Consider the following 59,041-nt stretch of genomic DNA (forward strand, 5'->3'; position numbering starts at 1 on the left):
AGGGCACCCCAGGGACACCTAGGGGACAGCCAGGGCACCCTAGGGACAGCCAGGGCACCCCGAGGGACACCTAAGTGACAGCCAGGGCACCCCAGGGACATCGAGGGACAGCCAGGAACCCCCTGGGACAGCCAGCTCACCCCCACAGCCGCCTCCACCTCCAGGAGCTATCAAAACCCTCCTCAGGTTCTTTGATGCCTCAAATGGGCCGCCCAAACCTCCCGAATACCCCCCAAAGCACCCAAAGCAGCCCCAGGACGCCCCCCAGACCCCCCACAACCCAAAAACCCCCTCCCCGACAACTCAGGACCCCCAGGATCCCCCAAATCCGCGCCCCCCCTCACCCTGAGGTCCCGTTTGAGCCGCTCCACGTTGCGGACAGGCACCAGCTCATCAAGCCCCAAGCACCAACACCTGCGGGACTGGGATGGACTGAGAGCACTGGGAGGGTGACCAGAGAAACCTGGGATGGACAAAGAGTGGACTGGGATGAACTGGGATGAACTGGCAGGCGTGTGGGGGTCCATGGTGGCCACTCGGTGCCTTACTGGTCTATACTGGGATGGGTCGGATGGCCCCAGGGGAGGGGGTGAGGCCACAATGGTCCAGACTGGGAGGGGAGTCACCATGGCGCCGGAGGCGGAGTCGAGGATACGAGCCAGGCAAGGACACCAAGGGGACAGCCAGGGCAACCCAGGGACACCAGGGCCCCCCCCAGAGACACCTAGGGGACAGCCAGGGAACCCCAGGGACACCCTGTGCAGCCCCAGGGATACCTAGGGGACAGCCAGGGCCCATCCCGGGAAACCTAGGGGACAGCCAGGGAACCCCAGGGACACCCTGTGCACGCCCAGGGACACCCAGGGCACACCCAGGGACACCTAGGGGACAGCCAGGGCACCCTAGGGACAGCAAGGGCACCCCCAGGGACACCGAGGGCACAGCCAGGGCACCCCCAGGGACACCGAGAGGACAGGCAGGGCACCCACAGGGACACCTTGGGGACAGCCAGGGCACCCCAGGGACAGCCAGGGCACCCCCAAGGACACCTAGGGGACCTCCAGGGCACCTCAGGGACATCCAGGGCACCCCCAGGGACACCTAGGGGACAGCCAGGGCACCCTAGGGACCGCCAGGGCACCCCCAGGGACACACAAGGCACCCCCAGGGACACGAAGGGGACAGCCAGGGCACCCCCAGGGACACCTAGGGGACAGCCAGGGCACCCCAGGGACACGCAGGGCACCCCCAGGGACACCTAGAGGACAGCCAGGGCACCCCCAGTGACACCTAGGGGACAGCCAGGGCCCCCCCAGGGACACCCAGGGCACCCCCAGGGACACCTAGGGAACAGCCAGGGCATCCCCAGGGACACCCAGGGCACCCCCAGGGACACCTAGAGGACAGCCAGGGCACCCCCAGTGACACCTAGGGGACAGCCAGGGCACCCCCAGGGACACTTAGGGGACAGCCAGGGCACTCCAGAGACAGCCAGGGCACCCCCAGGGACACCAAGGGCACAGCCAGGGCACCCTAGGGACACCCAGCGCACCCCCAGGGACACCTAGGGGACAGCCAGGGCATCCCCAGGGACACCCAGGGCACCCCCAGGGACACCTAGAGGACAGCCAGGGCCCTTCCCAGGGACACCAGGGTACACCCAGGGCCCCCCCAGGGACAGACAAGGCACCCCTAGGGACACCTATGGGACAGCCAGGGACCCCCAGGGACAGCCAGGGCACCCCCAGGGACACCTAGGGGACAGCCAGGGCACCCCAGGGACGCCTTGGGGACAGCAAGGCACCCCAAGGACACCTAGGGGACAGCCAGGGCACCCCAGGGAAAGCCAGGGCACCCCAGGGACATTTAGGGGACAGCCAGGGACCCCCAGGGACAGGCCAGGGCACCCCCTGGGACTCCAGGGCATCCCCAGGGACACCTAGGGGACAGGCAGGGCACCCCCAGGTACAGCCAGGGGACAGCCAGGGCCCCCCCAGAGGTTGAAGGGGCCCCCCCGCTCCAAACCCAGCACGGATGCCTGCGTTGCGGCCCCCCAAAAACCCATGGCCGCCCCTCGAGCTGATATCGACCCCCCCACAGCATCATTTATCCCCACCCGAGTGTCACTGACCCCCCCAATGTCATTGATGCCCCCCCAATATTCCATTGATCCTTCCTCAGCGTCGCTGACCCCCCCCAAAATTCCATTGATCCCCTCCACTTGATCCCGCCCTTTTTCTCCCCTCACGTTTCCCGCCCTTTTTCTCCCCTCACGTTTCCCGCACTTTTTCGTGGGGAACGACCACTGAGGGGTCCTGTGGAAGGATTCTGGAGGTCCGAGGGGTGAATTTGGGGTTTGAAGGGAGGTTTTGGGGAGTCCCAGGGATGGATTTGGGGGTTTTTGGGGGTCCAAGGGATGGATTTGGGGGTCCCGGGGTGGATCTGGGGTCCTGGGGAGGTTTTGGGGGGTCCCAGGGTGGATTTGGGGTTCATGGGGAGGGGTTTGGGGGTTTTTTGGGGCCTCAGGGGTGAATTTGGGTCCGGGGAGAGGTTTTGGGGGTTTTTCGGGTCCCAGGGGTGAATTTGGGGTCTGGGGAGGGGTTTTTGGGGGTCCCTCACCTGCAGGGCGTCGCGGGGGGTGGCAGGGGGAGGGGGCAGCGGGGGGGGCCCAGCGCCCACCCCCCCTTGGCTTCAGGAGGGCGTCGATGAGACCGAAACAGCTCGGGGGGGGGGGGGGGTCAAAAACGGGGGGGGGGTCACGGGCTGGAACCCCCCAGTGCCCCCCAAACCACCCCCAGGGCCCCCCGACCTCCAGGAGCCCGCAAAACCCTCCTCAGGTTCCTTTGATGCCTCAAATGGGCCGCCCAAACCTCCCGAAGATCCCCGAAAAACACCCACAGCAGCCCTTGAGACTCCCCGCAGACCCCCCAAACCCCTCCAGGACAACTCGGGACCCCCAGGACCCCCCAAAATCCGCCCCCCCCTCCCCCTGAGGCCTCATTTGACCCGCTCCACGTTGCGGACAGGCACCAGCCTGATCAAGCCACAAGCACCAGCACCTGCGGGACTGGGATGGGACTGGGAGCACTGGGAGGGTGATCAGAGAGAACTGGGATGGACGGGGAGTGGACTGGGACGAACTGGCAGGCGTGTGGGGGTCCATGGTGGGCACACGGTGCCTTACTGCTCTGTACTGGGATGGGTCCTAATGGCCCCAGGGGAGGGGGTGTGGCCACACGGTCCAGACTGGGAGGGGTGTCCACCATGGCGCCGGAGGCGGAGTCGAGGGATACGAGCGAGGCAGGGACACCTAGGGGACAGCCAGGGCACCCCCAGGGACACCTAAAGGACAGCCAGGGCACCCCAGGGACACCTAGGGGACAGCCAGGGCACCCACAGGGACACTCAGGGCACCCCAGGGACACCTAGGGGACATCAAGGGCACCCCAGAGGCAGCCACGGCACCCCACAGATAGCCAGGGAACCCCCAGGGACACCTAAGGGACAGCCAGGGCACCCCCAGGGACACCTAAGGAACAGCAGGGCCACCCCCAGGGACACCTATGGGACAGCCAGGGCAGCCCTGGGACACCTAGGGGACAGCCAGGGCACCCCCAGGGACACCTATAGGAAAGCCTGGGCACCCCAGGGACAGCCAGGGAACCCCAGGGACACCTAGGGGACAGCCAGGGGCCCCCCAGGGACACCTAGAAGACAGCCAGGGCACCACAGGAACAGCCAGGGCACCCCCGGGGGACACCCAGGGGGACCCCAGGGACACCTAGGGGACAGCCAGGGCACCCAGAGGGACACCCAGGGCACCCCCAGGGACACCTAGGGGGACAGCCAGGGCACTCCCAGGGGACACCTAGGGGACAGGCAGAGCACCCTTGGGACAGCCAGGGCTCCCCCAGGGACAACTAGGGGGACAGCCAGGGACCCCCTGGGACATCTAGGTGACAGCCAGGGCACTCCCAGGGACACCTAGGGGACAGGCAGGGCACCCTAGGGTCAGCCAGGGCTCCCCCAGGGACAACTAGGGGACAGCCAGGGAACCCCCAGGGACACCTAGGGGACAGTCAGGGCACTCCAGGGACACCTAGGGGACAGCCAGAGCACCCCAAGGACAGCCAGGGCACCCCCAGGGACACCTCGGGGACAGGCAGGGCACCCCCAGGGACACCTAGGGGACAGCAAGGCACCCCAGGGACACCCCTGGGCACCCCCAAGGACACATAAGGGACAGCCAGGGCACCCCCAGGGACATCTAAGGGACAGCCAGGGTACCCCAGGGACACCAAGGGATAGCCAGGGCACCCCCAGGGACACCTAGGGGACAGCTAGGGCACCCCAAGGACACCCAGGGCACCCCCAGGGACACCAAGGGGACAGCCAGGGCACCTCCAGGGACACCTATGGGACAGCCAGGGCACCCCCAGGGACACCAAGGGGACAGCCAGGGCACCTCCAGGGACACCTAGGGGACAGGCAGGTCACCCCCAGGGACACCAAGGGGGACAGCCACGGCACCCCAAGGGACAGCCAGGGTACCCCCAGGGACCCCTACGGGACAGCCTGGGCACCCCCAGGGACACCTAGGGGGACAGCCAGGGCACCCCCAGGGACACTTAGGGGACAGCCAGGGCCCTCCCAGGGACACCAGGGTACACCCAGGGCCCCCCCAGGGACAGACAAGGCACCCCTAGGGACACCTATGGGACAGCCAGGGACCCCCAGGGACAGCCAGGGCACCCCCAGGGACACCTAGGGGACAGCCAGGGCACCCCAGGGACGCCTTGGGGACAGCAAGGCACCCCAAGGACACCTAGGGGACAGCCAGGGCACCCCAGGGAAAGCCAGGGCACCCCAGGGACATTTAGGGGACAGCCAGGGACCCCAGGGACAGCCAGGGCACCCCCTGGGACTCCAGGGCATCCCCAGGGACACCTAGGGGACAGGCAGGCGACCCCCAGGTACAGCCAGGGGACAGCCAGGGCCCCCCCAGAGGTTGAAGGGGCCCCCCCCGCTCCAAACCCAGCACGGATGCCTGCGTTGCGGCCCCCCAAAAACCCATGGCCGCCCCTCGAGCTGATATCGACCCCCTCACAGCATCATTGATCCCCACCCGAGTGTCACTGACCCCCCCCAATGTCATTGATGCCCCCCCAATATTCCATTGATCCTTCCTCAGCGTCGCTGACCCCCCCAAAATTCCATTGATCCCCTCCACTTGATCCCGCCCTTTTTCTCCCCTCACGTTTCCCGCCCTTTTTCTCCCTCACGTTTCCCGCACTTTTCGTGGGGAACGACCACTGAGGGGTCCTGTGGAAGGATTCTGGAGGTCCGAGGGGTGAATTTGGGGTTTGAAGGGAGGGTTTTGGGGAGTCCCAGGGATGGATTTGGGGGTTTTTGGGGGTCCAAGGGATGGATTTGGGGGGTCCCGGGGTGGATCTGGGGTCCTGGGGAGGTTTTGGGGGGTCCCAGGGGTGGATATTGGGGTTCATGGGGAGGGGTTTGGGGGTTTTTTTGGGGCCTCAGGGGTGAATTTGGGGTCCGGGGAGAGGTTTTTGGGGGGTTTTTCGGGGTCCCAGGGGTGAATTTGGGGTCTGGGGAGGGGTTTTTGGGGGTCCCTCACCTGCAGGGCGTCGCGGGGGGTGGCAGGGGGAGGGGGGCAGCGGGGGGGGCCCAGCGCCCACCCCCCCTTGGGCTTCAGGAGGGCGTCGATGAGACCGAAACAGCTCGGGGGGGGGGGGGGGGTCAAAAACGGGGGGGGGTCACGGGCTGGAACCCCCCAGTGCCCCCCAAACCACCCCCAGGGCCCCCCCGACCTCCAGGAGCCCGCAAAACCCTCCTCAGGTTCCTTTGATGCCTCAAATGGGCCGCCCAAACCTCCCGAAGATCCCCGAAAAACACCCACAGCAGCCCCTTGAGACTCCCCGCAGACCCCCCAAACCCCTCCAGGACAACTCGGGACCCCCAGGACCCCCCAAAATCCGCCCCCCCCTCCCCCTGAGGCCTCATTTGACCCGCTCCACGTTGCGGACAGGCACCAGCTGATCAAGCCACAAGCACCAGCACCTGCGGGACTGGGATGGACTGGGAGCACTGGGAGGGTGATCAGAGAGAACTGGGATGGACGGGGAGTGGACTGGGACGAACTGGCAGGCGTGTGGGGGTCCATGGTGGGCACACGGTGCCTTACTGCTCTGTACTGGGATGGGTCTAATGGCCCCAGGGGAGGGGGTGTGGCCACACCGGTCCAGACTGGGAGGGGTGTCACCATGGCGCCGGAGGCGGAGTCGAGGATACGAGCGAGGCAGGGACACCTAGGGGACAGCCAGGGCACCCCCAGGGACACCTAAAGGACAGCCAGGGCACCCCAGGGACACCTAGGGGACAGCCAGGGCACCCACAGGGACACTCAGGGCACCCCAGGGACACCTAGGGGACATCAAGGGCACCCCAGAGGCAGCCACGGCACCCCACAGATAGCCAGGGAACCCCCAGGGACACCTAAGGGACAGCCAGGGCACCCCCAGGGACACCTAAGGAACAGCCAGGGCACCCCCAGGGACACCTATGGGACAGCCAGGGCAGCCCTGGGACACCTAGGGGACAGCCAGGGCACCCCCAGGGACACCTATAGGAAAGCCTGGGCACCCCAGGGACAGCCAGGGAACCCCAGGGACACCTAGGGGACAGCCAGGGCCCCCCAGGGACACCTAGAAGACAGCCAGGGCACCACAGGAACAGCCAGGGCACCCCCGGGGACACCCAGGGGACCCCAGGGACACCTAGGGGACAGCCAGGGCACCCAGAGGGACACCCAGGGCACCCCCAGGGACACCTAGGGGACAGCCAGGGCACTCCCAGGGACACCTAGGGGACAGGCAGAGCACCCTTGGGACAGCCAGGGCTCCCCCAGGGACAACTAGGGGACAGCCAGGGACCCCCTGGGACATCTAGGTGACAGCCAGGGCACTCCCAGGGACACCTGGGGGACAGGCAGGGCACCCTAGGGTCAGCCAGGGCTCCCCCAGGGACAACTAGGGGACAGCCAGGGAACCCCCAGGGACACCTAGGGGACAGTCAGGGCACTCCAGGGACACCTAGGGGACAGCCAGAGCACCCCAAGGACAGCCAGGGCACCCCCAGGGACACCTCGGGGACAGGCAGGGCACCCCCAGGGACACCTAGGGGACAGCAAGGCACCCCAGGGACACCCTGGGCACCCCCAAGGACACATAAGGGACAGCCAGGGCACCCCCAGGGACATCTAAGGGACAGCCAGGGTACCCCAGGGACACCAAGGGGATAGCCAGGGCACCCCCAGGGACACCTAGGGGACAGCTAGGGCACCCCAAGGACACCCAGGGCACCCCCAGGGACACCAAGGGGACAGCCAGGGCACCTCCAGGGACACCTATGGGACAGCCAGGGCACCCCCAGGGACACCAAGGGGACAGCCAGGGCACCTCCAGGGACACCTAGGGGACAGGCAGGTCACCCCCAGGGACACCAAGGGGACAGCCACGGCACCCCAGGGACAGCCAGGGTACCCCCAGGGACCCCTACGGGACAGCCTGGGCACCCCCAGGGACACCTAGGGGACAGCCAGGGCACCCCCAGGGACACTTAGGGGACAGCCAGGGCCCTCCCAGGGACACCAGGGTACACCCAGGGCCCCCCCAGGGACAGACAAGGCACCCCTAGGGACACCTATGGGACAGCCAGGGACCCCCAGGGACAGCCAGGGCACCCCCAGGGACACCTAGGGGACAGCCAGGGCACCCCAGGGACGCCTTGGGGACAGCAAGGCACCCCAAGGACACCTAGGGGACAGCCAGGGCACCCCAGGGAAAGCCAGGGCACCCCAGGGACACCTAGGGGACAGCCAGGGACCCCCAGGGACAGCCAGGGCACCCCCTGGGACTCCAGGGCATCCCCAGGGACACCTAGGGGACAGGCAGGGCACCCCCAGGTACAGCCAGGGGACAGCCAGGGCCCCCCCAGAGGTTGAAGGGGCCCCCCCCGCTCCAAACCCAGCACGGATGCCTGCGTTGCGGCCCCCCAAAAACCCATGGCCGCCCCTCGAGCTGATATCGACCCCCCCACAGCATCATTGATCCCCACCCGAGTGTCACTGACCCCCCCAATGTCATTGATGCCCCCCCAATATTCCATTGATCCTTCCTCAGCGTCGCTGACCCCCCCCAAAATTCCATTGATCCCCTCCACTTGATCCCGCCCTTTTTCTCCCCTCACGTTTCCCGCCCTTTTTCTCCCCTCACGTTTCCCGCACTTTTTCGTGGGGAACGACCCCTGAGGGGTCCTGTGGAAGGATTCTGGAGGTCCGAGGGGTGAATTTGGGGTTTGAAGGGAGGTTTTGGGGGGTCCCAGGGATGGATTTGGGGGATTTTGGGGGTCCAAGGGATGGATTTGGGGGGTCCCGGGGTGGATCTGGGGTCCTGGGGAGGTTTTGGGGGGTCCCAGGGGTGGATTTGGGGTTCATGGGGAGGGGTTTGGGGGTTTTTTGGGGCCTCAGGGGTGAATTTGGGGTCCGGGGAGAGGTTTTGGGGGTTTTTTTGGGGTCCCAGGGGTGAATTTGGGGTCTGGGGAGGGGTTTTTGGGGGTCCCTCACCTGCAGGGCGTCGCGGGGGTGGCAGGGGGAGGGGGCAGCAGGGGGGGCCCAGCGCCCACCCCCCCTTGGGCTTCAGGAGGGCGTCGATGAGACCGAAACAGCTCGGGGGGGGGGGGGGGGTCAAAAACGGGGGGGGGGTCACGGGCTGGAACCCCCCAGTGCCCCCCAAACCACCCCCAGGGCCCCCCCGACCTCCAGGAGCCCGCAAAACCCTCCTCAGGTTCCTTTGATGCCTCAAATGGGCCGCCCAAACCTCCCGAAGATCCCCGAAAAACACCCACAGCAGCCCCTTGAGACTCGCCGCAGACCCCCCAAACCCCTCCAGGACAACTCGGGACCCCCAGGACCCCCCAAAATCCGCCCCCCCCTCCCCCTGAGGCCTCATTTGACCCGCTCCACGTTGCGGACAGGCACCAGCTGATCAAGCCACAAGCACCAGCACCTGCGGGACTGGGATGGACTGGGAGCACTGGGAGGGTGATCAGAGAGAACTGGGATGGACGGGGAGTGGACTGGGACGAACTGGCAGGCGTGTGGGGGTCCATGGTGGGCACACGGTGCCTTACTGCTCTGTACTGGGATGGGTCTAATGGCCCCAGGGGAGGGGGTGTGGCCACACCGGTCCAGACTGGGAGGGGAGTCACCATGGCGCCGGAGGCGGAGTCGAGGATACGAGCGAGGCAGGGACACCTAGGGGACAGCCAGGGCACCCCCAGGGACACCTAAAGGACAGCCAGGGCACCCCCAGGGACACCTAGGGGACAGCCAGGGCACCCACAGGGACACTCAGGGCACCCCAGGGACACCTAGGGGACATCAAGGGCACCCCAGAGGCAGCCACGGCACCCCACAGATAGCCAGGGAACCCCCAGGGACACCTAAGGGACAGCCAGGGCACCCCCAGGGACACCTAAGGAACAGCCAGGGCACCCCCAGGGACACCTAAGGGACAGCCAGGGCAGCCCTGGGACACCTAGGGGACAGCCAGGGCACCCCCAGGGACACCTATAGGAAAGCCTGGGCACCCCAGGGACAGCCAGGGAACCCCAGGGACACCTAGGGGACAGCCAGGGCCCCCCAGGGACACCTAGAAGACAGCCAAGGCACCACAGGAACAGCCAGGGCACCCCCGGGGACACCCAGGGGACCCCAGGGACACGTAGGGGACAGCCAGGGCACCCAGAGGGACACCCAGGGCACCCCCAGGGACACCTAGGGGACAGCCAGGGCACTCCCAGGGACACCTAGGGGACAGGCAGGGCACCCTTGGGACAGCCAGGGCTCCCCCAGGGACACCTAGGTGACAGCCAGGGCACTCCCAGGGACACCTAGGGGACAGGCAGGGCACCCTAGGGTCAGCCAGGGCTCCCCCAGGGACAACTAGGGGACAGCCAGGGAACCCCCAGGGACACCTAAAGGACAGTCAGGGCACTCCAGGGACACCTAGGGGACAGCCAGAGCACCCCAAGGACAGCCAGGGCACCCCCAGGGACACCTAAAGGACAGCCAGGGCACCCCAGGGACACCTAGGGGACAGCCAGGGCACCCACAGGGACACTCAGGGCACCCCAGGGACACCTAGGGGACATCAAGGGCACCCCAGAGGCAGCCACGGCACCCCACAGATAGCCAGAGAACCCCCAGGGACACCTAAGGGACAGCCAGGGCACCCCCAGGGACACCTAAGGAACAGCCAGGGCACCTCCAGGGACACCTATGGGACAGCCAGGGCAGCCCTGGGACACCTAGGGGACAGCCAGGGCACCCCCAGGGACACCTAAGGAACAGCCAGGGCACCCCCAGGGACACCTATGGGACAGCCAGGGCAGCCCTGGGACACCTAGGGGACAGCCAGGGCACCCCCAGGGCACCCCAGGGACACCCAGGGCACCCCCAGGGACACCTAGGGGACACCTAGGGCACCCCCAGGGACACCGAGGGGACAGCCAGGGCACCCCAGGGACACCTAGGGGACAGGGAAGGCAACCCCAGGGACCCCCAGGGACAGCCAGGGCACCCCAGGGACGCCTTGGGGACAGCAAGGCACCCCAAGGACACCTAGGGGACAGCCAGGGCCCCCCAGGGACACCTAAAAGACAGCCAGGGCAGCCCTGGGACACCTAGGGGACAGCCAGGGCACCCCCAGGGACACCTAGGGGACAGCCAGGGCACCCCAGGGACGCCTTGGGGACAGCAAGGCACCCCAAGGACACCTAGGGGACAGCCAGGGCACCCCAGGGACACTCAGGGCACCCCAGGGACACCTAGGGGACATCAAGGGAACCCCAGAGGCAGCCACGGCACCCCACAGATAGCCAGGGAACCCCCAGGGACACCTAAGGAACAGCCAGGGCACACCCAGGGACACCTATGGGACAGCCAGGGCAGCCCTGGGACACCTAGGGGACAGCCAGGGCACCCCCAGGGACACCTAAGGAACAGCCAGGGCACCCCCAGGGACACCTATGGGACAGCCAGGGCAGCCCTGGGACACCTAGGGGACAGCCAGGGCACCCCCAGGGACACCTATAGGAAAGCCTGGGCACCCCAGGGACAGCCAGGGAACCCCAGGGACACCTAGGGGACAGCCAGGGCCCCCCAGGGACACCTAGAAGACAGCCAGGGCACCACAGGAACAGCCAGGGCACCCCCGGGGACACCCAGGGGACCCCAGGGACACCTAGGGGACAGCCAGGGCACCCAGAGGGACACCCAGGGCACCCCCAGGGACACCTAGGGGACAGCCAGGGCACTCCCAGGGACACCTAGGGGACAGGCAGAGCACCCTTGGGACAGCCAGGGCTCCCCCAGGGACAACTAGGGGACAGCCAGGGACCCCCTGGGACATCTAGGTGACAGCCAGGGCACTCCCAGGGACACCTAGGGGACAGGCAGGGCACCCTAGGGTCAGCCAGGGCTCCCCCAGGGACAACTAGGGGACAGCCAGGGAACCCCCAGGGACACCTAGGGGACAGTCAGGGCACTCCAGGGACACCTAGGGGACAGCCAGAGCACCCCAAGGACAGCCAGGGCACCCCCAGGGACACCTCGGGGACAGGCAGGGCACCCCCAGGGACACCTAGGGGACAGCAAGGCACCCCAGGGACACCCTGGGCACCCCCAAGGACACATAAGGGACAGCCAGGGCACCCCCAGGGACATCTAAGGGACAGCCAGGGTACCCCAGGGACACCAAGGGGATAGCCAGGGCACCCCCAGGGACACCTAGGGGACAGCTAGGGCACCCCAAGGACACCCAGGGCACCCCCAGGGACACCAAGGGGACAGCCAGGGCACCTCCAGGGACACCTATGGGACAGCCAGGGCACCCCCAGGGACACCAAGGGGACAGCCAGGGCACCTCCAGGGACACCTAGGGGACAGGCAGGTCACCCCCAGGGACACCAAGGGGACAGCCACGGCACCCCAGGGACAGCCAGGGTACCCCCAGGGACCCCTACGGGACAGCCTGGGCACCCCCAGGGACACCTAGGGGACAGCCAGGGCACCCCCAGGGACACTTAGGGGACAGCCAGGGCCCTCCCAGGGACACCAGGGTACACCCAGGGCCCCCCCAGGGACAGACAAGGCACCCCTAGGGACACCTATGGGACAGCCAGGGACCCCCAGGGACAGCCAGGGCACCCCCAGGGACACCTAGGGGACAGCCAGGGCACCCCAGGGACGCCTTGGGGACAGCAAGGCACCCCAAGGACACCTAGGGGACAGCCAGGGCACCCCAGGGAAAGCCAGGGCACCCCAGGGACACCTAGGGGACAGCCAGGGACCCCCAGGGACAGCCAGGGCACCCCCTGGGACTCCAGGGCATCCCCAGGGACACCTAGGGGACAGGCAGGGCACCCCCAGGTACAGCCAGGGGACAGCCAGGGCCCCCCCAGAGGTTGAAGGGGCCCCCCCGCTCCAAACCCAGCACGGATGCCTGCGTTGCGGCCCCCCAAAAACCCATGGCCGCCCCTCGAGCTGATATCGACCCCCCCACAGCATCATTTATCCCCACCCGAGTGTCACTGACCCCCCCAATGTCATTGATGCCCCCCCAATATTCCATTGATCCTTCCTCAGCGTCGCTGACCCCCCCCAAAATTCCATTGATCCCCTCCACTTGATCCCGCCCTTTTTCTCCCCTCACGTTTCCCGCCCTTTTTCTCCCCTCACGTTTCCCGCACTTTTTCGTGGGGAACGACCCCTGAGGGGTCCTGTGGAAGGATTCTGGAGGTCCGAGGGGTGAATTTGGGGTTTGAAGGGAGGTTTTGGGGGGTCCCAGGGATGGATTTGGGGGTTTTTGGGGGTCCAAGGGATGGATTTGGGGGGTCCCGGGGTGGATCTGGGGTCCTGGGGAGGTTTTGGGGGGTCCCAGGGGTGGATTTGGGGTTCATGGGGAGGGGTTTAGGGGTTTTTTGGGGCCTCAGGGGTGAATTTGGGGTCCGGGGAGAGGTTTTGGGGGTTTTTTGGGGTCCCAGGGGTGAATTTGGGGTCTGGGGAGGGGTTTTTGGGGGTCCCTCACCTGCAGGGCGTCGCGGGGGTGGCAGGGGGAGGGGGCAGCGGGGGGGGCCCAGCGCCCACCCCCCCTTGGGCTTCAGGAGGGCGTCGATGAGACCGAAACAGCTCGGGGGGGGGGGGGGGGGTCAAAAACGGGGGGGGGTCACGGGCTGGAACCCCCCAGTGCCCCCCAAACCACCCCCAGGGCCCCCCCGACCTCCAGGAGCCCGCAAAACCCTCCTCAGGTTCCTTTGATGCCTCAAATGGGCCGCCCAAACCTCCCGAAGATCCCCGAAAAACACCCACAGCAGCCCCTTGAGACTCCCCGCAGACCCCCCAAACCCCTCCAGGACAACTCGGGACCCCCAGGACCCCCCAAAATCCGCCCCCCCCCTCCCCCTGAGGCCTCATTTGACCCGCTCCACGTTGCGGACAGGCACCAGCTGATCAAGCCACAAGCACCAGCACCTGCGGGACTGGGATGGACTGGGAGCACTGGGAGGGTGATCAGAGAGAACTGGGATGGACGGGGAGTGGACTGGGACGAACTGGCAGGCGTGTGGGGGTCCATGGTGGGCACACGGTGCCTTACTGCTCTGTACTGGGATGGGTCTAATGGCCCCAGGGGAGGGGGTGTGGCCACACCGGTCCAGACTGGGAGGGGAGTCACCATGGCGCCGGAGGCGGAGTCGATGATACGAGCGAGGCAGGGACACCTAGGGGACAGCCAGGGCACCCCCAGGGACACCTAAAGGACAGCCAGGGCACCCCCAGGGACACCTAGGGGACAGCCAGGGCACCCACAGGGACACTCAGGGCACCCCAGGGACACCTAGGGGACATCAAGGGCACCCCAGAGGCAGCCACGGCACCCCACAGATAGCCAGGGAACCCCCAGGGACACCTAAGGGACAGCCAGGGCACCCCCAGGGACACCTAAGGAACAGCCAGGGCACCCCCAGGGACACCTAAGGGACAGCCAGGGCAGCCCTGGGACACCTAGGGGACAGCCAGGGCACCCCCAGGGACACCTATAGGAAAGCCTGGGCACTCCAGGGACAGCCAGGGAACCCCAGGGACACCTAGGGGACAGCCAGGGCACCCAGAGGGACACCCAGGGCACCCCCAGGGACACCTAGGGGACAGCCAGGGCACTCCCAGGGACACCTAGGGGACAGGCAGGGCACCCTTGGGACAGCCAGGGCTCCCCCAGGGACACCTAGGTGACAGCCAGGGCACTCCCAGGGACACCTAGGGGACAGGCAGGGCACCCTAGGGTCAGCCAGGGCTCCCCCAGGGACAACTAGGGGACAGCAAGGGAACCCCCAGGGACACCTAAAGGACAGTCAGGGCACTCCAGGGACACCTAGGGGACAGCCAGAGCACCCCCAGGGACACCTAAAGGACAGCCAGGGCACCCCAGGGACACCTAGGGGACAGCCAGGGCACCCACAGGGACACTCAGGGCACCCCAGGGACACCTAGGGGACATCAAGGGCACCCCAGAGGCAGCCACGGCACCCCACAGATAGCCAGGGAACCCCCAGGGACACCTAAGGGACAGCCAGGGCACCCCCAGGGACACCTAAGGAACAGCCAGGGCACCTCCAGGGACACCTATGGGACAGCCAGGGCAGCCCTGGGACACCTAGGGGATAGCCAGGGCACCCCCAGGGACACCTAAGGAACAGCCAGGGCACCCCCAGGGACACCTATGGGACAGCCAGGGCAGCCCTGGGACACCTAGGGGACAGCCAGGGCACCCCCAGAGCACCCCAGGGACACCCAGGGCACCCCCAGGGACACCGAGGGGACAGCCAGGGCACCCCAGGGACACCTAGGGGACAGGGAAGGCAACCCCAGGGACCCCCAGGGACAGCCAGGGCACCCCAGGGACGCCTTGGGGACAGCAAGGCACCCCAAGGACACCTAGGGGAAAGCCAGGGCCCCCCAGGGACACCTAAAAGACAGCCAGGGCAGCCCTGGGACACCTAGGGGACAGCCAGGGCACCCCCAGGGACACCTAGGGGACAGCCAGGGCACCCCAGGGACGCCTTGGGGACAGCAAGGCACCCCAAGGACACCTAGGGGACAGCCAGGGCACCCCAGGGACACTCAGGGCACCCCAGGGACACCTAGGGGACATCAAGGGAACCCCAGAGTCAGCCACGGCACCACACAGATAGCCAGGGAACCCCAGGGACACCTAAGGAACAGCCAGGGCACCCCCAGGGACACCTATGGGACAGCCAGGGCAGCCCTGGGACACCTAGGGGACAGCCAGGGCACCCCCAGGGACACCTAAGGAACAGCCAGGGCACCCCCAGGGACACCTATGGGACAGCCAGGGCAGCCCTGGGACACCTAGGGGACAGCCAGGGCACCCCCAGGGCACCCCAGGGACACCCAGGGCACCCCCAGGGACACCTAGGGGACACCCAGGGCACCCCCAGGGACACCGAGGGGACAGCCAGGGCACCCCAGGGACACCTAGGGGACAGGGAAGGCAACCCCAGGGACCCCCAGGGACAGCCAGGGCACCCCAGGGACGCCTTGGGGACAGCAAGGCACCCCAAGGACACCTAGGGGACAGCCAGGGCCCCCCAGGGACACCTAAAAGACAGCCAGGGCAGCCCTGGGACACCTAGGGGACAGCCAGGGCACCCCCCGGGACACCTAAGAGACAGCCAGGGCACCCCAGGGACAAGTAGGGGACAGCCAGGGCACCCCCAGGGACACCTAGGGGACAGCCAGGGCACCCCAGGGACGCCTTGGGGACAGCAAGGCACCCCAAGGACACCTAGGGGACAGCCAGGGCACCCCAGGGACACTCAGGGCACCCCAGGGACACCTAGGGGACATCAAGGGAACCCCAGAGGCAGCCACGGCACCCCACAGATAGCCAGGGAACCCCCAGGGACACCTAAGGAACAGCCAGGGCACCCCCAGGGACACCTATGGGACAGCCAGGGCAGCCCTGGGACACCTAGGGGACAGCCAGGGCACCCCCAGGGACACCTAAGGAACAGCCAGGGCACCCCCAGGGACACCTATGGGACAGCCAGGGCAGCCCTGGGACACCTAGGGGACAGCCAGGGCACCCCCAGGGCACCCCAGGGACACCCAGGGCACCCCCAGGGACACCTAGGGGACACCCAGGGCACCCCCAGGGACACCGAGGGGACAGCCAGGGCACCCCAGGGACACCTAGGGGACAGGGAAGGCAACCCCAGGGACCCCCAGGGACAGCCAGGGCACCCCAGGGACGCCTTGGGGACAGCAAGGCACCCCAAGGACACCTAGGGGACAGCCAGGGCCCCCCAGGGACACCTAAAAGACAGCCAGGGCAGCCCTGGGACACCTAGGGGACAGCCAGGGCACCCCCCGGGACACCTAAGAGACAGCCAGGGCACCCCAGGGACAAGTAGGGGACAGCCAGGGCACCCCCAGGGACACCTAGGGGACAGCCAGGGCACCCCAGGGACGCCTTGGGGACAGCAAGGCACCCAAAGGACACCTAGGGGACAGCCAGGGCACCCCAGGGACACTCAGGGCACCCCAGGGACACCTAGGGGACATCAAGGGAACCCCAGAGGCAGCCACGGCACCCCACAGATAGCCAGGGAACCCCCAGGGACACCTAAGGAACAGCCAGGGCACCCCCAGGGACACCTATGGGACAGCCAGGGCAGCCCTGGGACACCTAGGGGACAGCCAGGGCACCCCCAGGGACACCTAAGGAACAGCCAGGGCACCCCCAGGGACACCTATGGGACAGCCAGGGCAGCCCTGGGACACCTCGGGGACAGCCAGGGCACCCCCAGGGCACCCCAGGGACACCCAGGGCACCCCCAGGGACACCTAGGGGACACCCAGGGCACCCCCAGGGACACCGAGGGGACAGCCAGGGCACCCCAGGGACACCTAGGGGACAGGGAAGGCAACCCCAGGGACCCCCAGGGACAGCCAGGGCACCCCAGGGACGCCTTGGGGACAGCAAGGCACCCCAAGGACACCTAGGGGACAGCCAGGGCCCCCCAGGGACACCTAAAAGACAGCCAGGGCAGCCCTGGGACACCTAGGGGACAGCCAGGGCACCCCCCGGGACACCTAAGAGACAGCCAGGGCACCCCAGGGACAAGTAGGGGACAGCCAGGGCACCCCCAGGGACACCTAGGGGACAGCCAGGGCACCCCAGGGATGCCTTGGGGACAGCAAGGCACCCCAAGGACACCTAGGGGACAGCCAGGGCACCCCAGGGACACTCAGGGCACCCCAGGGACACCTAGGGGACATCAAGGGAACCCCAGAGGCAGCCACGGCACCCCACAGATAGCCAGGGAACCCCCAGGGACACCTAAGGAACAGCCAGGGCACCCCCAGGGACACCTATGGGACAGCCAGGGCAGCCCTGGGACACCTAGGGGACAGCCAGGGCACCCCCAGGGACACCTAAGGAACAGCCAGGGCACCCCCAGGGACACCTATGGGACAGCCAGGGCAGCCCTGGGACACCTAGGGGACAGCCAGGGCACCCCCAGGGCACCCCAGGGACACCCAGGGCACCCCCAGGGACACCTAGGGGACACCCAGGGCACCCCCAGGGACACCGAGGGGACAGCCAGGGCACCCCAGGGACACCTAGGGGACAGGGAAGGCAACCCCAGGGACCCCCAGGGACAGCCAGGGCACCCCAGGGACGCCTTGGGGACAGCAAGGCACCCCAAGGACACCTAGGGGACAGCCAGGGCCCCCCAGGGACACCTAGGGGACAGCCAGGGCACCCCAGGGACGCCTTGGGGACAGCAAGGCACCCCAAGGACACCTAGGGGACAGCCAGGGCACCCCAGGGACACTCAGGGCACCCCAGGGACACCTAGGGGACATCAAGGGAACCCCAGAGGCAGCCACGGCACCCCACAGATAGCCAGGGAACCCCCAGGGACACCTAAGGAACAGCCAGGGCACCCCCAGGGACACCTATGGGACAGCCAGGGCAGCCCTGGGACACCTAGGGGACAGCCAGGGCACCCCCAGGGACACCTATAGGAAAGCCTGGGCACCCCAGGGACAGCCAGGGAACCCCAGGGACACCTAGGGGACAGCCAGGGCCCCCCAGGGACACCTAGAAGACAGCCAGGGCACCACAGGAACAGCCAGGGCACCCCCGGGGACACCCAGGGGACCCCAGGGACACCTAGGGGACAGCCAGGGCACCCAGAGGGACACCCAGGGCACCCCCAGGGACACCTAGGGGACAGCCAGGGCACTCCCAGGGACACCTAGGGGACAGGCAGGGCACCCTTGGGACAGCCAGGGCTCCCCCAGGGACAACTAGGGGACAGCCAGGGACCCCCAGGGACACCTAGGTGACAGCCAGGGCACTCCCAGGGACACCTAGGGGACAGGCAGGGCACCCTAGGGTCAGCCAGGGCTCCCCCAGGGACAACTAGGGGACAGCCAGGGAACCCCCAGGGACACCTAGGGGACAGTCAGGGCACTCCAGGGACACCTAGGGGACAGCCAGAGCACCCCAAGGACAGCCAGGGCACCCCCAGGGACACCTCGGGGACAGGCAGGGCACCCCCAGGGACACCTAGGGGACAGCAAGGCACCCCAGGGACACCCTGGGCACCCCCAAGGACACATAAGGGACAGCCAGGGCACCCCCAGGGACATCTAAGGGACAGCCAGGGCACCCCCAGGGACACCTAGGGGACAGCTAGGGCACCCCAAGGACACCCAGGGCACCCCCAGGGACACCAAGGGGACAGCCAGGGCACCTCCAGGGACACCTATGGGACAGCCAGGGCACCCCCAGGGACACCAAGGGGACAGCCAGGGCACCTCCAGGGACACCTAGGGGACAGGCAGGTCACCCCCAGGGACACCAAGGGGACAGCCACGGCACCCCAGGGACAGCCAGGGTACCCCCAGGGACCCCTACGGGACAGCCTGGGCACCCCCAGGGACACCTAGGGGACAGCCAGGGCACCCCCAGGGACACTTAGGGGACAGCCAGGGCCCTCCCAGGGACACCAGGGTACACCCAGGGCCCCCCCAGGGACAGACAAGGCACCCCTAGGGACACCTATGGGACAGCCAGGGACCCCCAGGGACAGCCAGGGCACCCCCAGGGACACCTAGGGGACAGCCAGGGCACCCCAGGGACGCCTTGGGGACAGCAAGGCACCCCAAGGACACCTAGGGGACAGCCAGGGCACCCCAGGGAAAGCCAGGGCACCCCAGGGACACCTAGGGGACAGCCAGGGACCCCCAGGGACAGCCAGGGCACCTCCAGGGACTCCAGGGCATCCCCAGGGACACCTAGGGGACAGGCAGGGCACCCCCAGGCACAGCCAGGGGACAGCCAGGGCCCCCCCAGAGGTTGAAGGGGCCCCCCCGCTCCAAACCCAGCACGGATGCCTGCGTTGCGGCCCCCCAAAAACCCATGGCCGCCCCTCGAGCTGATATCGACCCCCCCACAGCATCATTGATCCCCACCCGAGTGTCACTGACCCCCCCAATGTCATTGATGCCCCCCCAATATTCCATTGATCCTTCCTCAGCGTCGCTGACCCCCCCCAAAATTCCATTGATCCCCTCCACTTGATCCCGCCCTTTTTCTCCCCTCACGTTTCCCGCCCTTTTTCTCCCCTCACGTTTCCCGCACTTTTTCGTGGGGAACGACCCCTGAGGGGTCCTGTGGAAGGATTCTGGAGGTCCGAGGGGTGAATTTGGGGTTTGAAGGGAGGTTTTGGGGGGTCCCAGGGATGGATTTGGGGGTTTTTGGGGGTCCAAGGGATGGATTTGGGGGTCCCGGGGTGGATCTGGGGTCCTGGGGAGGTTTTGGGGGGTCCCAGGGGTGGATTTGGGGTTCATGGGGAGGGGTTTGGGGGTTTTTTGGGGTCCCAGGGGTGAATTTGGGGTCTGGGGAGGGGTTTTTGGGGGTCCCTCACCTGCAGGGCGTCGCGGGGGTGGCAGGGGGAGGGGGCAGCGGGGGGGGCCCAGCGCCCACCCCCCCTTGGGCTTCAGGAGGGCGTCGATGAGACCGAAACAGCTCGGGGGGGGGGGGGGGGGTCAAAAACGGGGGGGGGTCACGGGCTGGAACCCCCCAGTGCCCCCCAAACCACCCCCAGGGCCCCCCCGACCTCCAGGAGCCCGCAAAACCCTCCTCAGGTTCCTTTGATGCCTCAAATGGGCCGCCCAAACCTCCCGAAGATCCCCGAAAAACACCCACAGCAGCCCCTTGAGACTCCCCGCAGACCCCCCAAACCCCTCCAGGACAACTCGGGACCCCCAGGACCCCCCAAAATCCGCCCCCCCCCTCCCCCTGAGGCCTCATTTGACCCGCTCCACGTTGCGGACAGGCACCAGCTGATCAAGCCACAAGCACCAGCACCTGCGGGACTGGGATGGACTGGGAGCACTGGGAGGGTGATCAGAGAGAACTGGGATGGACGGGGAGTGGACTGGGACGAACTGGCAGGCGTGTGGGGGTCCATGGTGGGCACACGGTGCCTTACTGCTCTGTACTGGGATGGGTCTAATGGCCCCAGGGGAGGGGGTGTGGCCACACCGGTCCAGACTGGGAGGGGAGTCACCATGGCGCCGGAGGCGGAGTCGAGGATACGAGCGAGGCAGGGACACCTAGGGGACAGCCAGGGCACCCCCAGGGACACCTAAAGGACAGCCAGGGCACCCCAGGGACACCTAGGGGACAGCCAGGGCACCCACAGGGACACTCAGGGCACCCCAGGGACACCTAGGGGACATCAAGGGCACCCCAGAGGCAGCCACGGCACCCCACAGATAGCCAGGGAACCCCCAGGGACACCTAAGTGACAGCCAGGGCACCCCCAGGGACACCTAAGGAACAGCCAGGGCACCCCCAGGGACACCTATGGGACAGCCAGGGCAGCCCTGGGACACCTAGGGGACAGCCAGGGCACCCCCAGGGACACCTATAGGAAAGCCTGGGCACCCCAGGGACAGCCAGGGAACCCCAGGGACACCTAGGGGACAGCCAGGGCCCCCCAGGGACACCTAGAAGACAGCCAGGGCACCACAGGAACAGCCAGGGCACCCCCGGGGACACCCAGGGGACCCCAGGGACACCTAGGGGACAGCAAGGGCACCCAGAGGGACACCCAGGGCACCCCCAGGGACACCTAGGGGACAGCCAGGGCACTCCCAGGGACACCTAGGGGACAGGCAGAGCACCCTTGGGACAGCCAGGGCTCCCCCAGGGACAACTAGGGGACAGCCAGGGACCCCCTGGGACATCTAGGTGACAGCCAGGGCACTCCCCGGGACACCTAGGGGACAGGCAGGGCACCCTAGGGTCAGCCAGGGCTCCCCCAGGGACAACTAGGGGACAGCCAGGGAACCCCCAGGGACACCTAGGGGACAGTCAGGGCACTCCAGGGACACCTAGGGGACAGCCAGAGCACCCCAAGGACAGCCAGGGCACCCCCAGGGACACCTCGGGGACAGGCAGGGCACCCCCAGGGACACCTAGGGGACAGCAAGGCACCCCAGGGACACCCTGGGCACCCCCAAGGACACATAAGGGACAGCCAGGGCACCCCCAGGGACATCTAAGGGACAGCCAGGGTACCCCAGGGACACCAAGGGGATAGCCAGGGCACCCCCAGGGACACCTAGGGGACAGCTAGGGCACCCCAAGGACACCCAGGGCACCCCCAGGGACACCAAGGGGACAGCCAGGGCACCTCCAGGGACACCTATGGGACAGCCAGGGCACCCCCAGGGACACCAAGGGGACAGCCAGGGCACCTCCAGGGACACCTAGGGGACAGGCAGGTCACCCCCAGGGACACCAAGGGGACAGCCACGGCACCCCAGGGACAGCCAGGGTACCCCCAGGGACCCCTACGGGACAGCCTGGGCACCCCCAGGGACACCTAGGGGACAGCCAGGGCACCCCCAGGGACACTTAGGGGACAGCCAGGGCCCTCCCAGGGACACCAGGGTACACCCAGGGCCCCCCCAGGGACAGACAAGGCACCCCTAGGGACACCTATGGGACAGCCAGGGACCCCCAGGGACAGCCAGGGCACCCCCAGGGACACCTAGGGGACAGCCAGGGCACCCCAGGGACGCCTTGGGGACAGCAAGGCACCCCAAGGACACATAGGGGACAGCCAGGGACCCCCAGGGACAGCCAGGGCACCCCCTGGGACTCCAGGGCATCCCCAGGGACACCTAGGGGACAGGCAGGGCACCCCCAGGTACAGCCAGGGGACAGCCAGGGCCCCCCCAGAGGTTGAAGGGGCCCCCCCGCTCCAAACCCAGCACGGATGCCTGCGTTGCGGCCCCCCAAAAACCCATGGCCGCCCCTCGAGCTGATATCGACCCCCCCACAGCATCATTGATCCCCACCCGAGTGTCACTGACCCCCCCAATGTCATTGATGCCCCCCCAATATTCCATTGATCCTTCCTCAGCGTCGCTGACCCCCCCCAAAATTCCATTGATCCCCTCCACTTGATCCCGCCCTTTTTCTCCCCTCACGTTTCCCGCCCTTTTTCTCCCCTCACGTTTCCCGCACTTTTTCGTGGGGAACGACCCCTGAGGGGTCCTGTGGAAGGATTCTGGAGGTCCGAGGGGTGAATTTGGGGTTTGAAGGGAGGTTTTGGGGGGTCCCAGGGATGGATTTGGGGGTTTTTGGGGGTCCAAGGGATGGATTTGGGGGTCCCGGGGTGGATCTGGGGTCCTGGGGAGGTTTTGGGGGGTCCCAGGGGTGGATTTGGGGTTCATGGGGAGGGGTTTGGGGGTTTTTTGGGGCCTCAGGGGTGAATTTGGGGTCCGGGGAGAGGTTTTGGGGGTTTTTTGGGGTCCCAGGGGTGAATTTGGGGTCTGGGGAGGGGTTTTTGGGGGTCCCTCACCTGCAGGGCGTCGCGGGGGTGGCAGGGGGAGGGGGCAGCGGGGGGGGCCCAGCGCCCACCCCCCCTTGGGCTTCAGGAGGGCGTCGATGAGACCGAAACAGCTCGGGGGGGGGGGGGGGGGTCAAAAACGGGGGGGGGTCACGGGCTGGAACCCCCCAGTGCCCCCCAAACCACCCCCAGGGCCCCCCCGACCTCCAGGAGCCCGCAAAACCCTCCTCAGGTTCCTTTGATGCCTCAAATGGGCCGCCCAAACCTCCCGAAGATCCCCGAAAAACACCCACAGCAGCCCCTTGAGACTCCCCGCAGACCCCCCAAACCCCTCCAGGACAACTCGGGACCCCCAGGACCCCCCAAAATCCGCCCCCCCCTCCCCCTGAGGCCTCATTTGACCCGCTCCACGTTGCGGACAGGCACCAGCTGATCAAGCCACAAGCACCAGCACCTGCGGGACTGGGATGGACTGGGAGCACTGGGAGGGTGATCAGAGAGAACTGGGATGGACGGGGAGTGGACTGGGACGAACTGGCAGGCGTGTGGGGGTCCATGGTGGGCACACGGTGCCTTACTGCTCTGTACTGGGATGGGTCTAATGGCCCCAGGGGAGGGGGTGTGGCCACACCGGTCCAGACTGGGAGGGGAGTCACCATGGCGCCGGAGGCGGAGTCGAGGATACGAGCGAGGCAGGGACACCTAGGGGACAGCCAGGGCACCCCCAGGGACACCTAAAGGACAGCCAGGGCACCCCAGGGACACCTAGGGGACAGCCAGGGCACCCACAGGGACACTCAGGGCACCCCAGGGACACCTAGGGGACATCAAGGGCACCCCAGAGGCAGCCACGGCACCCCACAGATAGCCAGGGAACCCCCAGGGACACCTAAGGGACAGCCAGGGCACCCCCAGGGACACCTAAGGAACAGCCAGGGCACCCCCAGGGACACCTATGGGACAGCCAGGGCAGCCCTGGGACACCTAGGGGACAGCCAGGGCACCCCCAGGGCACCCCAGGGACACCCAGGGCACCCCCAGGGACACCTAGGGGACACCCAGGGCACCCCCAGGGACACCGAGGGGACAGCCAGGGCACCCCAGGGACACCTAGGGGACAGGGAAGGCAACCCCAGGGACCCCCAGGGACAGCCAGGGCACCCCAGGGACGCCTTGGGGACAGCAAGGCACCCCAAGGACACCTAGGGGACAGCCAGGGCCCCCCAGGGACACCTAAAAGACAGCCAGGGCAGCCCTGGGACACCTAGGGGACAGCCAGGGCACCCCCAGGGACACCTAAGAGACAGCCAGGGCACCCCAGGGACAACTAGGGGACAGCCAGGGCACCCCCAGGGACACCTAGGGGACAGCCAGGGCATCCCAGGGACAGTCAGGTCCCCCCAAGGGACACCTAGTGGACAGCCCGTGGACCCCAAGGGACACCTAGGGGACAGGCAGGGCATCCCAGGGACAGCCAGAGCACCCCAGGGACACCTAGGGGACAGCCGGGGCGCCCCCAGGGCCACCTAGGGGAAAGCCAGGGCACCCAGAGCTCCAAGTGCTCTCCAAGGCAGGCTCAAAACCCTTACCAACGATTGGCTTTAATAAAGCAACTCACACAAAGTCACCAGCACCACACGGTTGGTCTGTAACGGCTGCAACAAAATATGCCCTCCTGGAAGCAGTTCAGCACTTACTGATCACTTCTTTGTTTTGGCACTTCCCAGCCAGGGCCTGCGGGGCCTCCTGCAGATGCAGGTCTTCGCTGACAAGGCTCCACTTGTGCAGCAGCAGCAGGATTAGGGGCAGGAGCAGGAGCAGCTCCCTGAAATTTTAGAAAATATTAGAAAAATACAGGCAAAAATCTCACCTCTGTCCTCCCCTAAGAACATCCCTAGGACATCATCCCAGTTTTTCCCAGCTAGGAGCTGCAAGGAATTCAGGCAGGGGAATTGACATTAGGGAACAGCTTTGTAAAGTCAAAGGCAGAAAGAGAAGATCCACCAGCAAAGGGCAGGAAAGGGGAAAGGTTTCTGAAAACATTTCTGCAGTCTAATTAATAATTACTTCTGCTTCCCCAGCGAGAAGAACACAAACTCACAGCCATTCAGGCCTGACAGTCCCCTGCAGCCAGAGCTCAGCACACATCCACAGAAGCAAGTCCAGCACCTGAAAGAAAAAAAAAAAAAAAAAAACAACAAAAAAACACAATCAAACCAGAAGGAAAAGGTGATTTCTTTGGCTTCAAAGTTATTTCAAGTTCTTAAAGCCCAACACAGCTGATAGGAGAAACAGAGTCAGGGCTCCTGGCAGACAGAGGGTGTTTTCCCCCCCAGGGGACTGCAGAGGAATTGTCTGGGACTTGGACTGTCCCTCGGGGTGACACCAGTTGCTGTGACTTTTATCATTCCATATGTTTGACTCCCAAAACTTCCCAGCCCAGGGGCTTGAGCTGACAGGGCAGCACAAAGATTGTTCTCTGTGTGGTGCCCAGATTTGGGGTTCACTGTCACCTTTGCTAGTTTAGATGAATTATACCCACGGCCCCGAATTCCCTGCTCAGTTCCTGCTGCAATAACCTCACAGTGCCTCACAGAGCATGGATATTCCCACGCAGAGCTGCTGCTTGAATGCCAGATGTGTCAGGAACTAGCAGAGCTTCCAAGGAAGCTCAGCAGGATAGGGACAGGATAGGTTTCTATTCCATAGATTTGGTTAATTCTAACCCTCATCCCCTGGGGGGTCACCTGTCAGATTTCCCTGGAATTCAGCCACCCCCTGAGCTCGGGCTCCAGGTGATGTTTCAGAGCAGGAGAAGGCACTGGCCGGCCTGTGCTGAGGCAGCCCCTGTGCCCTCGGGAGGACACAGCTCCCTGCAGGAGCTCAGCTCCTTTCCGAGCCCCAGCAGTGGCCTCTGCAAGTGCCTTTCCCTCAGGCAAGGGATGCCCATCCCTGCCTTCAGCACACCTCCAGTGGGACCCACCTGCAAAAGCTTTCCATCACTTCTGCACTCCGGCTGGCTCCCTGGAAAAGTCCAGACTTCATCCAAACGAAACTCCATCCCACTCAAACCTTTGATTTTGAGGCATCTCCGAGGGCCGTTGCTCTGGATTTAATTTCTGTGAGGGAGGAGCACCTTGGCTTTAATGCTGCCGATGGGTGATGTCCTCAGGCTGAAAGGGAGGGGATTTGGGGTGGCCAGGACATCCCTGGCAACTGTGTGGGAGCTCCGGGAGGTGGGAATTGCTGTCTGAGCCCCTCTGCAGACAGCCCGAGCCGCCGTTCCCGGGCAATGCCAGCTGTTCCCTGGGGAGCTCTTGGGCTGTGGGTGCCTCTGTCCGGGCTGCAGCATCTCCCCGTGCCCGGCGGGAGCAGCCCCTGGCCGAGGAGCCGCGGCAGCCCCGGGGCCGTGTCCGTGCCAGCCCCGAGCCCGGCCCCGGGCCCTGCGTTTGGCCGCCGCTGCCACGGGCGGGGCCCCGCAGGCACAGCTCCTCCCCTGCACATCATCCCAGGGCTGCTGGCCCCGCTGGGGCTGCCGGCCTCCTTCCTCCCTGCGCCTCCGGGCACCCGGGACACCTGCAGGAAACACCGAGGGACACTGCAGGCGGCACGGGGGGGCACCGAGGCCTCCGGCCAGAAAAGCAGCCCCGGCCTCAGCAGCTGCCATCAGTTTGGCCCGGCAACACTCACCTGCAGGAAACGCCCCTGTGCGGGTGGGACCGGCCCTGCCTCTCTGCAGAGCTTTGGCCGTGGAAGAAGGGAAGCCTCAGGACTTGTCCTGCTCTTTTCCGCCCAGAAAGAGACTTTGTGTAAGTACTTTTACGGCAGCTGTTGAGTAAATCCTGGAAAGGACAGGAAATCAGCGTCACTGGAAGAGCTTTGTGCTGTCGTGAGCTGCCAGCCAGTTCTGCCCTCGAGCCATTCCAGGGGCTGGTGTGTGAAGCAGCTTTGGCAGAGAAGGCGGCACTGCACTTACCTTAGTGGGGCCAAGCGTTGCCATCCTATGGAGGTCCATCCCCATAATGCAGAGATTGGTTCAGCTGCTTGGAGCAGAGTCCGGGTAATGCCAAGGTGCTGAGTTCGATTCTCAAACGGTCCGTCTGCTTGAGAGTCAGATTTTAGGATCCCTCTCAGGCTCAGTATATCCTGTGACCTGGAAATAAGAGGAAAATTCTCGGCTGAGTTTTAATAAAACAGCTTTTGCCATTGCAGGGTGTGAGCTGCACTCGGTGATTTTCGGCCGCGATGAGCCCCACGAGCATTCCGCCTTTCCTTGCCGCCATCTTGGTTGCGTCTGAGGCCACTTCCGGTCCCGCCGGCATCTTTTTTGCGGCACCGCTAAGGCCCCCGGCAGGTGTTTACACAGACGCCTGACTAAATCCACGAATCCGAACCCGGAGGCGGCGCGGATGAGCACATGGCCGGTGTCTTCACACCTGGAAACGCCGCGGAAAATTGCGCCCGGGCGGCGCTGTAGTCGGGGTTTTTGTGCAGGCATCTGCGTAAACGCCTACAGGGTCCTTATTTTTTCCCGCCCTTTTGGCCGCCCTTTTTGGAAGGTCGGGCGCCTCGCGCCTCGGCGCCATTTTGTGAGGGGCGACGCGTGACTTCCGCTTTTCCTTGCCGCCATCTTGGTTGCTGCTGAGGCCACTTCCGTCCCGGCCGCCATGTTCTTTGTGGCTCGGCATAGGCCTCCGCCAGGTGTTTACACAGACGCCTGACTAAATCCACGAATCCGAACGCAAGCGCGTCGCGACTGAGCACACGGCCCGTGTCGGCACACCTGGAAACGCCGCGGAAAATTGCGCCCGGGCAGCGCCGTAGTCGGGGTTTTTGTGCAGGCGTCTGGCTAAATGCCTATAGGGTCCTTATTTTTTCCCGCCCTTTTGGCCGCCTTTTTTGGAAGGTCGGGCGCCTCGCGCTTCGGCGCCATTTTGTGAGGGGCGACGTGTGACTTCCGCTTTCCCTTGCCGCCATCTTGGTTGCTCCTGAGGCCACTTCCGTCCCGGCCGCCATGTTCTTTGTGGCTCGGCATAGGCCTCCGCCAGGTGTTTACGCAGACGCCTGACTAAATCAACGAATCTGAACGCGGACGCGGCGCGACTGAGCACACGGCCCGTGTCCCCACACCTGGAAACGCCGCGGAAAATTGCCCCCGGGCGGCGCCGTAGTCGGGGTTTTGTGCAGGCAGCTGCATAAACACCTATAGGGTCCTTATTTTTCCCGCCCTTTTGGCCGCCCTTTTTAGAAGGTCAGGCGCCTCGCGTCTCGCCGCCATCTTGGTAGTGGAACCCACTAAAATGCCCCCTCGGCCGCTCACACAAGCGCCTGACTCAATGGACTGCCGCCCGCGGCGCCGCTGCGCCCCCATCCCGTGTCCGCACACCCGCAGACGCCGCGGAAAAGCGCGCCCGGACGGCTCCGGGGTCCGGGTGGCGCGCGCAGGCAGCCGGCTGCCACGCGCCCGGGCTCCTTGCCTTTTTCCCTCCCTTTCGGCCCCGAGCTGCGGGCGGGCGGGCGGCAGCGCCGCCCCCGAGCTCACAATGCGGGGCTGCCACGCGCGTCGGGGACGGGCGGGGGGGGACAGCTGCACTACCGCTCTTTGCCCACAGGGTGGCAGCACTGCCGCACGGCTCCGGCGGGACGGTCATGGGGGACAGCTGCACTACCGCTCTTTGCCCACAGGGTGGCAGCATTGCCGCACAGATCAGGCGGGACGGGCGGGAGGGACAGCTGCACTACCGCTCTTTGCCCACACGGTGGCAGCATTGCCGCACAGATCAGGCGGGACGGGCGGGAGGGACAGCTGCACTACCGCTGTTTGCCCACACGGTGGCAGCATTGCCGCACAGATCGGGCGGGCCGGGCGGGGGGGACAGCTGCACTACCGCTCTCTGCCCACGCGGTGGCAGCACTGCCGCGCGGCGGCGCGGAGCGGAGCCATAAACGAACGTGCCCAGAAATGCCCTGGCGAACAGCCTCCGGAATAAATGGCCCAAAAGACCCCCGAGCACACCTGCGAGAGCCCTGCCAGCAACCAGACCGAAACAAAAAAGCCTTTCGTTCAGGCTCTATTTCAATATTTTTTATCTTTGTGATTCTGATATTTACATTAATCATTACAATTCAGCTTTTATATTATGTACATTATACATCATGTATTATGTTTATTATACTATTATATTTATTATATATATTAAGTATAGAAAGTGATATATAAAATAATTTATTATTTATTATGTAATGTTATAAATAATAATACATTTCATTGAAATATCATGATTATGTACATTATAGATGTTTATATTATGTATATTATATATATTTATAAAACGTGTAGTATGTAATAATATATTGTGTATTTATTATTTATATTATTTTTCATATCCTATACTTTTTGTTATTTTTCTTTTTCATTATTTTTTAATTCGTTTGTTTATATTTTAAACGATATTTTACACTAGATGAATTCATTAACCTAACACATCAGAAACACAATTAATTTGAATTAAATGAGCCTGGTTTTCTAAGGGGTAAAGTTTTAATCTTTATTCAAATAATATGGGCATGTTTTCTCTTTCTCTATGGTTTTCTTTTGGTGGGTTGCGGGGGAGTTTAGTTTGTGGGTTTTCTTTTTTTGTTCGCTTTGTTTTGGAGTTCTTTGCTAATAAACAAGCAGGGTCGGAGAGTTCAAAATAAAACGTCTACTTTGTTTTTATTGCCCCCTCTGAAATACGCCTCGACAGCCTGGACAGCAGGCTGCTGCTGGTAACACTGTGCACGGGTAGGAGGAGACCTGGTCGGGGCTGGGAAGGAAAAAACGGCACCACGGTGGTCACAGCTTTCTCCCTTCAGGAGTTTTATGGAGCAGAAAATACAGAGCTTTTGCCAACTGCGCTCTCTATGACATCCCGACGTCCAGCGGGCACGGAGGTCATTTCTCATCTTTCTTGCCAACAGCCAAACCCCCAGGCGCCTGGGGGAAGAAAGAGTATGGGGAAAAAAAAAAAGGAACAAAGAAAACATGAAAAAATAAACCAAAACTATAGAAAATAATAAATAAAATTAAAATACCAAAAGAAAAAAATTTCAAAGTAACAAAAAAGTGGAAAAAAAATTTAAACAAAAAATTAAAATAAAAAACTAAAAGTAGTTTTAACAAGTAAATAAATAGCTAAAGAAAAAAATATAAAAATTAAAAAACGGAAGAAAAAGTCTTTGAAAAACCACAAAACGCAACATGAGAAACCACAACAAAAGAGCATAAAAATACAAAAATAACAAGAAATAAAATACAAAATTAAATAAATGCAGCTTTCACCTCCTGCCACTGCCTAAAAAAGCACCATGGCTTTCCTCAATTATGCAGCAATAAGGGAAACAAACCCAGTGCCCCCCAGAACAGAAGGTTTTCTAGACAATTCCCACTTTTGCTTGGAAACAAATTCTATTTTAGTGGGAAGCTCATTTTGGACAAACACCCAAATGTGCCAAGGTAGGAAAGAACCAGCCCCCTGTGTCCAAGGAACAGCAGCTAGGCCTGGATTCAGGTTTTAATGGCATTTATGTAATTAAAAATGCAGTAAATTGAACTTTACAAAGAGATGAATCATGGCAAATAAATACTTCAACGTTTTCTTGGGAATTCACAGAATTTTGTGGAGATGGTGCTGGACAATTCCTGATTTACCAACATTAATTGGGTAAATTTCCTTGGAAATGTGCTCTACAAGGTGCAAAAATTCCAATTAGGATGGAAAATTGGAATAAATAAATATTCCCTTACTAAAATCAGAGAGAAAATCAGAGTTATTCCTTCAAATAAAAGGAAGGAATAACATCTAAATCCAAGCTTGCCTGGAAAACAAGCTCAGGAATTTCTAACATTGAAAACTTTTGCAAGAGTCATGAAGTTGGTGAAAGTTCATGGAATGATGATTTAAAATCTGCTTCCTCTGCTCTAATTTAAAGGGAAGTGGGAATTCAACAGGTCCAGTTACTCCTATCCAACCTTGGACTGGGATAAGGCCTTCCAGTGGCTTCACTTCCTACTGGCTCTCTCCTTTTTGCCCACAACCTGGAAGAGGAAAAGCAACAGGAATAAAGTCTCAAACAGGATGGCCTTGGTCCAGGCAGACTGAAATGCAGCTCCCAGGGAGGGAGGCCAGGCTGTGCCTCGGGGAGCTCCGGGAATCTGGGATTGCCCGTGGGATTAAAGGGCTGGAAAAGCACACCCACCTGCCAGGTTCAGTGCTGGGACCGAGCAAGGCCGGGGCTCGGGGGCAGCAGTCAGAGCTGGGACTGCAGGAGAACACCCCAAACCCGGGTTAAACATCCGGCACGACACGCAGCACGCTCCGGGAGAAACTCGGGTGGGAGAAGCCCCGGGATGCTCCACGTTCCTTGCCCTTGGCAGCTGTGCCAGGGCCTCCATCAGAATGCTGACCTCACCGTGCAGCTCCTACAAAATAGGAGAACTTATGGGAATCGCCCAGCAATCCATGGACTTCCAGTTATTAAGAACCACAGCTGCAGCGAAAGGTGCCCAAACTCTACTGCAAACCAGCAGGTCTGAGGAGACGCAGGGATTTATTCCTGAGGGGACACAAGGATCCCTCAGCCAGCCAGGATTTCTCCCAGGCTCTTCCCACTGCTCTCTGAGGACACAAACAGCAGTTTTTCCCTGGAGTTCCCCTTTCCAACAATGCCAAGACTCATGTTCTCCTCCAACCCCAGGTTCAGGAAGGAAAGTAGGAATATTATCACTGCACAGACTGTCCAGGAGGGTGTGACTGAGGCAGCAGCACCAGCTCCCACTCCACTGCTGCTCTGGATTCCTGAGCAGCTCCTTTCCATCCTGCCCTTCCCAGCACCATTCCCTGGGTGCCATGTCCACAGACACCTTCTCCATGCCGCTTAAAACCCACAGACACCAACAGAAAGGAGATCAAAAATCAATTCACATGCTGCTAGTCAGAGAGAATGGGAGAGGCCTAAAAATCTGCATTTATTTTAGAACACTAGAGCAATTTCTTCATGACCCTGACTATCAGTGATGGGCAGATAAACACCTTCTTTAACTTACTACCTGCAAAAACATCAAGTTTCAAGTTTAGTAAAGATAAAATTTTGCTGCAAAAATAAAAGAGGTGGGATGTTGGTGTTAGTGCTTTAACCTTCGGACATTAGCGGGTATTTGTAAAACAAATTCATTATTGAAGCAGCTAACTTGAAAATAAGGGGGTTTTACAATAAAGTTGACCAAAAAAGAGTCTCAAAATTAAGATATAGGTTGCACAAATATTTAAGAAAAAAAAAGTTGTCTTTCGTGCATATAACCTGCCAGTCTCTCATGTTTTCAGTCCTTACCATTTATTTTTACCAAGGTGATGACTAAAACCTTGTCAAAAGCTCAAAAAAAAAAACAATCCAGGACAAGGCAGGTGTTTTCCCAAGTACCCCCAGTGTGGAGCTGTGTCAGCCACAAGTGTTTGCTCCCTCAGCCCAGCCCGGAGCAGGCTCCAGCTGCTGCCCAGGGGTTACCAAGGGACTCACCTGTTTCAAGCTGTAAATGCAGGTGGCCTGCACTGGAGTGCCAAAAAATGTGAAATATGTGACTCTCACCTTGAATAGCGATCGATCTTCTCAGGGGAGCCCCTCACCCAGGATGGGGGGCTCTGCCACGGATTTCATCCCTCTGCATCTGAAAGAAAGTTGGGACAAAAGTCAGAGTGCTGCAGGATACCTTGACAGCTCCACACATCTTGTGGCAATCTAGGAATACCCTCTACAGTCTAACTACACCCCACATCACAAATTTCAAGCCCCCAGCACTATTATCCTATTACCCCCACACACAGACTGAGCATCAAGGCAGAGCAGCTCCAGGCCAAACACACACCAACACCCGTGACACAGCACAGGACAAACGAGGGGACACAACAGGGATAGAAAACTCTGGCAAGAAGAATGACCCTGAGGGTCCAGAGAACTCGGAATGAGATGACCGAGGTAAGATGGAAGGTGAGCTGGCCAGGCTCAGAGAACCCTGCAGGAACAAGATGCCATCGGGATGACTTATCCCAAGAAATGCAGAGATGGATGCCCGAGAACCCTACGGTCAGAATCCTCGACCTGTCTTTGCATTCTCACAAGACCTAACCCGCCGAATGGATCAGGGCGGTGCACGGCTGTCAATACAGCTCAGAACAAGACCTGAAAAGGCATCGGACTGGATGCTTGTGAAGAGAGATGGATTCTGATGAGTGTCCGAGCAGCTGAGACAAAGGCACCTGGCTGAGGAGCACAGAGATCAGAAATGCTAAGACTGATGCCAGAGGTTTTGACAGGCCCCTGAAGGGCTAAGGGAAAAGACAGCACACACAAGACACCCAAGACACAGAGTGCACAACAGACACAACACACACCAGGACTGCTCTGCCCTGCACACCTCGGCACTGTGATCCAGAATGAGACTCTCCCTGGATGAAACCTAAGGGGTCACAGCTTAGACATCCCTGTCTTCAAACCTGACTCAAAAAACCTTGCTAGTGACCCCACGCTCTTCTTTCATGCCCTCTACGGCTCTGAGCTCTCCACTTATCTCTCAGATGTCTGGGGAGGTGCATCCACGCCGGGTCCCAAAGAAGGCTGCCTCTCCCTCGGGGAAATTCCTGCTGTGACCAGGCTGGTGTCTCCTCGTCAGCTACAATAAAGAGAACTAAACGTGACCCTGTGCTCTTAGCAGCACATCAGCCAGAAACCAGCAATTCTGCTACTCACAGTCTCCTAAGCTTGCCTGTGTCCTCGGCCCTGTGCTTCAGCTGCGCTCAGAGGCCAACGCCGGCGTCGCAGGGTCTGGTCTAAAAATAAAGACAAAGAACAGAGCTGTAACACGGCCACCATTTACACCTCCCCTGCAAATCAAAACAGTGACCGACCTTCTCAGGGGAGCCCCCTCACCCAGGATGGGGGGCTCTGCCACAGATTTCATCCACCTGCATCTGAAAGAAAGTCAGAACAACAGTCAGAGTGCGGCAGGATACCTTGACAGCTCCACATATCTTGTGGCAATCTAGGAATACCCTCGACAGCCCTGCTACACTCCACATCACAAATTTCAAGCCCCCAGCACTATTATCCTATTACCCCTACACCCAGACTGAGCATCAAGGCAGAGCAGCTCCCGGCCAAACACACACCAACACCCGTGACACAGCACAGGACAAACGAGGGGACACAACAGGGACAGAAAACTCTGGGCAAGAAGAATGACCCTGAGGGTCCAGAGAACTCGGAATGAGATGACCGAGGTGAGAAGGAAGGTGAGCTGGCCAGGCTCAGAGAACCCTGCAGGAACAAGATGCCATCGGGATGACTTATCCCAAGAAATGCAGAGATGGATGCCCGAGAATCCTACGGTCAGAATCCTCGACCTGCCTTTGCATTCTCACAAGACCTAACCCGCCGGAATGGATCAGGGCGGTGCACGGCTGTCAGTACAGCTCAGAACAAGACCTGAAAAGGCATCGGACTGGATGCTTGTGAAGAGAGATGGATTCTGATGAGTGTCCGAGCAGCTGAGACAAAGGCACCTGGCTGAGGAGCACAGAGATCAGAAATGCTAAGACTGATGCCAGGGGTTTTGATAGGCCCCTCAAAGGACAAAAGGAAAAGACAAGACACCAAACAGACAGAGTGCACAACAGACAAGTGACACAACACACACCAGGACTGCTCTGCCCGGCACACCTCGGCACTCTGATCCAGAATGAGACTTTCTGTAGCCTAAGCGGTCACTTCTTGGACATCCCTGTCACCAAAAATGACTCAAAAAATCCCTCCCGGTGGCCCCTGATCCCACACCCCGCTTTCAAGCCCTCCCTGGCTCCGAGCCCTCCACTTATCTCTCGGACGTCTAGGGAGGTGAATCCACGCTGGGTGGCAAAGAAGGCCGCCTCTCCCTCAGGGAAATTCCTGCTGTTGCTGGGCTGTTGTCTCCTACACAGCTACAATAAAGAAAACCAAACATCAAAGCATAATCTTGGCAGCCCATCACCCAAAACCCGACAATTCTGCTACTCACTGTCTCCTAAGCTTGCCCGTGTCCTCGGCCCCGTGCTTCAGCTGCGCTCAGAGGCCAACGCCGGCGTCGCAGGGTCTGCCTGGGTAAAGAGCAGACAAGGTGACGTGGCAGCGCTGGAACTTGAGGGGACCATCCCTCCTTCTCCTCCCTGACTCACCTCAACTCCTCGCCCGTTATCCAAGACTACCTGGATGGGGCCTTCACAAGGAGAAGATCAAGGCTCCATCACAGACTCCTGGAATGCTCCCGGAGGGCTCACGGGTGAGGTGACCCGGGTCTGTCGTCCGGTTGGTGAGAGGGGAGCTCGGCCTCCTGCGAGTGGACTCCCTAAAACACACAATAACGGAGGCTTAGAGTTGCACCAGCGAGTGAGGCTTGAACAATAGCAACTGCTTCTGTCCACCCATCGCTGCTCACCTCGCCCACGTCAGCTTGACTGCTGAGATCCGGCTTTACCACCTAAAAATAAAGACAAAGAACAGAGATGTAACACAGCCATCATTTACACCTCCCCTGCAAATCAAAACAGTGACTGACCTTCTCAGGGGAGCCCCTCACCCAGACTGGGGGGCTCTGCCACAGATTTCATCCCTCTGCATCTGAAAGAAAGTTCGGACAAAAGTCAGAGTGCTGCAGGATACCTTGACAGCTCCACACATCTTGTGGCAATCTAGGAATACCCTCTACAGTCTAACTACACCCCACATCACAAATTTCAAGCCCCCGGCACTATTACCCTCGTACCCCTACACCCAGACTGAGCATCAAGGCAGAGCAGCTCCCGGCCAAACACACACCAACACCCGTGACACAGCACAGGACAAACGAGGGGACGCAACAGGGACAGAAAACTCTGGGCAAGAAGAATGACCCTGAGGGTCCAGAGAACTCGGAATGAGATGACCGAGGTGAGAAGGAAGGTGAGCTGGCCAGGCTCAGAGAACCCTGCAGGAACAAGATGCCATCGGGATGACTTATCCCAAGAAATGCAGAGATGGATGCCCGAGAACCCTACGGTCAGAATCCTCGACCTGTCTTTGCATTCTCACAAGACCTAACCCGCCGGAATGGATCAGGGCGGTGCACGGCTGTCAGTACAGCTCAGAACAAGACCTGAAAAGGCATCGGACTGGATGCTTGTGAAGAGAGATGGATTCTGATGAGTGTCCGAGCAGCTGAGACAAAGGCACCTGGCTGAGGAGCACAGAGATCAGAAATGCTAAGACTGATGCCAGAGGTTTTGACAGGCGCCTGAAAAGACTAAAGGAAAAGACAAGACACCCAAAAGACACAAAGTGCACAACAGACACAACACACCCTGGGACTGCTCTGCCCTGCACACCTCAGCACTGTGATCCAGAATGAGACTTTCCCTTATTGTAGCCTAAGGGGTCACATCTGGGACATCCCCATCTCCAAACCCGACTCAAAAAATCCCTCCCGCTGACCCCTGCCCTGGCACCCCGCTTTCATCCTCTCCCTAGTTCCGAGCCCGCCACTTATCTCTCAGATGTCTGGGGAGGTGAATCCACGCTGGGTCCCAAAGAAGGCCGCCTATGCCTCTGGGAAATTCCTCCCGTCACTTGCCTGCTGTCTCCTAGTCAGCTACAATAAAGAAAACCAAACATCAAAGCATAATCTTAGCTGCACATCAGCCAAAAACCAGCAGCTCTGCTACTCACCGTCTCTTAAGCAGGACCGGGTCCTCGGGCCCCGTGTGTGCTTCAGCTGAGCTCGGAGGCCGACGCTCGCAGCGCCAAAGCCTTAGAGGCATTACTGGCACCGAGCCCACCCACCGTGGCCTCCATTAGGGCTGTGAGCATCCCCGGTTAGAGCAGGACAGGAACGCAGGGTGGACATCCCCGGTGAACCTCAACCCTGTGGACTCTGCCCCACCACTGTCACTTCCTGCCTGGCCCTAGCTTAGGGTTACTGCCTGCACCTCTCAGGACTTCTGGCATTGCCTTGCCATTAGGATTGCTGCCTGCACCTGCTCTCAGGGAAACAGTGTTGGAAGCAGCACTGTGAGGACCGGGATACCTGTACTCTGACTTGTATCCTAGCCTGTACCCCTGATTTTCACTGTGTGTTCTCTAGTCCTTGAGTCCTTTACCTCAGCCTCTGTGTGCATCACTGTAACCTCCCCCCTTCTGAACCCTGCTTCTTCAGAGCCCTAGACCTTGCAGCCGGGGACGCTCTGCACCGTTAGGGTCCCAAGAGCTGTCCCGCACGCAGGACAGGTACATCCACAGTTGTTCCCTGCCTACCCTAAACGTGGCCCTGAGACAGGGCAGAGGCTGACAGAGCCGAACTCTTTGCGGTGGCAAAAGGCACGAAGCCTTACCAACCGCCGCCTCGAGAGGGAAATCAGGAGCACTTCCACCGGCTGCGGAGAGACAGGGAATCCCAGGGTGGGTGGGGCGGGAAACCCCCGTTATCCCCAGCCCTGCTGGATCCTGCTCCCCACTATCGCTTCCTGCCTGGCCCTAGCCTGACAGTGTCTGCACAGGTCAGAGCTTCTGGTGTGTTCCTGCACTAGGGCTGCTGCCTGCACCTGCTCTCAGGGGAAGTGTGCTGGTAGCAGTGCTGTGAGGGCCGCTACACCTGTACTCTGACTTGTATCCTAGCCTGTTCCCCTGGTTTTCACCGTGTGTCCTCTAGTCCTTGAGTCCTTTACCTCAGCCTCTGTGTGTGTGGCTACACCTCCCCCCTTCTAAACCCAACTTCTTTAGAGCCCTACACCTCGCAGCCAGGCCTTCTGGCATTGTCCTGCATAAGGGCTCCTGCCTGTACCCGCACTCAGGGAAACGGGCATGTCTTTAGGGCTACTCCTTCAGGTTTGGGTCGGGCTGGTACACCTGTACTCTCAATTGGCACATCTTGGACATCCCTATCTCCAAACCTGACTCAAAAACCCCTCCTGACAAGTCCTGACCCAGCACTCCACTTTCATCCCCTCTGTGGCTCTGAACCCTCCACTTATCTCTTGGACGTCTGGGGATGAGAATCCACGTCGGGTGCCACAGAAGGCCGCCTCGCCCTCTGGGAATTTCCTGCTGTCACCGGGCTGCTGTCTCTTATTCGGCTACAAGAAATAAAACAAACATCGATGTATGATCTCAGCAGATCTGTTGGCCAATCGGTCAGGGCGTAAGACAAGTGGACCACCTCAAACACACAAACAATAACATAAGCTGAAGAGTTACACCGGAAACACCACTACACTTAACTGCATAAATACATAAATTTTCAAACAGACAACCCCAAAAAAATTCCAGCAAAAAAAGCCAACTCTTATCACCCCCAGTCAAACTACTGAATATAATAAAAACAACCCCACGTCCAATCCCCTCAATAATACTCCAGAACATATACCCAGAGCGCCCCCAAAGTTAAAGACCTCCCGCTAGCCAAATAAAAAGGAAAAAGCCCATGTCTTGCAACCTATATCAATTCATTAACTTAAAGCTTTAAAAATAAACATTAAAGTTTAAACCTTTAGATAACACTAGCACACCATAGACGCCAATCCCATCACTACATGCCAAACCAAAACTTATTTCAACCTTTTGTGCTGCTGCTGCTCGGCACAAAGGTTTGTCCCTCAGCACCTCCTGAAGTAATGTTCCACGCCCAAGGCCTCCCCCAGCCCCTGTGAGATGAACTCACCATCCTTCCATGAGCCTCACCTGGGAGCCCAGCATAAACCCCTCTCCTCCCGCAGCTCCGTGCCAAACTGAGCTCGGGCTCCCCTCTTAAAGCAGTGCTGGCAGGACCCGCCCCCTCGTTATCCTTTACAGCTTACACCTGTCCCCTCATCAGTGTGACAGCTCTCACCTGGGGCTGCTCTGTCCCCTCATCAGTGTGACAGCTCTCACCTGGGGCTGCTCTGTCCCCTCAATCAGCCTGTGACAGCTCTCACCTGCAGCTGCTGCCAGTCCCTGCCGCTCATTTCCTGGACATTGCACTGTGTGCACTGACACGCTGGGGCACCGGGCTTTCCTTGCTGTGAATAAGGATCCCTCTTCTCCTGCACGTGCCCAAGGCTGAAACTGGGATTCCACCTCCTAAATTCCGTTTGTGTGAGGTTCACAATTCCTAAGGAAATTTCCCAGCAATCGTTACCCTTCATTTACATTTTCTCCTTTGGAATCATTACTACCTTGTCTTTCTGTGCAAGGGTTTCCAAACGTTCATTGGGAGTTCAGTAGCCGGGTTGGCTTGTTTATAACATAGCTGACAATCCCAGGCTCAATCCAAACACCCAGAGATACAGGGAAATATGGAGACAGTTTATAAATACTGCCCACCTCTGACCCTGAATTCTTCATCGCACATCCTTGGAGCAGATTTACTCCATCCTTTCTTCCCAGCAGCACCTCTCCAGCACAAATCTCACTTCTCACACCTGTTTCTTCCCACAAACCAAACAGAAATCTACTACAGGGCGAGGCGGGGAGGGGCAAGGCCGGTCTCGGCGCAGAGCCCCCGGGCCCTCAGGGCGGGCCGGGGGGACCGGAGCAGAGCCCGGGCCGGGTTGGAGCCGGAGCCGGTCTGAGGGCGGAGGCCCCGGGCCCTCAGCGCGGGCCGGGGGGCGGGGGCGGTTCCCGGGGCCCGCTGTCCAATCAGCACTGCCGATGCCTCAGCGAGCCCGCCAATCGCGGGGATTCAAAAGGGTGGCGGAAGTAGCTGCTGCTCTATGGGCTCGGTGAGGAACGCCCCGGTGGGGTCCCGGCGCCCTGCACTTGGGACCCGCCCCGCGCCCCTGAAGCCGCGCCCCCGGTACTGCCCGGCCCCGGCTGCCTCCGGCCCCGCCTCACAGAGCCCCGGCTCCGCCCCGGCCCCGCCCCGAGCCCGCCCCGGCTCTGCCCCTGCTCCGCCCCGAGCCCACCCCGAGCCCGCCCCGGCTCCGCCCCGGCTCCGCCCCGAGCCCGCCCCGGCTCCGCCCAGAGCCCGCCCCGGCTCCGCCCCGAGCCCGCCTCGGCTCCGCCCCGAGCCCGCCCCGGATCCGCCCCGGATCCGCCCCGAGCCCGCCCCGGATCCGGCCCGAGCCCGCCCCGGCTCCGCTCCGAGCCCGCCCCGGCTCCGCCCCGAGCACGCCCCGGCTTGGGGGCGGGACCATCGCCCGCGACCCCGCCCCGCCCCTCGCAGCTGAGCCGAGCCGAACCGAGCCGAGGTTGCTCGCGGCCCTGCGCGGAGCCAGGCGGGGCCGGGAATGGGAGCGGGCGTTCTGGTTCGGGTCCTGTCAGTGTCGGCTGCGGCTCCCGAGAGGTGCGGCCCCCCCCGGCGGGCGGGTTGTGGGTCTCGGGGCCTGAGGCCCAAGCTGGCGTTGCGGTCGGGATCGGGACCGGGATCGCTGCGGGCGGCAGGAGCCGCTCCTGCTCCGCCTGCAGCCGGAGCTGCGCTGGGGTCCTGCCGGGGCTCTGGGCACGGGAGGACGGCGGCGGCGATTTCCTCTGATAACCTCTGATATCGACCCCCCCACAGCATCATTGATCCCCACCCGAGTGTCACTGACCCCCCCAATGTCATTGATGCCCCCCCAATATTCCATTGATCTTCCCTCAGCGTCACTGCCCCCCCCAATATTCCACTGATCTCCCCACTTGATCCCGCCCTTTTTCTCCCCTCACGTTTCCCGCCCTTTTTCTCCCCTCACGTTTCCCGCCCTTTTTCTCCCCTCACGTTTGCCGCACTTTTTCGTGGGGAACGACCCCTGAGGGGTCCTGTGGAAGGATTCTGGAGGTCCGAGGGGTGAATTTGGGGTTTGGAGGGAGGTTTTGGGGGGTCCCAGGGATGGATTTGGGGGTTTTTGGGGGTCCAAGGGATGGATTTGGGGGGTCCCGGTGTGGATCTGGGGTCCTGGGGAGGTTTTGGGGGGTCCCAGGGGTGGATTTGGATTTCATGGGGAGGGGTTTGGGGGTTTTTTGGGGCCTCAGGGGTGAATTTGGGGTCCGGGGAGAGGTTTTGGGGGTTTTTCGGGGTCCCAGGGGTGAATTTGGGGTCTGGGGAGGGGTTTTTGGGGGTCCCTCACCTGCAGGGCGTCGCGGGGGTGGCAGGGGAGGGGGCAGCAGGGGGGGCCCAGCGCCCACCCCCCCTTGGGCTTCAGGAGGGCGTCGATGAGACCGAAACAGCTCGGGGGGGGGGGGGGTCAAAAACGGGGGGGGGTCACGGGCTGGAACCCCCCAGTGCCCCCCAAACCACCCCCAGGGCCCCCCCGACCTCCAGGAGCCCGCAAAACCCTCCTCAGGTTCCTTTGATGCCTCAAATGGGCCGCCCAAACCTCCCGAAGATCCCCGAAAAACACCCACAGCAGCCCCTTGAGACTCCCCGCAGACCCCCCAAACCCCTCCAGGACAACTCGGGACCCCCAGGACCCCCCAAAATCCGCCCCCCCCTCCCCCTGAGGCCTCATTTGACCCGCTCCACGTTGCGGACAGGCACCAGCTGATCAAGCCACAAGCACCAGCACCTGCGGGACTGGGATGGACTGGGAGCACTGGGAGGGTGATCAGAGAGAACTGGGATGGACGGGGAGTGGACTGGGACGAACTGGCAGGCGTGTGGGGGTCCATGGTGGGCACACGGTGCCTTACTGCTCTGTACTGGGATGGGTCTAATGGCCCCAGGGGAGGGGGTGTGGCCACACCGGTCCAGACTGGGAGGGGAGTCACCATGGCGCCGGAGGCGGAGTCGATGATACGAGCGAGGCAGGGACACCTAGGGGACAGCCAGGGCACCCCCAGGGACACCTAAAGGACAGCCAGGGCACCCCCAGGGACACCTAGGGGACAGCCAGGGCACCCACAGGGACACTCAGGGCACCCCAGGGACACCTAGGGGACATCAAGGGCACCCCAGAGGCAGCCACGGCACCCCACAGATAGCCAGGGAACCCCCAGGGACACCTAAGGGACAGCCAGGGCACCCCCAGGGACACCTAAGGAACAGCCAGGGCACCCCCAGGGACACCTAAGGGACAGCCAGGGCAGCCCTGGGACACCTAGGGGACAGCCAGGGCACCCCCAGGGACACCTATAGGAAAGCCTGGGCACTCCAGGGACAGCCAGGGAACCCCAGGGACACCTAGGGGACAGCCAGGGCACCCAGAGGGACACCCAGGGCACCCCCAGGGACACCTAGGGGACAGCCAGGGCACTCCCAGGGACACCTAGGGGACAGGCAGGGCACCCTTGGGACAGCCAGGGCTCCCCCAGGGACACCTAGGTGACAGCCAGGGCACTCCCAGGGACACCTAGGGGACAGGCAGGGCACCCTAGGGTCAGCCAGGGCTCCCCCAGGGACAACTAGGGGACAGCAAGGGAACCCCCAGGGACACCTAAAGGACAGTCAGGGCACTCCAGGGACACCTAGGGGACAGCCAGAGCACCCCAAGGACAGCCAGGGCACCCCCAGGGACACCTAAAGGACAGCCAGGGCACCCCAGGGACACCTAGGGGACAGCCAGGGCACCCACAGGGACACTCAGGGCACCCCAGGGACACCTAGGGGACATCAAGGGCACCCCAGAGGCAGCCACGGCACCCCACAGATAGCCAGGGAACCCCCAGGGACACCTAAGGGACAGCCAGGGCACCCCCAGGGACACCTAAGGAACAGCCAGGGCACCTCCAGGGACACCTATGGGACAGCCAGGGCAGCCCTGGGACACCTAGGGGATAGCCAGGGCACCCCCAGGGACACCTAAGGAACAGCCAGGGCACCCCCAGGGACACCTATGGGACAGCCAGGGCAGCCCTGGGACACCTAGGGGACAGCCAGGGCACCCCCAGAGCACCCCAGGGACACCCAGGGCACCCCCAGGGACACCGAGGGGACAGCCAGGGCACCCCAGGGACACCTAGGGGACAGGGAAGGCAACCCCAGGGACCCCCAGGGACAGCCAGGGCACCCCAGGGACGCCTTGGGGACAGCAAGGCACCCCAAGGACACCTAGGGGAAAGCCAGGGCCCCCCAGGGACACCTAAAAGACAGCCAGGGCAGCCCTGGGACACCTAGGGGACAGCCAGGGCACCCCCAGGGACACCTAGGGGACAGCCAGGGCACCCCAGGGACGCCTTGGGGACAGCAAGGCACCCCAAGGACACCTAGGGGACAGCCAGGGCACCCCAGGGACACTCAGGGCACCCCAGGGACACCTAGGGGACATCAAGGGAACCCCAGAGTCAGCCACGGCACCACACAGATAGCCAGGGAACCCCAGGGACACCTAAGGAACAGCCAGGGCACCCCCAGGGACACCTATGGGACAGCCAGGGCAGCCCTGGGACACCTAGGGGACAGCCAGGGCACCCCCAGGGACACCTAAGGAACAGCCAGGGCACCCCCAGGGACACCTATGGGACAGCCAGGGCAGCCCTGGGACACCTAGGGGACAGCCAGGGCACCCCCAGGGCACCCCAGGGACACCCAGGGCACCCCCAGGGACACCTAGGGGACACCCAGGGCACCCCCAGGGACACCGAGGGGACAGCCAGGGCACCCCAGGGACACCTAGGGGACAGGGAAGGCAACCCCAGGGACCCCCAGGGACAGCCAGGGCACCCCAGGGACGCCTTGGGGACAGCAAGGCACCCCAAGGACACCTAGGGGACAGCCAGGGCCCCCCAGGGACACCTAAAAGACAGCCAGGGCAGCCCTGGGACACCTAGGGGACAGCCAGGGCACCCCCCGGGACACCTAAGAGACAGCCAGGGCACCCCAGGGACAAGTAGGGGACAGCCAGGGCACCCCCAGGGACACCTAGGGGACAGCCAGGGCACCCCAGGGACGCCTTGGGGACAGCAAGGCACCCCAAGGACACCTAGGGGACAGCCAGGGCACCCCAGGGACACTCAGGGCACCCCAGGGACACCTAGGGGACATCAAGGGAACCCCAGAGGCAGCCACGGCACCCCACAGATAGCCAGGGAACCCCCAGGGACACCTAAGGAACAGCCAGGGCACCCCCAGGGACACCTATGGGACAGCCAGGGCAGCCCTGGGACACCTAGGGGACAGCCAGGGCACCCCCAGGGACACCTAAGGAACAGCCAGGGCACCCCCAGGGACACCTATGGGACAGCCAGGGCAGCCCTGGGACACCTAGGGGACAGCCAGGGCACCCCCAGGGCACCCCAGGGACACCCAGGGCACCCCCAGGGACACCTAGGGGACACCCAGGGCACCCCCAGGGACACCGAGGGGACAGCCAGGGCACCCCAGGGACACCTAGGGGACAGGGAAGGCAACCCCAGGGACCCCCAGGGACAGCCAGGGCACCCCAGGGACGCCTTGGGGACAGCAAGGCACCCCAAGGACACCTAGGGGACAGCCAGGGCCCCCCAGGGACACCTAAAAGACAGCCAGGGCAGCCCTGGGACACCTAGGGGACAGCCAGGGCACCCCCCGGGACACCTAAGAGACAGCCAGGGCACCCCAGGGACAAGTAGGGGACAGCCAGGGCACCCCCAGGGACACCTAGGGGACAGCCAGGGCACCCCAGGGACGCCTTGGGGACAGCAAGGCACCCAAAGGACACCTAGGGGACAGCCAGGGCACCCCAGGGACACTCAGGGCACCCCAGGGACACCTAGGGGACATCAAGGGAACCCCAGAGGCAGCCACGGCACCCCACAGATAGCCAGGGAACCCCCAGGGACACCTAAGGAACAGCCAGGGCACCCCCAGGGACACCTATGGGACAGCCAGGGCAGCCCTGGGACACCTAGGGGACAGCCAGGGCACCCCCAGGGACACCTAAGGAACAGCCAGGGCACCCCCAGGGACACCTATGGGACAGCCAGGGCAGCCCTGGGACACCTCGGGGACAGCCAGGGCACCCCCAGGGCACCCCAGGGACACCCAGGGCACCCCCAGGGACACCTAGGGGACACCCAGGGCACCCCCAGGGACACCGAGGGGACAGCCAGGGCACCCCAGGGACACCTAGGGGACAGGGAAGGCAACCCCAGGGACCCCCAGGGACAGCCAGGGCACCCCAGGGACGCCTTGGGGACAGCAAGGCACCCCAAGGACACCTAGGGGACAGCCAGGGCCCCCCAGGGACACCTAAAAGACAGCCAGGGCAGCCCTGGGACACCTAGGGGACAGCCAGGGCACCCCCCGGGACACCTAAGAGACAGCCAGGGCACCCCAGGGACAAGTAGGGGACAGCCAGGGCACCCCCAGGGACACCTAGGGGACAGCCAGGGCACCCCAGGGATGCCTTGGGGACAGCAAGGCACCCCAAGGACACCTAGGGGACAGCCAGGGCACCCCAGGGACACTCAGGGCACCCCAGGGACACCTAGGGGACATCAAGGGAACCCCAGAGGCAGCCACGGCACCCCACAGATAGCCAGGGAACCCCCAGGGACACCTAAGGAACAGCCAGGGCACCCCCAGGGACACCTATGGGACAGCCAGGGCAGCCCTGGGACACCTAGGGGACAGCCAGGGCACCCCCAGGGACACCTAAGGAACAGCCAGGGCACCCCCAGGGACACCTATGGGACAGCCAGGGCAGCCCTGGGACACCTAGGGGACAGCCAGGGCACCCCCAGGGCACCCCAGGGACACCCAGGGCACCCCCAGGGACACCTAGGGGACACCCAGGGCACCCCCAGGGACACCGAGGGGACAGCCAGGGCACCCCAGGGACACCTAGGGGACAGGGAAGGCAACCCCAGGGACCCCCAGGGACAGCCAGGGCACCCCAGGGACGCCTTGGGGACAGCAAGGCACCCCAAGGACACCTAGGGGACAGCCAGGGCCCCCCAGGGACACCTAGGGGACAGCCAGGGCACCCCAGGGACGCCTTGGGGACAGCAAGGCACCCCAAGGACACCTAGGGGACAGCCAGGGCACCCCAGGGACACTCAGGGCACCCCAGGGACACCTAGGGGACATCAAGGGAACCCCAGAGGCAGCCACGGCACCCCACAGATAGCCAGGGAACCCCCAGGGACACCTAAGGAACAGCCAGGGCACCCCCAGGGACACCTATGGGACAGCCAGGGCAGCCCTGGGACACCTAGGGGACAGCCAGGGCACCCCCAGGGACACCTATAGGAAAGCCTGGGCACCCCAGGGACAGCCAGGGAACCCCAGGGACACCTAGGGGACAGCCAGGGCCCCCCAGGGACACCTAGAAGACAGCCAGGGCACCACAGGAACAGCCAGGGCACCCCCGGGGACACCCAGGGGACCCCAGGGACACCTAGGGGACAGCCAGGGCACCCAGAGGGACACCCAGGGCACCCCCAGGGACACCTAGGGGACAGCCAGGGCACTCCCAGGGACACCTAGGGGACAGGCAGGGCACCCTTGGGACAGCCAGGGCTCCCCCAGGGACAACTAGGGGACAGCCAGGGACCCCCAGGGACACCTAGGTGACAGCCAGGGCACTCCCAGGGACACCTAGGGGACAGGCAGGGCACCCTAGGGTCAGCCAGGGCTCCCCCAGGGACAACTAGGGGACAGCCAGGGAACCCCCAGGGACACCTAGGGGACAGTCAGGGCACTCCAGGGACACCTAGGGGACAGCCAGAGCACCCCAAGGACAGCCAGGGCACCCCCAGGGACACCTCGGGGACAGGCAGGGCACCCCCAGGGACACCTAGGGGACAGCAAGGCACCCCAGGGACACCCTGGGCACCCCCAAGGACACATAAGGGACAGCCAGGGCACCCCCAGGGACATCTAAGGGACAGCCAGGGCACCCCCAGGGACACCTAGGGGACAGCTAGGGCACCCCAAGGACACCCAGGGCACCCCCAGGGACACCAAGGGGACAGCCAGGGCACCTCCAGGGACACCTATGGGACAGCCAGGGCACCCCCAGGGACACCAAGGGGACAGCCAGGGCACCTCCAGGGACACCTAGGGGACAGGCAGGTCACCCCCAGGGACACCAAGGGGACAGCCACGGCACCCCAGGGACAGCCAGGGTACCCCCAGGGACCCCTACGGGACAGCCTGGGCACCCCCAGGGACACCTAGGGGACAGCCAGGGCACCCCCAGGGACACTTAGGGGACAGCCAGGGCCCTCCCAGGGACACCAGGGTACACCCAGGGCCCCCCCAGGGACAGACAAGGCACCCCTAGGGACACCTATGGGACAGCCAGGGACCCCCAGGGACAGCCAGGGCACCCCCAGGGACACCTAGGGGACAGCCAGGGCACCCCAGGGACGCCTTGGGGACAGCAAGGCACCCCAAGGACACCTAGGGGACAGCCAGGGCACCCCAGGGAAAGCCAGGGCACCCCAGGGACACCTAGGGGACAGCCAGGGACCCCCAGGGACAGCCAGGGCACCTCCAGGGACTCCAGGGCATCCCCAGGGACACCTAGGGGACAGGCAGGGCACCCCCAGGCACAGCCAGGGGACAGCCAGGGCCCCCCCAGAGGTTGAAGGGGCCCCCCCGCTCCAAACCCAGCACGGATGCCTGCGTTGCGGCCCCCCAAAAACCCATGGCCGCCCCTCGAGCTGATATCGACCCCCCCACAGCATCATTGATCCCCACCCGAGTGTCACTGACCCCCCCAATGTCATTGATGCCCCCCCAATATTCCATTGATCCTTCCTCAGCGTCGCTGACCCCCCCCAAAATTCCATTGATCCCCTCCACTTGATCCCGCCCTTTTTCTCCCCTCACGTTTCCCGCCCTTTTTCTCCCCTCACGTTTCCCGCACTTTTTCGTGGGGAACGACCCCTGAGGGGTCCTGTGGAAGGATTCTGGAGGTCCGAGGGGTGAATTTGGGGTTTGAAGGGAGGTTTTGGGGGGTCCCAGGGATGGATTTGGGGGTTTTTGGGGGTCCAAGGGATGGATTTGGGGGTCCCGGGGTGGATCTGGGGTCCTGGGGAGGTTTTGGGGGGTCCCAGGGGTGGATTTGGGGTTCATGGGGAGGGGTTTGGGGGTTTTTTGGGGTCCCAGGGGTGAATTTGGGGTCTGGGGAGGGGTTTTTGGGGGTCCCTCACCTGCAGGGCGTCGCGGGGGTGGCAGGGGGAGGGGGCAGCGGGGGGGGCCCAGCGCCCACCCCCCCTTGGGCTTCAGGAGGGCGTCGATGAGACCGAAACAGCTCGGGGGGGGGGGGGGGGGTCAAAAACGGGGGGGGGTCACGGGCTGGAACCCCCCAGTGCCCCCCAAACCACCCCCAGGGCCCCCCCGACCTCCAGGAGCCCGCAAAACCCTCCTCAGGTTCCTTTGATGCCTCAAATGGGCCGCCCAAACCTCCCGAAGATCCCCGAAAAACACCCACAGCAGCCCCTTGAGACTCCCCGCAGACCCCCCAAACCCCTCCAGGACAACTCGGGACCCCCAGGACCCCCCAAAATCCGCCCCCCCCTCCCCCTGAGGCCTCATTTGACCCGCTCCACGTTGCGGACAGGCACCAGCTGATCAAGCCACAAGCACCAGCACCTGCGGGACTGGGATGGACTGGGAGCACTGGGAGGGTGATCAGAGAGAACTGGGATGGACGGGGAGTGGACTGGGACGAACTGGCAGGCGTGTGGGGGTCCATGGTGGGCACACGGTGCCTTACTGCTCTGTACTGGGATGGGTCTAATGGCCCCAGGGGAGGGGGTGTGGCCACACCGGTCCAGACTGGGAGGGGAGTCACCATGGCGCCGGAGGCGGAGTCGAGGATACGAGCGAGGCAGGGACACCTAGGGGACAGCCAGGGCACCCCCAGGGACACCTAAAGGACAGCCAGGGCACCCCAGGGACACCTAGGGGACAGCCAGGGCACCCACAGGGACACTCAGGGCACCCCAGGGACACCTAGGGGACATCAAGGGCACCCCAGAGGCAGCCACGGCACCCCACAGATAGCCAGGGAACCCCCAGGGACACCTAAGTGACAGCCAGGGCACCCCCAGGGACACCTAAGGAACAGCCAGGGCACCCCCAGGGACACCTATGGGACAGCCAGGGCAGCCCTGGGACACCTAGGGGACAGCCAGGGCACCCCCAGGGACACCTATAGGAAAGCCTGGGCACCCCAGGGACAGCCAGGGAACCCCAGGGACACCTAGGGGACAGCCAGGGCCCCCCAGGGACACCTAGAAGACAGCCAGGGCACCACAGGAACAGCCAGGGCACCCCCGGGGACACCCAGGGGACCCCAGGGACACCTAGGGGACAGCAAGGGCACCCAGAGGGACACCCAGGGCACCCCCAGGGACACCTAGGGGACAGCCAGGGCACTCCCAGGGACACCTAGGGGACAGGCAGAGCACCCTTGGGACAGCCAGGGCTCCCCCAGGGACAACTAGGGGACAGCCAGGGACCCCCTGGGACATCTAGGTGACAGCCAGGGCACTCCCCGGGACACCTAGGGGACAGGCAGGGCACCCTAGGGTCAGCCAGGGCTCCCCCAGGGACAACTAGGGGACAGCCAGGGAACCCCCAGGGACACCTAGGGGACAGTCAGGGCACTCCAGGGACACCTAGGGGACAGCCAGAGCACCCCAAGGACAGCCAGGGCACCCCCAGGGACACCTCGGGGACAGGCAGGGCACCCCCAGGGACACCTAGGGGACAGCAAGGCACCCCAGGGACACCCTGGGCACCCCCAAGGACACATAAGGGACAGCCAGGGCACCCCCAGGGACATCTAAGGGACAGCCAGGGTACCCCAGGGACACCAAGGGGATAGCCAGGGCACCCCCAGGGACACCTAGGGGACAGCTAGGGCACCCCAAGGACACCCAGGGCACCCCCAGGGACACCAAGGGGACAGCCAGGGCACCTCCAGGGACACCTATGGGACAGCCAGGGCACCCCCAGGGACACCAAGGGGACAGCCAGGGCACCTCCAGGGACACCTAGGGGACAGGCAGGTCACCCCCAGGGACACCAAGGGGACAGCCACGGCACCCCAGGGACAGCCAGGGTACCCCCAGGGACCCCTACGGGACAGCCTGGGCACCCCCAGGGACACCTAGGGGACAGCCAGGGCACCCCCAGGGACACTTAGGGGACAGCCAGGGCCCTCCCAGGGACACCAGGGTACACCCAGGGCCCCCCCAGGGACAGACAAGGCACCCCTAGGGACACCTATGGGACAGCCAGGGACCCCCAGGGACAGCCAGGGCACCCCCAGGGACACCTAGGGGACAGCCAGGGCACCCCAGGGACGCCTTGGGGACAGCAAGGCACCCCAAGGACACATAGGGGACAGCCAGGGACCCCCAGGGACAGCCAGGGCACCCCCTGGGACTCCAGGGCATCCCCAGGGACACCTAGGGGACAGGCAGGGCACCCCCAGGTACAGCCAGGGGACAGCCAGGGCCCCCCCAGAGGTTGAAGGGGCCCCCCCGCTCCAAACCCAGCACGGATGCCTGCGTTGCGGCCCCCCAAAAACCCATGGCCGCCCCTCGAGCTGATATCGACCCCCCCACAGCATCATTGATCCCCACCCGAGTGTCACTGACCCCCCCAATGTCATTGATGCCCCCCCAATATTCCATTGATCCTTCCTCAGCGTCGCTGACCCCCCCCAAAATTCCATTGATCCCCTCCACTTGATCCCGCCCTTTTTCTCCCCTCACGTTTCCCGCCCTTTTTCTCCCCTCACGTTTCCCGCACTTTTTCGTGGGGAACGACCCCTGAGGGGTCCTGTGGAAGGATTCTGGAGGTCCGAGGGGTGAATTTGGGGTTTGAAGGGAGGTTTTGGGGGGTCCCAGGGATGGATTTGGGGGTTTTTGGGGGTCCAAGGGATGGATTTGGGGGTCCCGGGGTGGATCTGGGGTCCTGGGGAGGTTTTGGGGGGTCCCAGGGGTGGATTTGGGGTTCATGGGGAGGGGTTTGGGGGTTTTTTGGGGCCTCAGGGGTGAATTTGGGGTCCGGGGAGAGGTTTTGGGGGTTTTTTGGGGTCCCAGGGGTGAATTTGGGGTCTGGGGAGGGGTTTTTGGGGGTCCCTCACCTGCAGGGCGTCGCGGGGGTGGCAGGGGGAGGGGGCAGCGGGGGGGGCCCAGCGCCCACCCCCCCTTGGGCTTCAGGAGGGCGTCGATGAGACCGAAACAGCTCGGGGGGGGGGGGGGGGGGTCAAAAACGGGGGGGGGGTCACGGGCTGGAACCCCCCAGTGCCCCCCAAACCACCCCCAGGGCCCCCCCGACCTCCAGGAGCCCGCAAAACCCTCCTCAGGTTCCTTTGATGCCTCAAATGGGCCGCCCAAACCTCCCGAAGATCCCCGAAAAACACCCACAGCAGCCCCTTGAGACTCCCCGCAGACCCCCCAAACCCCTCCAGGACAACTCGGGACCCCCAGGACCCCCCAAAATCCGCCCCCCCCTCCCCCTGAGGCCTCATTTGACCCGCTCCACGTTGCGGACAGGCACCAGCTGATCAAGCCACAAGCACCAGCACCTGCGGGACTGGGATGGACTGGGAGCACTGGGAGGGTGATCAGAGAGAACTGGGATGGACGGGGAGTGGACTGGGACGAACTGGCAGGCGTGTGGGGGTCCATGGTGGGCACACGGTGCCTTACTGCTCTGTACTGGGATGGGTCTAATGGCCCCAGGGGAGGGGGTGTGGCCACACCGGTCCAGACTGGGAGGGGAGTCACCATGGCGCCGGAGGCGGAGTCGAGGATACGAGCGAGGCAGGGACACCTAGGGGACAGCCAGGGCACCCCCAGGGACACCTAAAGGACAGCCAGGGCACCCCAGGGACACCTAGGGGACAGCCAGGGCACCCACAGGGACACTCAGGGCACCCCAGGGACACCTAGGGGACATCAAGGGCACCCCAGAGGCAGCCACGGCACCCCACAGATAGCCAGGGAACCCCCAGGGACACCTAAGGGACAGCCAGGGCACCCCCAGGGACACCTAAGGAACAGCCAGGGCACCCCCAGGGACACCTATGGGACAGCCAGGGCAGCCCTGGGACACCTAGGGGACAGCCAGGGCACCCCCAGGGCACCCCAGGGACACCCAGGGCACCCCCAGGGACACCTAGGGGACACCCAGGGCACCCCCAGGGACACCGAGGGGACAGCCAGGGCACCCCAGGGACACCTAGGGGACAGGGAAGGCAACCCCAGGGACCCCCAGGGACAGCCAGGGCACCCCAGGGACGCCTTGGGGACAGCAAGGCACCCCAAGGACACCTAGGGGACAGCCAGGGCCCCCCAGGGACACCTAAAAGACAGCCAGGGCAGCCCTGGGACACCTAGGGGACAGCCAGGGCACCCCCCGGGACACCTAAGAGACAGCCAGGGCACCCCAGGGACAAGTAGGGGACAGCCAGGGCACCCCCAGGGACACCTAGGGGACAGCCAGGGCACCCCAGGGACGCCTTGGGGACAGCAAGGCACCCAAAGGACACCTAGGGGACAGCCAGGGCACCCCAGGGACACTCAGGGCACCCCAGGGACACCTAGGGGACATCAAGGGAACCCCAGAGGCAGCCACGGCACCCCACAGATAGCCAGGGAACCCCCAGGGACACCTAAGGAACAGCCAGGGCACCCCCAGGGACACCTATGGGACAGCCAGGGCAGCCCTGGGACACCTAGGGGACAGCCAGGGCACCCCCAGGGACACCTAAGGAACAGCCAGGGCACCCCCAGGGACACCTATGGGACAGCCAGGGCAGCCCTGGGACACCTCGGGGACAGCCAGGGCACCCCCAGGGCACCCCAGGGACACCCAGGGCACCCCCAGGGACACCTAGGGGACACCCAGGGCACCCCCAGGGACACCGAGGGGACAGCCAGGGCACCCCAGGGACACCTAGGGGACAGGGAAGGCAACCCCAGGGACCCCCAGGGACAGCCAGGGCACCCCAGGGACGCCTTGGGGACAGCAAGGCACCCCAAGGACACCTAGGGGACAGCCAGGGCCCCCCAGGGACACCTAAAAGACAGCCAGGGCAGCCCTGGGACACCTAGGGGACAGCCAGGGCACCCCCCGGGACACCTAAGAGACAGCCAGGGCACCCCAGGGACAAGTAGGGGACAGCCAGGGCACCCCCAGGGACACCTAGGGGACAGCCAGGGCACCCCAGGGATGCCTTGGGGACAGCAAGGCACCCCAAGGACACCTAGGGGACAGCCAGGGCACCCCAGGGACACTCAGGGCACCCCAGGGACACCTAGGGGACATCAAGGGAACCCCAGAGGCAGCCACGGCACCCCACAGATAGCCAGGGAACCCCCAGGGACACCTAAGGAACAGCCAGGGCACCCCCAGGGACACCTATGGGACAGCCAGGGCAGCCCTGGGACACCTAGGGGACAGCCAGGGCACCCCCAGGGACACCTAAGGAACAGCCAGGGCACCCCCAGGGACACCTATGGGACAGCCAGGGCAGCCCTGGGACACCTAGGGGACAGCCAGGGCACCCCCAGGGCACCCCAGGGACACCCAGGGCACCCCCAGGGACACCTAGGGGACACCCAGGGCACCCCCAGGGACACCGAGGGGACAGCCAGGGCACCCCAGGGACACCTAGGGGACAGGGAAGGCAACCCCAGGGACCCCCAGGGACAGCCAGGGCACCCCAGGGACGCCTTGGGGACAGCAAGGCACCCCAAGGACACCTAGGGGACAGCCAGGGCCCCCCAGGGACACCTAGGGGACAGCCAGGGCACCCCAGGGACGCCTTGGGGACAGCAAGGCACCCCAAGGACACCTAGGGGACAGCCAGGGCACCCCAGGGACACTCAGGGCACCCCAGGGACACCTAGGGGACATCAAGGGAACCCCAGAGGCAGCCACGGCACCCCACAGATAGCCAGGGAACCCCCAGGGACACCTAAGGAACAGCCAGGGCACCCCCAGGGACACCTATGGGACAGCCAGGGCAGCCCTGGGACACCTAGGGGACAGCCAGGGCACCCCCAGGGACACCTATAGGAAAGCCTGGGCACCCCAGGGACAGCCAGGGAACCCCAGGGACACCTAGGGGACAGCCAGGGCCCCCCAGGGACACCTAGAAGACAGCCAGGGCACCACAGGAACAGCCAGGGCACCCCCGGGGACACCCAGGGGACCCCAGGGACACCTAGGGGACAGCCAGGGCACCCAGAGGGACACCCAGGGCACCCCCAGGGACACCTAGGGGACAGCCAGGGCACTCCCAGGGACACCTAGGGGACAGGCAGGGCACCCTTGGGACAGCCAGGGCTCCCCCAGGGACAACTAGGGGACAGCCAGGGACCCCCAGGGACACCTAGGTGACAGCCAGGGCACTCCCAGGGACACCTAGGGGACAGGCAGGGCACCCTAGGGTCAGCCAGGGCTCCCCCAGGGACAACTAGGGGACAGCCAGGGAACCCCCAGGGACACCTAGGGGACAGTCAGGGCACTCCAGGGACACCTAGGGGACAGCCAGAGCACCCCAAGGACAGCCAGGGCACCCCCAGGGACACCTCGGGGACAGGCAGGGCACCCCCAGGGACACCTAGGGGACAGCAAGGCACCCCAGGGACACCCTGGGCACCCCCAAGGACACATAAGGGACAGCCAGGGCACCCCCAGGGACATCTAAGGGACAGCCAGGGCACCCCCAGGGACACCTAGGGGACAGCTAGGGCACCCCAAGGACACCCAGGGCACCCCCAGGGACACCAAGGGGACAGCCAGGGCACCTCCAGGGACACCTATGGGACAGCCAGGGCACCCCCAGGGACACCAAGGGGACAGCCAGGGCACCTCCAGGGACACCTAGGGGACAGGCAGGTCACCCCCAGGGACACCAAGGGGACAGCCACGGCACCCCAGGGACAGCCAGGGTACCCCCAGGGACCCCTACGGGACAGCCTGGGCACCCCCAGGGACACCTAGGGGACAGCCAGGGCACCCCCAGGGACACTTAGGGGACAGCCAGGGCCCTCCCAGGGACACCAGGGTACACCCAGGGCCCCCCCAGGGACAGACAAGGCACCCCTAGGGACACCTATGGGACAGCCAGGGACCCCCAGGGACAGCCAGGGCACCCCCAGGGACACCTAGGGGACAGCCAGGGCACCCCAGGGACGCCTTGGGGACAGCAAGGCACCCCAAGGACACCTAGGGGACAGCCAGGGCACCCCAGGGAAAGCCAGGGCACCCCAGGGACACCTAGGGGACAGCCAGGGACCCCCAGGGACAGCCAGGGCACCTCCAGGGACTCCAGGGCATCCCCAGGGACACCTAGGGGACAGGCAGGGCACCCCCAGGCACAGCCAGGGGACAGCCAGGGCCCCCCCAGAGGTTGAAGGGGCCCCCCCGCTCCAAACCCAGCACGGATGCCTGCGTTGCGGCCCCCCAAAAACCCATGGCCGCCCCTCGAGCTGATATCGACCCCCCCACAGCATCATTGATCCCCACCCGAGTGTCACTGACCCCCCCAATGTCATTGATGCCCCCCCAATATTCCATTGATCCTTCCTCAGCGTCGCTGACCCCCCCCAAAATTCCATTGATCCCCTCCACTTGATCCCGCCCTTTTTCTCCCCTCACGTTTCCCGCCCTTTTTCTCCCCTCACGTTTCCCGCACTTTTTCGTGGGGAACGACCCCTGAGGGGTCCTGTGGAAGGATTCTGGAGGTCCGAGGGGTGAATTTGGGGTTTGAAGGGAGGTTTTGGGGGGTCCCAGGGATGGATTTGGGGGTTTTTGGGGGTCCAAGGGATGGATTTGGGGGTCCCGGGGTGGATCTGGGGTCCTGGGGAGGTTTTGGGGGGTCCCAGGGGTGGATTTGGGGTTCATGGGGAGGGGTTTGGGGGTTTTTTGGGGTCCCAGGGGTGAATTTGGGGTCTGGGGAGGGGTTTTTGGGGGTCCCTCACCTGCAGGGCGTCGCGGGGGTGGCAGGGGGAGGGGGCAGCGGGGGGGGCCCAGCGCCCACCCCCCCTTGGGCTTCAGGAGGGCGTCGATGAGACCGAAACAGCTCGGGGGGGGGGGGGGGGGTCAAAAACGGGGGGGGGTCACGGGCTGGAACCCCCCAGTGCCCCCCAAACCACCCCCAGGGCCCCCCCGACCTCCAGGAGCCCGCAAAACCCTCCTCAGGTTCCTTTGATGCCTCAAATGGGCCGCCCAAACCTCCCGAAGATCCCCGAAAAACACCCACAGCAGCCCCTTGAGACTCCCCGCAGACCCCCCAAACCCCTCCAGGACAACTCGGGACCCCCAGGACCCCCCAAAATCCGCCCCCCCCCTCCCCCTGAGGCCTCATTTGACCCGCTCCACGTTGCGGACAGGCACCAGCTGATCAAGCCACAAGCACCAGCACCTGCGGGACTGGGATGGACTGGGAGCACTGGGAGGGTGATCAGAGAGAACTGGGATGGACGGGGAGTGGACTGGGACGAACTGGCAGGCGTGTGGGGGTCCATGGTGGGCACACGGTGCCTTACTGCTCTGTACTGGGATGGGTCTAATGGCCCCAGGGGAGGGGGTGTGGCCACACCGGTCCAGACTGGGAGGGGAGTCACCATGGCGCCGGAGGCGGAGTCGAGGATACGAGCGAGGCAGGGACACCTAGGGGACAGCCAGGGCACCCCCAGGGACACCTAAAGGACAGCCAGGGCACCCCAGGGACACCTAGGGGACAGCCAGGGCACCCACAGGGACACTCAGGGCACCCCAGGGACACCTAGGGGACATCAAGGGCACCCCAGAGGCAGCCACGGCACCCCACAGATAGCCAGGGAACCCCCAGGGACACCTAAGTGACAGCCAGGGCACCCCCAGGGACACCTAAGGAACAGCCAGGGCACCCCCAGGGACACCTATGGGACAGCCAGGGCAGCCCTGGGACACCTAGGGGACAGCCAGGGCACCCCCAGGGACACCTATAGGAAAGCCTGGGCACCCCAGGGACAGCCAGGGAACCCCAGGGACACCTAGGGGACAGCCAGGGCCCCCCAGGGACACCTAGAAGACAGCCAGGGCACCACAGGAACAGCCAGGGCACCCCCGGGGACACCCAGGGGACCCCAGGGACACCTAGGGGACAGCAAGGGCACCCAGAGGGACACCCAGGGCACCCCCAGGGACACCTAGGGGACAGCCAGGGCACTCCCAGGGACACCTAGGGGACAGGCAGAGCACCCTTGGGACAGCCAGGGCTCCCCCAGGGACAACTAGGGGACAGCCAGGGACCCCCTGGGACATCTAGGTGACAGCCAGGGCACTCCCCGGGACACCTAGGGGACAGGCAGGGCACCCTAGGGTCAGCCAGGGCTCCCCCAGGGACAACTAGGGGACAGCCAGGGAACCCCCAGGGACACCTAGGGGACAGTCAGGGCACTCCAGGGACACCTAGGGGACAGCCAGAGCACCCCAAGGACAGCCAGGGCACCCCCAGGGACACCTCGGGGACAGGCAGGGCACCCCCAGGGACACCTAGGGGACAGCAAGGCACCCCAGGGACACCCTGGGCACCCCCAAGGACACATAAGGGACAGCCAGGGCACCCCCAGGGACATCTAAGGGACAGCCAGGGTACCCCAGGGACACCAAGGGGATAGCCAGGGCACCCCCAGGGACACCTAGGGGACAGCTAGGGCACCCCAAGGACACCCAGGGCACCCCCAGGGACACCAAGGGGACAGCCAGGGCACCTCCAGGGACACCTATGGGACAGCCAGGGCACCCCCAGGGACACCAAGGGGACAGCCAGGGCACCTCCAGGGACACCTAGGGGACAGGCAGGTCACCCCCAGGGACACCAAGGGGACAGCCACGGCACCCCAGGGACAGCCAGGGTACCCCCAGGGACCCCTACGGGACAGCCTGGGCACCCCCAGGGACACCTAGGGGACAGCCAGGGCACCCCCAGGGACACTTAGGGGACAGCCAGGGCCCTCCCAGGGACACCAGGGTACACCCAGGGCCCCCCCAGGGACAGACAAGGCACCCCTAGGGACACCTATGGGACAGCCAGGGACCCCCAGGGACAGCCAGGGCACCCCCAGGGACACCTAGGGGACAGCCAGGGCACCCCAGGGACGCCTTGGGGACAGCAAGGCACCCCAAGGACACATAGGGGACAGCCAGGGACCCCCAGGGACAGCCAGGGCACCCCCTGGGACTCCAGGGCATCCCCAGGGACACCTAGGGGACAGGCAGGGCACCCCCAGGTACAGCCAGGGGACAGCCAGGGCCCCCCCAGAGGTTGAAGGGGCCCCCCCGCTCCAAACCCAGCACGGATGCCTGCGTTGCGGCCCCCCAAAAACCCATGGCCGCCCCTCGAGCTGATATCGACCCCCCCACAGCATCATTGATCCCCACCCGAGTGTCACTGACCCCCCCAATGTCATTGATGCCCCCCCAATATTCCATTGATCCTTCCTCAGCGTCGCTGACCCCCCCCAAAATTCCATTGATCCCCTCCACTTGATCCCGCCCTTTTTCTCCCCTCACGTTTCCCGCCCTTTTTCTCCCCTCACGTTTCCCGCACTTTTTCGTGGGGAACGACCCCTGAGGGGTCCTGTGGAAGGATTCTGGAGGTCCGAGGGGTGAATTTGGGGTTTGAAGGGAGGTTTTGGGGGGTCCCAGGGATGGATTTGGGGGTTTTTGGGGGTCCAAGGGATGGATTTGGGGGTCCCGGGGTGGATCTGGGGTCCTGGGGAGGTTTTGGGGGGTCCCAGGGGTGGATTTGGGGTTCATGGGGAGGGGTTTGGGGGTTTTTTGGGGCCTCAGGGGTGAATTTGGGGTCCGGGGAGAGGTTTTGGGGGTTTTTTGGGGTCCCAGGGGTGAATTTGGGGTCTGGGGAGGGGTTTTTGGGGGTCCCTCACCTGCAGGGCGTCGCGGGGGTGGCAGGGGGAGGGGGCAGCGGGGGGGGCCCAGCGCCCACCCCCCCTTGGGCTTCAGGAGGGCGTCGATGAGACCGAAACAGCTCGGGGGGGGGGGGGGGGGTCAAAAACGGGGGGGGGTCACGGGCTGGAACCCCCCAGTGCCCCCCAAACCACCCCC

The 59,041-nt window shown here is 63.8% G+C and overlaps 2 long non-coding RNA genes across 2 annotated transcripts; both read right to left on the bottom strand.

Moving 5' to 3' along the window:
* Positions 1-24,749: 24,749 nt before the first annotated feature.
* Positions 24,750-26,691, bottom strand: LOC136305777 (uncharacterized). Its single transcript, XR_010725417.1, has 3 exons — positions 26,024-26,691; positions 25,142-25,209; positions 24,750-24,865 (listed from the first exon to the last, which is right to left on the bottom strand). It is a non-coding gene; the product is annotated as an uncharacterized lncRNA (long non-coding RNA).
* A 2,743-nt stretch (positions 26,692-29,434) lies between these two features.
* On the bottom strand, positions 29,435-32,739 carry LOC136305776 (uncharacterized). Its single transcript, XR_010725416.1, has 4 exons — positions 32,665-32,739; positions 31,279-31,501; positions 31,052-31,117; positions 29,435-30,016 (listed from the first exon to the last, which is right to left on the bottom strand). It is a non-coding gene; the product is annotated as an uncharacterized lncRNA (long non-coding RNA).
* Between the last annotated feature and the right edge of the window lie 26,302 nt (positions 32,740-59,041).

This window comes from Chamaea fasciata, unplaced genomic scaffold (genome assembly GCF_029207755.1).
Source record: "Chamaea fasciata isolate MVZ Bird 193981 ecotype frontalis unplaced genomic scaffold, bChaFas1.0.hap1 SCAF_657, whole genome shotgun sequence".
Lineage (NCBI taxonomy): Eukaryota > Metazoa > Chordata > Aves > Passeriformes > Sylviidae > Chamaea > Chamaea fasciata.